The sequence below is a fragment of the Gordionus sp. m RMFG-2023 genome, chromosome 3 (genome assembly GCF_954871325.1).
Source record: "Gordionus sp. m RMFG-2023 chromosome 3, tfGorSpeb1-WG-v2, whole genome shotgun sequence".
Taxonomy (NCBI): Eukaryota; Metazoa; Nematomorpha; class Gordioida; order Chordodea; family Parachordodidae; genus Gordionus; species Gordionus sp. m RMFG-2023.
This window is the reverse complement of record NC_088777.1, coordinates 38,766,839-38,838,927: the sequence shown is the minus strand read 5'-3', so window position 1 is coordinate 38,838,927 and position 72,089 is coordinate 38,766,839. Positions and strand designations below refer to the sequence as shown.

Here is a 72,089-nt window from a genome sequence, read left to right as displayed (position 1 = left end):
TTTTGTTAATTTTTTTAGGATTGACCCTTAAACTTTTTTTAACGCTAAATGAAATTTAAGTTTTGAGTTTTATTGATATTCTGAAAATAAAAATTCATAGTTAGTGGAATATTTATAGTATTTAAAAATTCCTCAAAGATATTCCATTTTAGAAAAAAATCTCAACAATATGAAAGGTATTTGATTTCTGCAGAGGTTTATCACTGGTGTCTAATATTATAATCAGTATAAATAACCAGAGACTTGTACACTTCCCTAAGCCAATGACAATATTACCCCCATAAATAATTTAACCCCACTACCCCTTTCTAAATTCTGATTCCTAGTTCAAATTAACAAAAAAAATTAGCACAAAAAAGGAAATCCAAATCAAAATTACCCCTCTACAATTTTATTAAAATGAGGATGGTTTTCAAAATTACATATCCCCTCTAATTTGAAATAATTTAGCCTCATAAGCCCCCCCCCCCGACCCGAAATAGAAATCTCTGTAAATAACAGCTTTAAATGCTTTCAATACCTTCGTGTTTTTTTGCTTTGGCCTCTAAAATTATTGCATTGCTCTAAATCAAACAAACAATAAGATGATGTTAGTTATATCAAAAATTTTGGGAAATGATCTTTTAAATTGAATAAAAAGATTTTTTATTTGCTATTGAATTTTCTGGGTCCCATCTTAAAGGACTTTATTATTTTAAGGGGATGGGAATGTACAGAAAAACTAATAGCTCTTTTCTATTACTTTATAAAATAATTAATAAAACTAACATTTTACTAATAACATTTTCAATCATCCTTTATTAATAAATCATATTACGCCCAGAAAGTTTTTTCCAAGCAGTTTTTGGGTAATGTTATTTAGAGAGCTGTACGGGATGTCCGTAGCTCGACCCGAAAAATAAATATACTAAATCATTATAATTCATAACGTTAATTATATATAACACTATATCATTTTATTTATCATATTTTATCCTTAAAATTCCAATCAGTTTAACATGTCATTCTCAATTATTATTTTATAATTTATATAACAATCATATATCAAACTATTTTATGTGAATATATTTTATTACATTGCATAATTAAAACGATACTATTACATACTTTACTTTCATCATATTCTATAGTTAAATATAATATATTTTACTAATATCTAATTAATTAAATAACCTCATATTTTCATATTAAAAAATTATTTTAATGGATGCCGAATTTTAAAAAAAGTAGTGAAAAGATTAAAGGCAATGAAAATGAAGTAAGGGAAAATGCCAATGGCAAATCTGAGGTCTGTAAAAGGTTTTCATTTTATGATCAAAACAAAGAAAAACTTAATTATGAGAGCTGCAATTTTTGCAAATATATATACGTTTATAATTCCATAACAACAGATTAGTATATTTATATACTAAATATATGATATTATTACATTATTTTAAGCACAAATCAACTAAAAAAGGCACAAATATGTATTTATAATAGAGAGTAAAAAAGACTCAATTAACAATTGATAGCTTTTTTGGTACTGATTCCAAAAGGTTCAAAATTTATACCAAATTTTAAAAAAAAGAGTGTGCAAAGATGCTTACCATGTTTTGTGGACGTGATTTAAGATCATTTGATACAATTCATGGGGAAGACTGTCTATTTTTGCCAATATTTAGCCAAAATTGGCTCAGTATATGGAATATTGATTTTAAAAGCCTTATTCTAAATTCCACGACAATTTCTAGAAATTTAATGGCTACTGCTGATGGTATACGCAATAAATTATTTTCGAAATTAAATGCATATATGAAAAAGGGTCGATGTACTGGTAACAAATATATTAAAATATGGTCAAATTCGTTGCAATATTTAGATGAATTCTTTTAGACAAAAAATGTCCTATTCAAATTAGAAAAATTATTACAATATAACTTAATTTCATATTATAGACTATGTAAATGAGGATATTTCGAAGATATAAAGGAAAGTTATATATTTGAGATTTTGTGCATATAATTCACTTTTCAATTTTTTTGAAAGAATTCTTTTTTACACTTTTTTTATTTTTCTCATTTTAACTCTAATTTTTATAATTTATGTTAAATTTATTACTTATATTTTCAATTTTTAAGTCTTATTATTTTATTATTATGTTGGATCATGTAATAAAGTGATAGTAAAATTATTTATTCATATTTTTATATATATGTTGATTATTAGCGCCTTTTAAACCCTAACTTATTAAAGTTTCTTACTGCTTGTCAGCAGTTCTTATATTATCTTCTATTTTCAATATTCTCCAATCCTTAATTAATCTTGCTTTTATAGTTACCTTCATCTATTTTTTACATTGGGCCGAAGAGTGAAAACTAAGTTGAACCAAGTTCTCCTAGTTATTCAGTCTAATGCAAATCAATGCTTACAGGGTGACAAGGAGTGGTGTCAAACTACATTCTAATGTAAAAATTTCAAAAATAAAAAGGTAAGAAAAATATTTAGAGAAATGTAATTAAAATTTAAAAGACGTAAAAAGAGAAGAATATTTATCTTTTAAAATAAAATTTACTTGGGATAGGAATATTGGTGTTATTTAAATCAAATTTTAAAGACATAAGGTGAAATAGAAAGAAATTATTTTACGGTAGCTCAGTTAGAGGTAGCATTCATAGTAAGATATAAAGAAGCTTGTTATATAGTTATTTAAAGGCGATAATTTATGGAATTTATAATAGAAGTTACTGGTAAACTTAGAAACTAGCTGAATCTAACAGAATCTTATTGAGACTAAAGGTATTTTAGATTTTAGAAGTTATTATAAGCAATTAAATAATTGATCACTAGAGATACCTATGCCAAATAAAAAGGAACATAAATTGTAAAGATTGAATAAATTTATTTGTAAAAATATAAAATAATTTAAAATAGGAGAAGATTAAGATTAAAAACTGAAACGTATACAACTAGTTTGTTAAAAAATACTATAAATTAAAATATTCGGATAATAAGATTAGAGATGATAAATATGCAATTATTGTTAGAAAATCGTTAATTCTTACTAAAGATCTAAGTTTAACTTTTATTTAAGTTGATAATATTTAGTAAAATATTAGGTTGTTGATTAACCAAAATCTTCAGGAAGAGGGCTTTCATCATTAGAAAATTCATGCCGCAATCGAGATCATTTAGAGATTGAATTTTTATTTCATTAATAAGATTTCAGATCAATTATGCAGCATTATTCTAATAATAGCAGAAAGAAAAACATGCGTTAGAAATATATATGTCAGTTGCTTTTCAACAATGGGTGTGCGAAAAAATATAATGATTAGCAGAGTTGTTAAAGTATCTAGATATAAAAATGTGGTATCTATATCTGTATCTAGATAGGTTTTTGATTAAAGTATCTGTATCTAGATATTATTTTTTTATTTAACGCTTTTAAATATTATAAATAAAAATACTTGAATGCTAAATTTATTTTATTTCATATTAAAAAAAATATTAAGACTACTATAATTAAAAATTATATAGTATATATAAAAATGTTATAACTTATATATAAATATTCATTAAATATTATTTTCTAGTTTATCAATAAACCTAACAAATTTTGATATTACAATGCAACTCAAGGATGCTGCCATTTTTATTTTCAATAGAATTGGTTAATTTTATTTTATTATACTAATTTTAAAAATTTATTTTAGATTAATATTGATAGTGATGAAGAAGAAGAAGTAATAATCAATGAAGCATCAACAAGTTCGGACGTTGTTTTTCCATTATATAAGATATTTTAAAATAATATCTTAAAATAAAGAAAACAAATCTCTAATAGTAAAATGTTTGCCATATCTATGAAAAATACGAAAATTTCAGTTAACATTACCTCAACTTGCAAATTAAATTTTAAGAGAAAAAATCACACTGTTAATGAAAAAAACAATTAATACAAAGATTAGTTGATGAATTATCAACTTCAACTGATTGCAAACAAATAACTTGTGAAAAAAATAATAATTTAATATTCGATTTTTTTCAGTACCCCACAGCAGCAGATATGATTGATAATAATGATTTAAATTTTGATACTCAACAAATTTTAAATAATTGAATGTCGAGATTTTAGTATTTTTAAAGAATATCTTGATATAAAATTGTTATTCATAAAATATAACATCACAATCCCTTCAGCGCTCTGGTAGAAAGATTTAGTGTAGCTAAAAATGTCTTTACAGATACACGAGGATACCATGACCAACATTTTGAAAATATTTTATTACTGAACTTTAATAATTATTTATAATAATTTAATCATATATTATATTAAAATCTAAAAATCATTATTTTAGTTATATTTTGATAAATGTGATGTCGACTCAATAAATTTTTTAGCTCATTTCATGCCAATAGAATCCTATTTTAGGTTTATGCAAAGCTTATATAAAAGAGTATAATAAAAATTGTATCTGTATCAAGATAACTTTTTAGGCGATGTATCTGTATCTAGATAACTTTTTAGATGATGTATCCGTATCTAGATCCAATAAAGAAGTATCTTTTAACAAATCTGATGATTAGATTTTATTGGTTGTTCAAAAACGTGGTTGTGAAAACCATAATGATTAGAGTTCAGTGGTTGTTCAACAAAGTGGGTGCCAAAACTATGATTAGATACCATGGGTTTTACAACAACATATATGCGAAAAGAGATATATTATATTTCAGTAGTTATTTAACAACCGGTGATAAAGTATGAGGAAATAAAGGCGCAATGATTTATTTCTTTTTTTAAAAAAATACATATTTTGAAGTATAAATTTAGAATTAAGATATTTTTATCAGCTGTAGAAATGGTTTGCAAAAGAAGATGATCAATAGCGAAAGGAAGACTACAGTCAAATGGTTCAATGAAGAGATGGCTCTAAGCTAATTCAGGGTAAAGGGGTGGTAGAATTTGACATCTATATATATAATCATCAAAAAATGTCAATCAAATTTAGCCAATAGTTTTCTTTTAAATATTATTTGTCCAATCAAAATGATTATAGCAGTCACAGTCACAACTGTGACATTATATAGTCAATTATTTTACCTGATAATAGTCAATTATAATTTTGTTAATATATTATGTAATATTCAACTTCTTTATTAATTATTGGACGTTTGTCCTACTTAAATAGGGAGTGATTCTTAATAATATTTAATTAATATTAACAAATTCGAAAGTATTTAAGTTATGTTAAATTGTAGTTTTAATCTTCATGATATTTAGCGCCATCTATAATATTATATTTTATTTTAAATAGCATTATATTTCTAAGTTGAAATGTAAATATTTTGTCTTAATTGATGTCAAATATATTGTTCTTTCTATATATCTATAATTTATCTATCTATCTATCATAGCAATTTTAAGCCAATTTAGATCATATTAGCAAAATGGATTTAATCTCCTATAAATCATGGAAAGCATTTCAGAAGTATTTTGAGGCAATAGGCAGGAAGGAACATTAGTATGAAAAAAATTTTTGCAGATAATCCTACAAGAGCTAAGGAATTCAAATCTATAATATATATATTCAATAAAAATCATCATAGCTTAAACATATCAAACACGCATTCATAAACCAAATCGAACCGCCATTTTCAAAAAAAGAATTTCAATACAAAAAACAATTACAAAACATATAATAATATAATAATTACAATAATTGATATTTTTTTTAACAGACACAACATCGAGCAAAACCTTCAATCATCAGTAAATAATTATATTTTTTAACAGACACCACATCGAGCAAAACCATATACTTTCAATTTACACATCTTAATCTTGAAGATACTGAAAATCAAGAACAAGTTGAACATTACTGTGGGCCATTAAAATCTATTTTATTATTTTTTTTTAGATTCCTACACAAGATACCATTCAACAAAACGGAACGTTTTATACTAACAAATTCTAAAGAAGGCATTATTGCTTCAACAAGAGTAAATTTTATATTTTTTTTAATTTGTATTGTATGTTAGCTGATAGCCCGTCAAGAATGACGAGGAATCAGATTTTTCCTATCTTATAAGATGTGATTCCGAAATATATATTTATTAGGTGAGGGGCTATTCTAATATTTTCCATTATTTTTTATAAATATGTTTATGAAGTATATATTTAGTAATTTTATTTTATGTCCACAATAATAAATATTTTAAACTAAACTTATTTTTATAAAATTGAGTAATTCTTATATTTTTAAATTTTAATAATAAATCAACATAAGGAGAAAGCTAGAAAGAGACAGGCACTTTGTCGTATCAAGAAAAGGAACGAACAAAGTCTTATTCCTACAACATCCAACCATCTTGAAGATACTGGAAATAAAAAATTTGCTTCAACATCCAATCATCTTGAAGATACTGAAAATCAAGAACAAGTTGAACATTACTGTGGGCCATTAAATATTCTATGCCCATATTGTAATGCATTAAATTTTATTTCTGAAAAACCATCTGATGGAAAATTTAAAAATTGCTGCCACAAAGGTCGTGTTTTATTGCCTTCTCTACAATATCCAGATTTTTTAAAAGATTTACTTTCAAATTTAGACAATCATTATTATAAAAATTTCTCTCAGAATATCCGCTCATACAACAGCTCCTTGGCCTTTGCCTCGATGGGGGCTAAAATTGATAATTTATTAAATAAAGGCCCATACTGTTTTAGGGTTCATGATCAAATTTATCATCGAACTTCACATTTATATCCTCCTAATGGCGTTTTCCCAAAATATGCACAATTATATGTTCTTGAAACATCTCAGGCTATTGAAAATCGTGTACTTTTAAAAGAAAATTCAGCCTGTGATATTCATTTATTAAAAAAACTTGATATTTTAATTCGTCAAATAAATCCATATGCTATTAGTTTTAAAACATTGGGTGAGGTTGAGAAGGCCGAAGAAATGAAAGCTAGGTTAGAAAACCGTCCTATATCAAAGGTAAATATGATTTTTCGCCGTGATCGTGCTAATGATAGAAGAAGATTTAATATTCCTACTATTGATGTAGTAGCAATGATTTTTAATAACGATGATGGAGAACCACCTTAACGTGATGTTAATGTTTATCCACGAAATGATGATTCAAATTTAGTTATCTTAAATATTCTTAGCCCAAATTTAGATCCTATGGTGTATCCTTTACTATTTCCTTATGGTGATCATGGATGGCATACGGATATGAAATTTAATGGGCCATTTAACAAGGGAACAAGATCAAATATAACTGTTACAATTTAAAATATCAAGGTTAGCTATTCGTGCTAACATTTTTAATCCTATTCTTTATGCTGGACGATTATTTCATCAATATGTTGTTGATTCTTACATCCAAGTCGAAGCTAATAATTTGAATTATATAAAATTAAACCAATCAAAATTACGTGTAGAGGAATATTCAGGGCTTATGGATCATATTTCTAAAGCAAATGATAATACTAATTTACCTCTAGGAAGAGCCGTTATTTTGCCTTCTTCTTTTCAGGGGTCCGAAAGAAACATGCGTGAACGATATCATGATGCTATGGCTATCGTTTCTAAGTTTGGTAAGCCTGATTTATTTATAACTTTTACATGCAATCCCAATTGGAGGGAAATTAAAGAAAATCTTTATAAAGGACAGAACCCTTCGGATAAACCTGATTTATTAGCTAGAGTTTTTCATTTAAAATTATCTGAATTATTACACGATATTATTAAAAAAGATTTCTTTGGCAAATGTTCGGCGTATGTTTATACCATAGAATTTCAAAAGAGACGATTACCTCATGCTCATCTGCTCATTATATTAAGCGAAAATAATAAAATTGAAACAACCGAGTGTATATATAATTTTGTTCGAGCTGAAATCCCAGATAAAAATATCGAACCCCGATTATATGATATTGTAACTCGCTTTATGATACATGGACCATGTGGTATTTTGAATCCTCACTCACCATGCATGGAAAATGGTTCGTGTACAAAAAAATTTCCGAAAGATTTTCAAAAAGAATCTCAACACAATGCGAATGGATATCCATTTTATCAACGTAGAGATAAGGGTTTTATTCATGTCGGAGGTAAGCCAGTTGATAATCGATACGTAATCCCTTATAACAAATATCTATTATTAAAATTTAATGCACACATAAATGTTGAAATATGTACATCAATAAAATCCGTCAAATATATTTTTAAGTACGTTTACAAAGGATACGACTGCGCTAATATAGATAAAACTAATTCGCTTCAATCTCATGATGAAATTAGAATGCATATAAATGCCCGATATGTAAGTGCATGTGAAGCCATGTGGAGATTATTAGAAAATCGTATGCATGATCGATCTCACGGTATAAATCGATTAGCAATACACTTGCCATTTCATCAACCGGTATATTTTATAGAAGGACAAGAACGTCAGGCATTAGAGAAATCTGCCAGCAGAAATACTACATTAACTGCCTGGTTTGAATTAAATAAAAATGATGTTAATGCCCGTCAATATTTATATGTCACTATACCATATCATTATACTTTCAGCGCTAATAAGTGGAAACCAAGGCAAAGACAAAACAATATAATTTCAAGGATGTATACTGTTGATCCTAAATCCGGCGAGAGATTTTTCCTACGTTTACTATTACTTCATGTTGTTGGCGCCACAAGTTTTGAATATTTGAGAACTGTTAATGGAGTTTTATATAATACTTTTAAAGAGGCGGCTTTTAAAAGAAATTTATTGGTTGATGACAAGGAATGGGAAGCATTTATGGAAGAAGCGTCAACATTTTTAATGCCCATACAGTTGCGTCAATCTTTTGCCTTTATTTGTATTTTTTGTCAGCCAGAAAATCCAAATAACCTCTGGGAAAAATTTAAAAAATATATGATAGAAGATTTCGCACATACCCATACAGATTCTATTGCAATTAATATGGCCTTATCAGATATAGAAAAAGTATTGCACGACCATGGTTTTCGTTGTAGTAATTTCAATTTGCCTGTTCCTACTTTAATAGCTCAGGATGATTTTTATAATAATGATCTTGAGGCAGCTGAGGCATTGAAACTAATTACTAAATTAAATTTTTTACAAAAATCAGCCTTTGATTTAATCGTTCAATCTATCGAAAATAATGATTTTCCTCAGCGTTGTTTTATATTGATGGTCCAGGTGGATCGGGAAAAACTTTTTTGTATAATACCCTAATGTGCTACATTAGAGGACGCAATCAAATAGTTTTACCGTTTGCAACAACAGGCATTGCCGCTATTCTTTTAAAAGGGGGTAGAACAATACATAGTGGATTTAAATTACCTATTCCGATTGTTGATAACTCTGTATCTCGCATGAGTCTTCATTCCCCTGATGCTACTGTTATTAAAAGGTCCAAATTAATTATTATCGACGAAGCCACAATGATGACTAAATACGCTTTACGCTGTATCGATAGATTACTTAAAGATATAATGCAAATACAGTTCCCATTCGGTGGTAAAGTTATATTATTGGGCGGCGATTTTAGGCAAACTTTACCTGTCATTCCAAACAGTTCAAAAGCATATATTATTGAATCGTGTCTTAAGTCTTCTGATTTATGGGTTTATTTTAAAGTTATCCACCTGAATGAAAATATGCGGTTATCTTATGAAGATGTTGAGTATAATTCCTGGCTTTTGAATGTTGGAGAATCTTTATCAAATGTTTCCAATCCTTTACTCCCTCCAGATTCAATTGAAATCCCAAATTCATTATTAGAAAATTCATTAATCAAATCAATATATGGAGACTCCATACAAATATCTGATATTAACCTATTTTCAAAAAAAATTATATTAACCACTAAAAATAACATAGCCCTAAATTTAAATAACGAAATTATTCAAAAACTACCAGGAAATTCTAAGATATATTTTAGCGCTGATTCTATACAAACAGATAATCCTGAGGATTTACTTAATTTCCCCATTGAATTTCTTCATTCTCAAACCCCATCAGGAATGCCTCCTCATATTTTAAATCTTAAAGTTGGGACAATAATAATGCTTCTTCGTAACATGAATCCCAGCAGAGGCTTATGCAATGGGACACGACTTCTTATCAAAAATTTACATGATAATTTCATAGATTCTAAAATATTATCAGGAACGCATAATGGCCATCGTGTTTTTATTCCTCGAATTGATCTTTCCCCGAGCGATTCCCGGTTGCCTTTCATATTAAAAAGACGCCAATTTTCTATAATTCCTGCTTTTGTTATCACTATAAACAAAAGTCAAGGTCAAACATTCGACAATGTCGGCCTCTTTCTTCCTGAACCTGTGTTTTCCCATGGTCAGCTTTATGTCGCTCTAACACGTTGCAGATTTAAAAAAAATATGAAAATAAAAATATTACCTACAAAATACCAGGGCACACTTTTGAATGATAATAGAGTATTTACTCTTAATGTCGTATATCAGGACATATTAAATTCTGTCGCTACAAATTAATAACGATACCACATTGAGCAATACCATCAAAGATCCGATACCATAATCAGTAAATTCTATTTTATACTTTCAATTTACACAATATATTTACAGCAAACTACAATCAACAAAATTTTAAGGCAAGCGCTACAACCATGGAAATTAAAAAAAAGAATCGTATTGAGCAAAATCATCAAAGATCCGATACCATTATCAGTAAATTCTATTTTATACTTTCAATTTACACAATATATTTACAGCAAACTACAATCAACAAAATTTTAGGGCAAGCGCTATAACCATGGAAATTAAAAAAAAGAATCGTATTGAGCAAAATCATCAAAGATCCGATACCATTATCAGTAAATTCTATTTTATACTTTCAATTTACACAATATATTTACAGCAAACTACAATCAACAAAATTTTAGGGCAAGCGCTACAACCATGGAAATTAAAAAAAAGAATCGTATTGAGCAAAACCATCAAAGATCCGATACCATTATCAGTAAATTCTATTTTATACTTTCAATTTACACAATATATTTACAGCAAACTACAATCAACAAAATTTTAGGGCAAGCGCTACAACCATGGAAATTAAAAAAAAGAATCGTATTGAGCAAAATCATCAAAGATCCGATACCATTATCAGTAAATTCTATTTTATACTTTCAATTTACACAATATATTTACAGCAAACTACAATCAACAAAATTTTAGGGCAAGCGCTACAACCATGGAAATTTAAAAAAAGAATCGTATTGAGCAAAATCATCAAAGATCCGATACCATTATCAGTAAATTCTATTTTATACTTTCAATTTACACAATATATTTACAGCAAACTACAATCAACAAAATTTTAGGGCAAGCGCTACAACCATGGAAATTAAAAAAAAGAATCGTATTGAGCAAAACCATCAAAGATCCGATACCATTATCAGTAAATTCTATTTTATACTTTCAATTTACACAATATATTTACAGCAAACTACAATCAACAAAATTTTAGGGCAAGCACTACAACCATGGAAATTAAAAAAAAACGAACCACATCGAGCAAAACCATCGATATTCCAGACGAATGCTTAAAAATCTAACATCCCTCTCATTTTGAAATATCTTTAATCTCATTTTTAGTAAAATTTTTGATATTATAAAATTTACTATATTATATTTTTTATCTGGTTACAAATGCATATGTGTTGGAACCCAATAATCGTGAAGTCTTGAGGTATATACAATTATTATTATTATATATTTTCTTATAATTCATATCTTTTTTTCTATTTCTTCCTTCTTTTTTTCATTTCTTTGCTCTCCTAAAATCCATCTCCTACCTTCACGCGGTGGGAAGTGAACAGAAATGCTGACTAACAGGAGCTCTGGTGGATAATACTGGTATTTATGGTGTCAAGTTTACATGTAATAAATCTTAATGGATGAAATTTTCTTTTAACTTAGTACCTGGCACCATTAATATCCATAATCCTTTCAAATGAGATAACTCTAATTCCCCGTCATTCTTGACGGGTTATTTGACATAAATATATAATTTATTTAGTATATTTTGACTATGTATTATAAATTTAAGATTTACTTAAGAGAAAAAAGTGAGAAAATATTTAAGGAATTAAGGGAGAATTTAAGCAATTTTATAGATTATGTTAGGCAAAATTAGATTAGATGCATTAACCTTTTAGATTAAGAGAATTTGACATACTTATATAATTTATGTTATATGGGCTATGTATTTTAAATTTAAGAATGAATGTAAGAAAAGGTTATTATTTTTTTTATAAGTTATGAAGGGTAGATTAGAATATTTTAGGTAGAAATTTAGGAAATGACTTAGACATTAAGACTAAGATCAAGTTAAGATAGACAAACTTCAGAATCGATATATCAAAAAACAAACTGCAGTATAAGTTACGGAAGTCGACAATCATAGAATTCGTGAAAACAATCGTTAATAGCATACTAATTATCGTCAATCATTTACCGATCAAAAACGCTAACTACAAGAGGTTAAAAGAAGCGACATGTTAAATTAGATTTCAAGAATTTCACGCTGGTACTAGAAGAAACAAAAGAGGAACTAGAATTAATTGATAATAAAGCGATAATCAGTTATAATAGAAACAAGAAACTAGAACTAGGATAATTATCAAGAGAATTTCAGGCGGACTTTAGAAGAAACTAAGAGAACGGTAGAAACAAATGACTAGCTAGAACAAATGGTCAAGATTTTCATGCTGCAATCGTTAATTGTTACTAATTAACGTCAATCGATTACCGAGATAAAATGCTAATGATTTATTACAAGAGAACGTTAGAAACAGGCGACTAGTAGGATAAATTCAGACGGGTAATGGAAGAAACAAAAGTGAAAAACAATCTATTACAGGTTATTTTCAATCGATTAGAAGGGGTTGACAAGCAATAGAAGTTAGAAAAAATGTCAAGAATTTCAAGCTGTTATTAGAAGAAATGAAATTTTTAAAGGAAATAAAGCGGTAATCTGATATAAGTAGTCGTTAGAAGCTGAGAATACGAGATAAAGGACAGCCGTCGTCAAAATTAAAAGTTTCACCCAGGATGTGATTAAAATAAGTCGTCGGATAAAGAGTGAAAGAGACTAGCATTGGTAGAGATACATGATTAGTAAAACAGAAATCGAAAGGAAAGTTGGTCATTTTCAGAATGTTTGGTCTAATTTAAGTGGAAGGGTGTTGTAATATTCAGGTGAATATTTTTATACAACAAATGTCTTCAATATATTACTTAATTTCATATTTTAGACTAAGTAAATGAGAGTATTTCGAAGATGTAAAGGAAAGATATATATTTGAGATGTTGTGCACACTTTTCAATTTTTTGGAAAGAATTCTTTTTCTTATAATATTTTGTTTATACTTTTACATTACGGATTGCAATTATGATTATGAGATAAAGATTAAAGGGATTACATTATTAATTAAAACTTTTATTGATATAATAATTTTCTTGTTTATATTAGGGTAATTCCAATCTTGTTTTTACAAAACTATTTATAATTTTTTATAGCCATCACTGACCTTTAGACTGATGATTGTAAGAAAGTATTCTATGTAACTCTTACTATTCATTTCTTAAAAACGATTCTTGGAAACTTAATAAAATTGTATTGTTTACATGCATATTTTGAAGAAGAAAAAAAGGTGGAAATATTAAAAAGGAAATTATTAAATTTCACCTTATTATATATTGATTTCATTAAAAATAATTATAAAAATCAATGTATCTTTTATACCAGGACACAGTAGGGCATATTTAACTGAAATGCCTTTCATTACAGACAAAGGAGCTAATATGATTTAAGCATTTGAAAATCATAAACTATTGAATTGTGCTTCTCATCTTTTAAATACAATATTAAGGAATACCTTTGATAATAAAAATATTGAATCTCCAGGTTTAGAGAATATCAATGTTTTATTGATATGTTAAAACAACTTTTTATTAAAATATAGCATTATTAGTTAATCAATTTGACAAACACTACATTTGTGTATTGAGGCTCGATGGAATAATAGATTAAAGATGATTGAATAGATTTTTAATCAATTCACTGAAATATTGGAGATTCTCAGTTCTAGAAGAGAGTCGATTAGGCTTTTAAATATAGATGGGACCTTATCAAGTTTCTGATACCTTTTAAAATTGCGAGTGATGAACTTGAGGGTGATTTAACCCTCTATTGCGCGACATATCAATAAATGATATAATTTTTTTTAAATTTTAGTGTATTTAAATTAGTGATCTGCATCGGGTCTAATTTTTCAAGCCCGGCCCTAAATTTTTTTTAAAAAAGTTTTGCCGGCTCGGCCCGAATCCGAAATTATTTTAAAAAAAATTTACAGACCCGGCCCGAATTTATTTAAATTAATTTTTATAATTACTCAAAATAAAAGATATATGTTATATGTCGTTTAGTTTCAATATATGAAATCAAATATTTTTATTTTACATAAAAAATTCAATATAAAATTGATAAATTTAGATATATTTAAAAATAATTCCAAGGTCGACCCGACCCGGCCCGAATTTTTTAAAAATATTAGGCCCGGCCCGAACTCGATTATTTTAAATAGAATTAGGCCCAAGCCCATTCGGGCCGGGCCTAACTTTGCAGATCTCTAATTTAAATACACAATGCGTGTAAAAAGTATCATATTTTTTCAATTTCAAACCAATTACAAAATAAAGACATATAATTTTATTATAAAACAAATTTATATTAATTTTCGTGAAATAATTTAAAACAAATAATGATACACCATATTTAGTACAAATCACTTTCGTAACCAATTTACACTAAGAGTTTTTGCACCGCGCCTTTTTACTATATTTTGGTTAATGTGCTATTAAATCCTGTCTTATTTCTTTCTGTGTAATAAGATTTGTCAGCCCCTTGCTAGATTTTTTAAATATTTGATGTCAATTGATATTCGTTTTTTTACACTAGCGTTCATATATTTGTTAAATATACAGAGTATCTGCTATTGTAATTTTAAATATTAATAATGGCATCTGTTATTTACCGGTACCTTTAACAAAATCTCGCCTATAAATTAACTAAGATTTATGAGCATCATATCAAGTATATGGAATACTATACGGTGATACCATTTATGTGATCTTATGTGAATCCACGCTCCATCTTTTAGAATTCTTTTTCAGTTGGAAACAGACAATTATAAAATTTATTAGCACTCGCTGTAGCAATATCCCTTTTGGGCCAGTAATACTTAAGTTCTATACCACAGAACCAATTATCAAAACACAATTTAAAATTGGAATGTAGTGGTACCAATAGTAGAAATACCGCATTTCCTTTAGAATCAACTTTTGCTGATCTTGAATCAAGAATTTCTACATCTGATGAGCCAATAAGATTAGAATCAGAACTATGGAATACAGTAGCATTTTGCCTATAGATAGCGAATAAAGAACATTTATTAATATAAAAAAATAATCAAAAAAGCCCAAATTCATATTGCATTTGTGTGCATTATGTATCTGGGTACACGTACCTTTAAATTTAAACATTATTAATGAATATAACAATCTATTATATACAGGGTTTCGAACCGTTTAGTATAACGGTTCGGTTCGTTCCGGTTTTTAGTTTAAAATTTTATAAAGGTTTTGTTCCATTTCGGTTTTTTTAAAAAAAATTTATATCGGTTCGGTTTATAATTTATAACGGTTCTTTTCGGTTTGTTCCGGTTTTTATAAATTTAATTTTAAAAAAAATTCATCATTAACCATGTATATATTAATTTTAGAGAAAAATCTTTTTTTCCGAATTGATAGTTAAATTTCCACCCAATCCTATAATTATTGGATCTATAATATTTCGAAATGCTTTGTCGTCAATTGATTTTATTGGCCTACGAACTGTTATTAGCTCGGTGCAGGAGCGGATTAAAGTTTCTTTATTTATATTGATTTGTATTGTAGTAGTGTTGGACTTAAAAGCATCTTGGATTGTATTATACTGGTTTGCAGTTTTTGTTATTTGAATTTTTTTAATAGTCAAATTTTCTTTCTTTTTTCTTAATAATTTGAATTCCCTATTGTGGAATCTTTCTATATGTCGTTCAAGATTTGCAGCATGGTCTCCAGTTAAGATCTTACCACAATCTTCTATTTTACAAATAGATTGATTTTTTATGATATCTAATTTAAAATAGGAACGTACAGGATTTGACTTTTCCCGAACCATTTAATAGATAACTAAAAAGCTATATGATGATAGATAAAAATCTTTTATTATATAAATAGAATAAATAAAAAAGCTTAATAGAAACAATTTTACCTTCATTTTTATTTTTTTAAATAACTTGGATTATAGAGTTTAAATGACAATAAATAAAATGGTCAGCAATAAATATTTTAATGATATAATAATTTTTTATTTATAAAAATCATATTTTTTTTAAATTCAGAATTCTAATATTTATTATTAAAATAATATGTTAGTTAGCATTTACCATTATCATATATGCAAAATAAAAAAAAATATGATTAAAGAATGGCATTTGTAATGAATATTTTTCTAAATCTGTATTTTTAAATAATAAGAATCTTACTTTAAATCTTCAGTTTAAATAAGTTAACTAACATTGCATTAAATTATTTTATACTTTTATTTATTTGTGTTTTATATTAAATAGACTTACATTTAAAAATAGGAATTACATTTTGATGTTAAACTAAATATAACTAGTATAGTTTAATTCAAATTACCCACTCTGATATATTCTATATAAACTAAGATAAACTTTTTTTGAATATATCAATTAATAAGAAATTATTGTAAAACAATATTATATAAAAATTGGTCAGTACTTTATTTCTGTTAGATGTTAATATAATATGACAGAATAGGTAATTTAAGTTAAACTATAGTATTTATATTTAGTTTAACATCAAAATGTAATTCCTATTTTTAATTCACTGTAAGTTTATTTAAATATAAAACACATTAATAAATAAATAAAAGTATAAAAATAATTTAATGCAATGTTAATTAACTTATTTAAACGATTTATAGTAAGATTTTTATTATTTAAAAATACAGATTTAGAAAAATATTCATTACAAATGCCATTCTTTAATCATATTTTTTTATTTTGCATATATGATAATGGTAAATGCTAACTAACATATTATAATAATAAATAATTTATATTATTAGAATTCTGAATTTAAAAAAACAATGATTATAAATAAAAAATTATTATATCATTAAAATATTGCTGACTATTTTATTTATTGTCATTTAAATTCTATGATCCAAGTTTTTATAATGAGATAAAAAATTTAATTTAGCCAAGAATAATTATGTCTGATTTTAAGATATCTTATCTAATTAACAGATAAATTGTCTAATCTCTTATAAATTAAGTATTTAAAGAAAAAACAACAAACCTGGTATTATTTGATATATAATGTTGATAATATAAAAATATTTAATTTGATATATAATGTTGATAATATGGAAATATTTAATTTGAAAAGAAATCACCAATTTAAAAAATGCCCTCAAGGAAAATTAAAATTTTAAATTTAGGTTAATAATTTAAAATTAATTATTTTTAAAACCGTTTTGAACCGGTTTAAAATATTTATAACGGTTCGGTTCGCTCTTTTAATATTTTCTTCATAACGGTTCGGTTAAGGTTCAGAAAATCATAACGGTTCATTCCGGTTTTGCGGTTCGGTTCGAACCCCTGATTATATATAAAACATTTCTTTTACTTTTATTTAATAGGATTTTAAACTACATGTTCCTTAAAAATTTGCACAAGAGAAATGACATAATTTATAAAATAGAAAAAATGTCACTATTCGAAAGTTGTAAACTACGTATTTTAATTTTTATATTAATGGCTGTCTTTCATTTTTGAAAAAATTAACAATAGAAATAAATAAAAATGTGTATCTATTATACATCATGTGTATTAAACTGTAAAAAATTTCATATTAAATTTATTCCTTTTTTATGGTATGTGTATTCAAATATGATATATGTAATAGAGGGTTAAAACCTATCCTTCACAGAGTTATATTGTGTTATCACAAAATATTGAGTTTTTTTTTAGCTCATCTCTAAATTTAAACTCGCAGGTTAACGAGCCGTTGCAAAAATTTCGGAAAATAATGGTGGATAAATTTTAAATAGATTTATTCCACCTGGGCCCAAAGATATGAAAATTTTATTCCGAGAACATTATAAAAATTTGTGCGAACATATTAACATGTTGATCAATGCTGAGACGATCAATAGATATGATTGGACAAAAATCTATAAATACCAACTCACCATATTCATTAAATTAATAATAAAATTATCAATTAAAAAATAACAAAGTAAATATATATCTTTTAAAATTATTATTATATTATGAATGGAATAGGCAGATACGTTTTTGGATTTCTCTCTATGGGAGGCTGACAATGCGTTTTCTGATGCTAGCGTTGAAGCTGGCGAACTTTAAAGATAACTAGATGCTAAATTGTTTATTGAAAATGATAATATTTTAAATTGGTGGAAGACAAACCATAATGACTTTCCAAATTAGTGGGCTCAGTTCGGGTTGTGCTTGGACTGCGAAAAAATTACTTTGCAGACTCCTAATTTTACTATCAATTTTATTTCCAAACAAAGGATAACAATTTGTCGAATTAATTTTTTTTTATAAAATATAGTATTGAAAAAAAAATCAGGATCCAAATTTCAGACGTCATTTAATTTTCAAATATTATATTTTCTAAAAAAATTAATTCGACAAATTACTATCATTTTGGAAATAAAAAAAATTGCCTGTAACATTACCCAAAAACCGCTTTGAAAAAACGTTCTGTCTGGAAATAGCCTTTTAATTAATCATTATTGTGTATTGCGTTTTTGGGACTTAATATTACTATATATGGGTTTGTAGTAGAAGCCAGGAAATTTTTTAAAGGGGTGGGGGTGGCAATTTTTGTTAGATATTTTTTTTATATTTCTAATTATTACATAAAAGCCAAATTATCTATGCTATATATTTTATTATAATAAAATTTTTTTAAATATATATATATCTATATATAATGCGTATAATTAAGAGTATTGAATAAGAACATTTAAAAAAAATTAAAATAAAGATTTATAATTTGTGTATAATGGAAATAAATTGAATAGATATAAATATCGCGTTGTATAATTTTATTGCAATTTTTTTAAATACTATATAATATAAATGACGTTATAAGAGATCTAGAGGTAATGAATGGCATTGATTTAAATTTTGCATAGCTTTAAAATGTTAAGTAGGCATTGATATCTGATGATTATTTATAAATTTATTAACAAATAAATACATACTACATTTGAATTTGAGAAGAAATTTATACAACTAATTTATGCTTATTTATTAAAGAAAATATTCTTATAATTAAATTCACAAATTATTACCTATTGACCTAGATAATTTTTATTTCCAAAGTATTGATTGATTCCGTTATTGGTAATCACTTAGTCTAGTATTCAGCTCTATTAACTTAGTTCATTCAATTCTATTTAATTATTTCTTCCTTATTTACAGCAATCATCATCGTTTCTTTTGAACTGATTGGAATTAAATTTACATCCCTCTTTTATATGATAGTTTCTTATCTCTTCAAACAATAATCACCAAAAACCTTATTTATATCCGTAGGTTATGTTTTAAATGTTATTTTTTAAATCTGTTTAGGAACCATATAAACCAGACTGAGTTTTAAGTGATATAATGCCTTTTTAGTATTCCAATTCAACCTCGCCATTTCCTTTATTAAAAAATTTCCTCTCATTATCTGAAGATCTCTTGGAAAGCTGAGAATCAAAATCTCAAGATTTTATTGAACTCGAGTCCATTTTTTAAATTTAAGGATTGAATCAGGAATTGTTTTTCTATTTTTTCTTAAAAACATGTTCATTGAATTATTTTTAATAGATTTTATGTAAAAAATTTTTAATTTAATTTTTACCACCATCATTTTGTAAAACTTTATATCATAAATAATATTTAGGAATATTTATTTTGTTCGTTAAATTATTAAATTAAAAGTAAAACCAAATAAAATAACAAAATTAAAGGGAAAATAATTTATTAAAAACAAGTTGCCCTGCCAGCTAGGTTTTGGGCATCTAGAATTTATTTTAATTTTAACATTTAGCTTTTTTTTAAAGGTAGATTTCTTTAAAAGAGTGAATTGCTGATATATCTACGATATTTAAGTAATGTATGCTAATGATTTTTTAAAATGCCTTCCATTTTTAATTCACATAATAAAACAATTAACATATATTCGTTTTTACATTCAAAAATTGTAGGAATAAATTAATAATATACCAAATATAATATTTGTTAATTTAAATAAATTTTCTAATTCTTTATTTTTCTGTGCTCTCAACCAGGTTCGGGGATACTGAACCCAACCCAAACCTTTTTTAGTGCATGGATTCACAACTCTAGGTGAAAGTGTAGAATAAGTATCGGAAATCATTATACATTTCTAAACCCACGTCAAATATTATACATTCAATAAACTATCAATTACTATGCCACTTGAAAAAAATACAATAAATATTTCTTTTAAAAATTGATCATTACATAATTTAATAATATTGTTTTGACGGGAGAGATTAAAAATGATACTTTCTAAATAATTCTTAATAATTCGTAAATCATGAACGAAGTCGAAGAATTACTTGGGTGAGATTGAGCGAAAAATTCGCTATACCTATAAAAAATGTAACATCTTAAATAAATTCAAACAAAAAAAATCTCAAAAATTAAGGTGAAAAAAAACATATTATAGCGCTTTACCAAAAGTTTTAAATTGTTGTGATCGGAACACCATATAGAAAATGCATTTGATATTACGGAATTAACTCTATTATCCACATTTTTAGAATATACAGTCAAATATCTCTCGGTGAAATTCTCAGGCAACATATTTGAAACCTATATATAAAATAAGAATTTTAAAACTAATTAACTTGTTTTATAAATAATATAATATTTAAGGTAATAAGGAGTCGAACTCAAAACAAATATACTGGATAACCAAAATCTGGTTAGTTTCGTAAAACGGATTTTTAAAAATAGAATAATATGGCACAGAGATTTAAAACATCTATTAGCGAAATCTCGAGGTTTAGGCGACACTTTTCTAGCTAAAATATTGAGTTAGCCATTTTTAAAAATTGGCTCAAATCGAGCTGTTTAACAAAACTAAATCTATAGGTGAACTTTAAAAAGTAAGGTCATGCGGTGAGGTGATTTTAAATAAAAAAAGAATGTGGATGGGGATGAAGGAGAGAGAGAGAACAGATTTCTGATTCATCGCGGCTTAACTGAAGCCCCATGGGATGACATCCCTTCTATTAAAGTGATGGACTTTAGGTTATTCGGTATGACACTACCTAATGTGCACTACCCAAGTATCATACCTACATGGGGGAAAATATTTAAAAAGCAACGTGTAATATCTACTGCAAGATATGCAAATTACTCCTAGCCCTCCCCCCCCCCTTCATGTTGGCCTCATTTGCATAACATACAAATACCAAACTATCATGCTATAATAATTTTTATACTTCTGATTTTAGAATTTTTTTAGCTTCATTGGGATTTTCTTTAGTATAAAATCTAACATTTTCTAGAGGATTTTCGTCTTCCATGCCATAATCAAACTCAACCATCTATTTATTTTTACGTAGTATAGTTGCTTTTTTAAATAAAAATTATACTTGAAGAGCTATATCATTTAATTTAAATTTTGAGCTTGACGATTGCTCAGAATTGCATTGTAAAATAATCTCCAATTTAATTTTCTCCAATAATGTCTAAAATTATAAAATAATCTGAGTGATTTTATATATTTAATAGTAGTTTTATTTCTAATAATGATAATTTAAAATAGTGAATGATGGGGGGAAGACTTGGGTAGGTTAAATACCACAATTTTGGAACTGCCAACCATCCTAATTTTTCCGAATTTCATTTAAAGAAAAAAACATTATTAACAGAAATATTAAATAGTTTCTAACCCAAATTGGGATTTTATCTGACCTTTGTGAAATAAATTCAACTAAAAAAATATAATAAGGCCTAAACAAGTATATATTTAAAATATATGTATTATCAAGGAAAAGGTCGATATCTACCTTATTTCCACAATATTTTATAATACTAAATAATTAATTTTCAAGATGATGGAGAGGGATCTTTCTATCGTAGCTATGTACCTACCTACTAATCTACACAGGGAGTTTAGTTTCTAATGAATATATACCAACCTCACCCCTCCTCGGTACCAAACCAACCCGATTATCTACACCAAAACTAAACAATTTTTTGTCTTATATGTCTGTCACATCAGAAAGTAAAATATAAAATAAAAGCCTAAAAATTCAAAAATCATAAAAAATAATATATAATGTTTATTTATAATTACATTTGTTGGTTCGATTGGCAAATGATATTCTATTCTTCCTATATATTTGTATAATTTTCTATTTTCTATTCTCTCTAATATTTTCTTAGCTTCAAGTATATTAGGATTATCAGAGTTTAATATCTGGTAATAAACGAAATCAGTTAAATGTGTATAGGCCACCATATCGTTTATGGCCTCAGTCATTTTCAACTTTTGACTAAATAAATTATATTATTTATATAATTAATTCATTTTTAATAAACCCTCCTATACCAGGATAGAATATATAATCATTCGCAAGAGCCAACGCCTCAGTAATCCTGTATTAGCAATAATATATAATTTATATAGATAGACAAAAAATAAAAAATTATATTCTGCCTTGAGTAAAAAAATTGATTGCGCTATGCTTTAAAGAAAGATTAATTACTATTACTTTTTTTCATTTATATTTTTAGTTCTGAGAATCTAAAATCGAAATAAAGGGAAAAAGTTTTAATTAAATGTATGATTATTATAAGGTTCTAACTCGACTTTCTAAACTGGTATTTCCATTTTAACGGCGCATTTACTTTTTATTAAGATTAAATTTTTTTTAACTTGTAGTCAAATTTTATAACATATCCCAATAGTTTTTATAAAAAAAAAATCATGATAAATGTTAGTGGTAAAAAATGGTTTCTTTTGTGAAAAAAGCCATAAATTTATGTCCGATTTTTATTTTCCAATTTTAATAGAAATATTTTGATAATTTTTTTTATTTTTTATGAAAATGTATTATTTAATTAGTGAATTGCTTACCCTGGTCTAGTTAGAACCAGCAATAATCAAACAATGAAAGGTTCTATAAATATTTTTTAAAAAATTTGATATCCCGTTTTTTCTAATCAATCAATTAAAAATATTTTTTAAATAATTTTAATATTAGGAATAATAGAAGAATATACATTAGTTCGATGATATTTGAGACTCTATGTTTATATGCCTTCCTATGTAGTGTGTCTCGAGTATGAAACATGTCATATAAATTTTTAGCTTCCTTTAAATAACAATTAATTTACACGATAAATTAAATCGTACATTATACCTTATCTCTAAAGCATATGGTTAAGAAACCATCGTCATCATTTATGACCCTAGTAAATTTTAAAAGTCTATTGTGATCAAAACTATTTTTAATGCCTAAATGATGACAATCTCTAGCAAAATAATCCCATTTATCTACATCCACGCCAGTTTTATGATTAGCAACTATCTAAAAAAATGTAAATTATAGTTTTAATAAGATGTAAAATTAATCCAAGGAACCAAAAGTAAAAATTTTTATTAAAAGAAATATAATATTAGTTATTTTTACAAAGCAAACAATCAGAAAATGGCTTTCTTGTACTAATATTACCAACTTGCTTCTTGTTTAATGGATTTGATTTAAGCAAAAAATGAACATAAGACTTAAAATCTCAGGATGAATATGGCCAAATAATTCATAATAATCAGAAACCTGAAGGTCCGGGAACCCGAAAAGTATTAAAACAAAGTACAAAACCCATGTCGGGCCTAATTTTTTTTTTTGAAATATCAGACATGCCTAACACAGATTTTTGAAAATTTTTATATTTTCAAAACGGTTCGAGATATTTAAAAAATTTTTTTTTTTACCTGGCCCTGTTTTTTTGATAATTTTTTGGCCAGGCTCGGATTTTTAAAATTTTGTTTTAAAGGGAAATTGAAAATATGAGCAGTACGTAAATATTAAGCATTTCATTATATGATTTTACAACCTTTTACAACTGATTAATATTGATATAATTATAATTTTTTAAAAAAACCGTGCAGGTCCGGCCCCGATATTTAAATTTTTTTAAACTTGCTTTTGGCCCTGCAGGTCTTTGATAAATATTAATTATATAAATTCGCCAGTTTAAAAATCATATAGATCAAATATTTCATTTGCTGCTCGTATTTCAATTTCTCTTTGAAAAAATTACAATACAAACAAAATTATTTAAAATGACAAAATTTTGAAAGTCCGGGGTGGACTAGGTTTGAATACGAATAAAAATTTCTTTTAAATCTAGGCCCGGACCTAAAAATGCTTAATTTTTTCAAATATTGAACTGACATAAAAAAACTCTACAGGTCTCCGATAACAATAACTATTTTAAAACACACAACTCTACCATAAGTAAAAATTTGGTGGTCAATCATTTTTTGTCAAATTTTAGCCTCTGTGATCTAAATTTTCTTGACTCAATCAAATTCTAAAAAAATTGAGGATATTGAGTTATATACACATAGTAAAATAATAAATATCAAAAAAAGAGTGGAAAACGTTTTTATTGCGCCACCCATTATATTTTAGTATTGAAATTATCCAATGAAATATTCATTTTTTTTGTATACTAAAACAATCATTTCTCAATCGAATAAAGGTATCTAACGCTAGTTGTATTTGCATTATTGCAAATCATATCCTGTGGTCGAGTCGTGCATTTTAAGATAGTTTCATGAAGTAAAAGTTATACCTCGTATAAAAAACTTTTTTCTTTATCTCTCCCAAGATATTTCCATCCCTGTAAAAAAAACATTATTATATGTTTCAATTTGTAAATTACATTTTCGTGTAGTGGGTTAACACAATGATTAAATGAAATAGAATTGCTGCGCTTAATGCGCTTGGATTCTCGGGTAGATTGATTTTTGTCGATTTTATGGCATTTAAAAGTGTCCGATTCTCCCATGAGTTCGCAAAGAGGACCAGCAATTAACTCCAATATAAATAAAAAATTGCGTCCCTCTATCCCGAATTTACAAAAATTTTCTTTTAGCTCTTCATGCTTATTATGTATATGGCGAAGCATATCAATCGATCCTTTTTCGTGCTTTCATTAAGTTTTATTATATTAAAAAATATTAAGTTAAATGATTCCTCACCTCAAGCATTATTTAAAAAAATACAACCTAAAATGCAATGGTATAATTAAGGGGAGGGGAGGGGGGGCTAAGGAGGCTTTAGCAGGCCTAAATAAACGCCTTTGTAAAAATGTTTCATTTAAATTAAATTTCAAGTATTTTTATGGATACCTTCCTTATAAACCTGCTAAATAGCCATTTTTTAATTTAATATTTGAGAAAATAGCAAATAATATTTATAAAATGTTTTCAAATATTAAGATTTATCTAGCATGAGTTATAAATCTATAAACCAACATAAAATGTTTAAAATCAAAGTTTCAAGTACTGTCCAAGTGGATTCGGGATTCATATATCGTAAAAATAGTCTATCAAATAGATGAGAAAAGGGCCCATGACCTATATAATATTTTTGAATATAATATTTAATATAAGTTTACCTAAATCATGACATAATCCAGCAATCTCGATACATAAAATATCGATTTCAGTTATATTCAATTCAGGTTGTTTGGTTTGTAAATGCCGAATTAATTGTCCCGCTAAATAACTTACGCTATGATATTAGATTGGTAGCAAAGATATTATATATAAATATATAACAAATTTACCCAAGAGAATGTTCAAATCGGTTATTAGCTGCTCCCGGAAACACCCAATAACAACCTCCTAATTGTCTAATGGCTCTTAATCTTTGAAACTCTGGGGTATCAATAATTTGGACACACAAAGGATGCATTTCTATATGTCCATGAATAGAATCATTGAATACCTATTAAAAAAAATATAAAACTGAGAATGATATCCAAAAATAAGTTGGATTTAATATAGATTAGCTAATACTTTTTGCTTAGAAATAAAGGGATAGTTTTCAGTAGGGACCCATACCGAATCTAAACCACCGCTATTATTTAATGAACCTAAACTGTCAAATTTTTTGTTACCCTAACTTAAACCTCCAAAAGAGTCCCTGAACTGGTTTGAACATTTGATATTTCAACTGTTTTTGGTATCAATCAATTGTGATTTCCCAGTATCAGCCACCAATAGCCAAATTAGTTTATAGAAATGTTCTAAACAATATAAAATTTTGTTATAATTTAATAGACGATCTTGGAATTTTAGTTGTTCGGCGTCAATTATATTCGTTTGTGCATTATAATAAAATAAATGTTGTTGCTTTATGTATGTTTTAGAGATAAAATTGAAAAATAATCTATGAAAGTTAGAATCGGATTCTAGAAATTCGAATCGGTTTCCAGAAGTTCAATTCGAATTGATAATTTTTTAACAGCCTAACCTAAATCTAAGACCTATTTTATCCTAATCAGCACCTAAATTCATTACGGATTGGATCCCTGATGAAAAAATGGCAATCTTATTTAGGGTCTAATATATAAAATAATGAATGAATTTCATATCAAATCAACCAGCAATTTAACCCGCTCTCAGAATTTTTTTTAAAATTTATATATTGATAATATCAAATAATTAGGGCTGTGCTGATATCAAATATCGGAACAGCACCGATATTTAGCGTTTTTAAAATATCGGATCGGGCCGATATTTTTTAAAAAACCGATTTATATTGTTTTAGGTTATTTTATGATTGTATTTTCATATAACTTTTACAAATAATTTCATTATTGTTGTTAATCGACTAGATTTAGTAGACTAACAGACGACTAACTAATAGGTATAGTAGAAAAATTTTACGAAAAACTTTATCAACTAATTAGTCGACTTAAACGAATAATTTTTTTGCTAAAACGAGCTGGTTTTAACCCACGCCCGTCCATCTAATTGGGCGAACTAGCTAAATAATTTTAAAAGTGCGAGTGGACGGGTTAAGAAAAATTTAACAATAGGCGGGCTAAAAATTTTTTTAACATTTTTAATACCAAAGTACCGATAATTGTTGTCAATGTTATCGTTGGGAAAAATTAATGAGATAAAAAAACTTGTTGGATTTGATTTGCATGGTATAATATAACATCGACATAGATAAAAATAAGATTTCACCCGTTTTCCAAAAGCAAAGAAAATTCATTTATTAAATTTTAAATATAATGTTTGAAATAGCTGGCATTCAAGGTCAAAATTAAATCATAACAGAGTGGTAATGAAGTTGTTAGAGAGGAGAGAACAGTATTTAATGACAGAACAAACCATCTAACTATTAAGTAAGGAGATTGATTTGTATAATTTAGCAAGATTATAGGTTACTTAGTTATTTTAAAATTTATAAACAATTTATTTAAATTTCATTACTTTTTAAAAATTTACTATTAATGGTCTCACTTATTTATATAAAGATCTCACTCGAGGAAGAGGATATACTTAACTGATATTCAACTTTTGTGGAAGCGGCAATAAAATGATTTACCATTGGTAATTCTATATAGGAAAGTATTAAAAACAAATAGAAACGTATATGAACCCAGAAAATTGGATTCATTATTACAAATAATATTAATAAATATAATTTTATATTATAAATATTTAAAAATGCGCTTTTTCTATACAAAAAATATAGAGAAAAAAATGTATAGATTTAAAAAATGTTAACATGATATCATTTGCAACACTCTTAGTTTGCTGGGCCAAAAGGTCTCTGGCCATTAAAGATAAATTTGGTTATATTTTGCTATTTTTAAGCCACATTCGAGAACACTGGTTAACGGGCTAGCTATTTACTCTTTTAAATATATTTCATCTGTTATAGGATTTGTTCGTAAATAGCCCTAAATAATCCAGTCAAATATATAACTTTGTAATCATATTTACCTTCTTAATGTATTATGTATAAGGTATGGCTTCATTATCAGGCTCTTTGAAATAGAACACTGACGACCCGGACATTGTATTGTTATTTCGTATATAACGTTTGGAAATTTTTGAAATAATCAGCATTATTTATAAATTTGGCCAGATACCTTTTCTTTGAACAAAGTAATAACTAACCTCATTATATTATTTTTTTATAGAATAAAGCGGTAAATAATTTAGGCAAGAAAGGAAGCCTTCCTGACAACCAAATTTTTATAAATAATGAAGAGGCCCAATATTTAATAGATATTAAAAAAAATTTGAAACCATTCTATAAAATTACCCAATAAATTTTTTCAGATACAAATACAACAATTGGGTCGGCAGTTTTATTTATAGATGAAATTGTTAAAACATTAGAAGAAGTTAATGAAAATAATGGCAACGAAATATTGAAAAATGCTGCTGGTGTAATGTTAAAAAAGTCAAAATATATATGGAATATATGAATTCTCTTTCAAACTATATCGTGTTTGTTAAACCCAAAGACAAAGAAAATGTTTTTGCCCAAATCCATAAATAATGTTGATTATTTCATACATTTCCAAACGTTATATACGAAATATAACAGTATAATGTACGGGTCGTCAGTGTACGATTTCTATGAGCTTTATAATGAAGATATACCGTATTCAGTGCGTAAACATAATAAACAAAGAAGGTAAATATGATTACATAGTTATATATTTGTCTTGATTATTTAGGAGTGTTTATGAATATTCAGATCCTATAACAGATGAATAGATTTATATTTAAAAGAGTACATAGCTAGCCCGTTAACCAATGTACTCGATTGGTGACTTAAAAATAGCAAAATATACCCAAATTTATCTTTAATGGCCAGAGACACAAACTAAGAGTGTTGCAGGTGAAAGAATTTTTAGCAAGGCGGTGGAATGTATGAAAAAAACGAAACGGTTTTTCATCCATCACCTTGAAGAAATGTTTATTCATTGATTGCTGGGACATCGAACTTTTAAAATGATATTATGTAATATAAATCTATACATTTTTTCCTTTATATTTTTTATATAGTAAACGCGCATTTTAAATAAATAAAATATTTATAATATAAAATTATTATTTATTGATATTATTTGTAATTACAATGCAAAAATAATAATGAATCCACATTTTTGGGTTTAAATTAGTGATTTGCATCGGGCCTAATTTTTCAAGCCCGGCCTGACCAAAATTTTTTTAAAAAGTTTTGCTGCCCGACCCGAACCAGAAATTTTTTTAAGAAAAATTTACCGACTCAGCCTGGCCCGAATTTATTTAAATATAGAAATTAATTTTTATAATTACTCAAAATAAAAGGCATATGTTATATGTCGTTTAGTTTCAATAAATAAAATCCAATATTTTTATTTTAAATAAAAAATTCAATAAAAAATTGATAAATAGAGACATATTTAAAAGAATTTCCCGACCCGGCCCGGTTCGATTTTTTTTAAAAATATTAGGCCCGGCCTGAACCCGATTATTTTAAATAGAATTAGGCCCAAGCCCAGCCCGTTCGGGCCAGGACAGACTCGGGCCGGGCCTAACTTTGCAGATCTCTAGTTCAAATACGTTCCTATTTGTTTAATACCTTCCTATAATAGAATTGCCAATATTTTTCTAACTTTTGGTAGCATTGGCAAATCTATTTATTGCCGTTTCCACAAAAGTTGAATATCAAAGTATATCCTCTTCCTCAAGTGAGATCTTTATATAAATAAGTGAGACCATTATAATAAATTTTTTAAAAGTAATGAAATTTAAATAAATTGTTCATAAATTTTAAAATAAAGTAAGTAGCCTATAGTCATGCTAAAATCTCCTTACTCTAAGATTTAAATTTTTGTCATTAAATACTGTTCTCTCCTCTCTAACAGCCTCATCTACCCTTCTGTTGTGCTTTAATTTTGACGTGAACACCTATTTCAAACATTGCATTTAAAATTTAATTTCTATGATTTTAGAAAAACGGGTGAAATCATATTTTTATCCACGTCGATGTTATATTCTTCTATGCAAATCAAATCCAACAAGTTTTATTATCTCATTAATTTCTCCAGACGATAACACCTCAAAATTTTTTTTAACCTGCCCGTTAAAATTTTTTTAACCCGTCAGTCCACTCGCACTTTTTAAAACCAGCTTGTTTCAGCAAAAAAATTCGAAAAAGCTTAAAAATAACAATTATGATAATCATCCCTTTTCCATCCACATTTAAATTTTAATTTAATACGTTTACAAATTTTTTTTAAAAAAAACAAGAAGCGAATAAATATGGAAATTGTCCCTTTTCTATGGATTATTTTCCCTGATATCTCAAGTGTCGGAAGAGCTAGACTAATTAACATCACTAACCCCGACTATACAGTGATGCAGGTTCGGTTAGGCTCAAAAATTTGATTTAGTCGACTAAGCCGAAAATAGATCAACTTAGTTAACTAGATAAAGTTTTTAGTCGTTAGTCGACTTGTGGCTAAAGTTTTAGTCGAATTTTTCGACTATAACCATTAGTTAGTCGATTAATAACACTAAATAAAATATTAAAATGGTTTTAAACGATATAATTTCAGTTTAATGGATATAAAATTTATGGATAAAAATTCTATTAAATTACGGATTAATGTATAAACACAAACACACTGTAAAATTTATTTTAAAAAAGAGATTTTGAGAGAAAGAGACGGGGGGGAGGGGGGTGTGTTATTTATTTTCAAAATAATTTAATAAAATATGTTAGCGGCAATGTGTTATTTTTTCAACTTTAAATCATTATTGAGCACGCTTTTTAAAATTAAAAATCTAATTTTACCGGAAATGTATTTCAGAATGTTTAGAAATTAGTGTTGTTAAATGGCTCGATTTAAACCGATTTTTAAAAACGGCCAACTCAATATTTAAGCCAAAAAAAATTGTCTAAGCCTCGATTCGTTAATAGATGTTCAAACCTTTGTGCCACCTGTGAGCAAAATCTTAAGACTTGCATAATATTTTTCCTAATAAAATATTGAATTAGCCGTTTTTAAAAATTGGCTCAAAATGAGCCGTTTAACAACACTATTAGAAATACCTATCTTATGGATTGTAGGCAATTTTGCCGTTAACGTTAACCTTTGTGTCCATTGGCTGTGTCATTCATAATTTACATAAAAAAAACTATGAACTAATATAAATTATATTAAGTTCAAAAATTTATGCCGAAATTGTCTGAAATTTATAGGGTAGATATCCCAAACATGATAAAATATATTTCCAGTAAAATCAAATTTTTAAATTTATAAAAACTTGCTCAAATAATGATTTAAAGTTGAAAAAATATGCAGGAAAAAATACATTGACACTAACATATACAAAAAATTAGTGGTGTCACAAGGCGCAACAAAAAATCAAAATTAAAATAAGAAATATAATATACGAGTGAAAATAGAATTTCTGGTATAAAAGGAAGGTTTTTAATACAAAAAAAATTACAAGGAAAAAATATTTATTTTCAAAGTTTTAACTTATTTGAGAAGCCTAAGTTACATGGGAAGATAAGCATAATAAGGACCATGGTTTCAAAATTTTAATTATGACATGAGAGTCGACAAAATATTAAATTCCCCTAATGTTTATATAAATTTTTTTATGATATCAAAATTTCTTTATATTTTTATTCATCAATTATGTTATTCCACTATCGTAGATAGGCCCTACTTTTTTGATCCAATTCAATAAATAAAAATAGAATTGGACCTTTATTCCTGATAAAAAAATATTTCGGGTTGGTTAATATCTGAAAAAAAGTATATTTTTTCTCGTATTGGGTCGGACCTAAAAATATAGGTCTGATATAGGTCCCTAGAATATAATTTAGCGTATTCTAAAAATATATTTCTATGATATATCCTCATTTCATTTATAATTTAGTTTAATATTTTGTTTACAATACAATTTATATTTTTACCCCAACTCCGACTAGACAGTGATACAAGTTCGGCTCAAAAATTTGATAATGGGTCAACTAAGACAATTAAATGGGTTAATTTGTCGACAAAATTAGTCATAGCCGTAGTGGGAAGAACTAGACTAATTAACAACACTAAATTTCATAATAATAAATTAATGAAAGGAACTAAAATACAATTTATTTGTTGTAATATTTAAAAAAATAGTTTAAAACCTAAATCACTTTTTGTTATATTATCTGCAACAAGAAAAGGATTTTAAAATATCTAAAGAGACGCATTTAGCTAGTGTTGCTAAACGGCCCGATTTAGCCAATTTTAAAAACGGTTAACACAAGATTTTGACCAAGAGTAAATTACTCAAACTTATTGATTTTGCCCTCAGATGGCAGAAAGATTTGGACTTAGGTGATATTTCAAGGCTTAGGTAATAATATTTGGTTAAAATTTTGATTTAGCCCTTTTTAAAAGTCGGATGGAGATGTTTAAAATATTTTAAATTAGATTGATAACTTTTGGGGTATAAAAAAAATAAAATACACTTAATCATTCATAAGAGTTAGTTAGTTGGTTTCTTTAAAATAAAAAATATTGATATTTTTATGACATTGATACAAAAATAGATTGTAAATAAAAATTAATTTAAATATCGAATCGATTTTTAATAATATGGGAAAATATCGGATCGGTGAAAAATTGGTGGATTGGCACAACCCTAATAATAACCAGAGAAAAGAATCAAATTTTAATTTATGACTCCGCGTTTCCCTGCCTCGAGATAAGGTTTTTGAAAGGGTAGAAAAAGCGTTTGGAAAAAATGCTTCACATTTAATAAATAGATATGAACTATATTTGAGAATCGAAAAAATTTTAAAGTAATTTTGGGTTTAATCATGATTTGAGAGATTTTTTTACTAAGGCATATATCCTTGTATATGGCAATAAGGCGTATATCCTTGGATCCGGTAATAAAATTAAGATCATAAATTGTATGTGTGTGAGGCCGACGTGGTTGATGTTGTGGCCCTATGCTGCGGACGCTAATGTACAATGTGATTGGCGTTAAACTAAAAGGTAATTTAAGGAATTGGACATAAGTAATATACTAAAAGCGGTAGGTATTTTAACTATCAGATCTAACTGACGCTATAATTGAATATTTCAGACAGGATGTAGATTTTATGTTTTTCACGGGTATGGGTATCATATATGACATGGAGGCCTAAATCGGGGAAACCATGTTGCCTTATAACATTTCATTGAAAAGATTTAGACGCTTCAAAACGAATCGGGGGCCTAACCTGCGAAATCAGTTTTTACGACCTTAGAAAGAAAATTTTTAAAACCCAATTGCATATCATTAAGAATCTCTTTAGAGTATGGAAATAACTAGCACCTTTAAAAAGTAAAATTAATCTGTATATGTTAGCGTCAATGTGTTTTTTCCGACAATGTGTTATTTTTACATCTTTAAATCCTTTTTTAAGCTCGTTTAAATAAATTTAAAAATCGGACTTTACCAGAGTTGTTTGTATCTGTATCTAGATAGATTTTTGATTAAAATATCTGTATCTAGATAGATTTTTGATTAAAATATCTGTATCTAGATAGATTTTTGATTAAAATATCTGTATCTAGATAGATTTTTGATTAAAATATCTGTATCTAGATATTATTTTAGAAGATGTATCTGTATCTAGATCCATTTAAAAAGTATCTTTTAACAACTCTGGATTTTACCATTCTATCACTTTTGAAATACAAACCTATCTTATGAATTGTAGACAATTTTAATGTTGATCTTTGAATTATTAATAATTTATATAAAATATATGGAATCGAATATAAATTATATTAAGTTTAAAAGTTTATGAAAAAATTGTCTGAAATTTATAGGATAGGTATTCCAAACATAATGGAATACATTTCCGGTAAAATCAGTTTTCAAAATTTTTAAAACACGCTCAAAAAATTATTTAAAGTTGAAAAAATAACATATTACCGGAAAAAACACATTGTCGCTAACTTATATATTTGAATTTTTTAAATTTATTAACTTTCACTAATATGAAATAATTTGTTTGGCAAGTGTCTATTGTTTTTATTTTAAAAAATTAACCCCATCATAATTAATGTCCTCCGGAATATAGACATAACCCTCTATGCTTAACAATATTTAGATCTAATTTTTAGTTTTCCGTGCCATATAAGTTGTCATCAAAAATTCCTTATTTTTCCAGCGTCCAGTATAAAATTCGTTAACTTCATACTTTTATTCGAGAATTTTTTAAATAATTCTTTCAATTGCTTTATGATTTCAGCAGATCATTTGCAACCATCGCAAATTTACACAAAATCGCATATTTTTCAATCAGTGAAGTATATTTCTCAGATCTTTACGTTTCAAATGTTTATTTTAAATATAACAAAAATAATATTTTTAATAATTTTATAATGAAGAGAATAAAATTTAGTGCGGTAAAGAACATACAATTTATCAATTATGAAAATGATGACGGCTGCTGGAATTTCAAATACATGGTAATTGGTTTAATTAAAAAAAGATTGAATGATTAAATTTTGTAACACAAAATATATCAATTAAAAAAATGAATACGGCTGTTGGAATTTGAATTTTATAAAAGATAATTTACCGTAAATTTAAAGTTATATCTAAGATGGAGGGGGGGGGGGGGTATTAAAAATTATCGCCGATAATTTTCATGACCCGGAACCTCCGGAGGGTTAAAATATTGGTTTAAAAAGACGTCCTGCCTCCAAATTTTGTTAAGCATCTGAAGAAATATATTATATAGGGGGTCTTATAGATATAGTTAAAAAAATTTAATTTATAAAAGAAAACAGTAGGCGCTTGTGTTGCAATAATAATTTTATAACAATAAAAGCTTATGGACAAAAAAGGATTAATTTTATGTAAAAGTAACTTGATGATATTTTAGTTGGGTTTTAGCAAATTTGTTTTCCTTTAAGGCCTTGTGATTTGGATCCTAGTATATAAAACACCCATGTGTTGAACATTTTATAAATATATTGGAAGCTTAATTTAATAATTGACAGTAAATGTAGGTGAAATAATATTAGATAGCAACCTACGAATAACAAAGTATGGCAAACGTTGTGAAAACAAATTTAAAGAGTAAACAAATCCCTGGAATATAAAAGGTCCATGCTTTAAAAAAAATCCGGTTTTTTGGTGCATAACTAACTTCTACTCTATAAATATATCAATATCAAATTAAAGGACCATTATTAAGGTTATATTAAATAAAATGTAATTTAAATTATTGCTCAATATGATTGTAACCTAGAATATCGAAATTAAATGAGGTCCGTATATGTGTGTAGTGATGCAAAATCGCTCCACTTAAGTCGACTCCAAAACGGCTTAGCCAAGTTTATAGCCGAAAAAATTGGCTCAGCAGTGGAGCGCGAGACAAAAAATTGGCTCAGCATTGAACTCGAAATCTGTGTATTATCGCTCAAAATTGGAGCATAATAAATCCCAGCCTGATCCCGAACAAAATTTTTTTTACTTGTCCCGAAAAATAATTTCAATGTGTGTTAAATTAGAATAAAATCTTACATTGTTCACCACATTTACTGTATAATGACACTTATTTCACTAAAATATGGGGATGGTAATTTTATTTTATTTCATACTTTTCTAAAATTATCAATGTTTGAAGATTTCAATGATAACAGATTGATGATTGTTTTTATCATTTTAAAATTTATAAAAATTCTAAATTAGCTAATATGATATGGAAGCTAGTACCCTGACTTTTTATTATTAAAACATAAATTTAAGAACAGGAAATCAAATAGAAAGAGGAAATTGAAATTTTGATTTATATACAATTATTTAATTCATTAAAAAAAATACGCAAAAAATATGTTTATAAGGGTAGGTTTTTTTCCCTAGAAATTTAAAATAAAACAGAAAAATAAAACAAATTTATAAAAACGCAAAATTATGTTTATAGGGTCAGTATTTTCCATAGAAATTTAAAATAAAAGCAATACTAGGCCCATCTTTATTTTTCAATAGTCAAAATATTTTTTATAAAATTAGGGCCGAGTCGGGTCAAGCGTTGGATTTTTTTAAATATATCTAAATTTATCAATTTTTTGAATTTGTTAAATAAAAATATTTTATTTTATTTATAGAAACTAGACACCATATGAAATATATATCTTTTATTTTGGGTATAAATAATTTAAAAAAAAAATTAATTCCTATATTTTAATAAATTCGGGTCGGCAAAATTTTTAAAAATAATTTCGGGTTTGGGCCGGTAAAATTTTGTCAAAAAAATTTCGGGTCGGGCAGGGCTTGAAAAATCAGGCCCGATGCAGATCACTAATTTATAGTATATTATGCTACAATTTGCATGCAAAAAACTAATATGTAAGAAAGTGACCTTAGCAATTTATTTCAGAAAGAAAAAAATTACGAAAATGATCTGGAAAAATATCGAAAAACCATAAAGATAAAAATTAACTAAAAAAAGTTCTCAAATGTTAATTATTTAAAAGGGGTTTCAATTTTTAAAAGTTAAAATAAACATTTCTTTTTTTTAATTTCCTTGATTAAAATTAATATTTTTAAAAAAAACTGATTCGATTTGTCACGCATGTTTTTTAATTAAAAACAACGCTAAAGGCTTCATTTGAAGGCTAAGTTAATAATTTATAAATAATGATTGGAAAAAATGTTACTTAAGGTCTGCAAAAAGTGAGTCTTGTTCCTTCCAATAAAATTCACAAGCCCCCCCCAACCTCTGCTCCAGGAAAATCTAGGTTAAGTCTAAGATTTGTATAAACATCTTTAAGGTAATACAAATTTTTTACAGGAATACAACTGAGAAAAATATGGCTAAAAAATATTTTATTTTTTAATATTTTTTTTTGATTTATAACTATTATTTATTTTAAAAAATATTTATATATTTTAATGTAGTAAAAAAAATTTACAAGGTTAAATTTAATTAGACGTTTTTTGGCCAAAATATCTCATTCATATTTATTTTACATTATGATAATCCAGTTAAGATAAAAACAAATTGCATATATTTTTTTGCTAATGAAGCTTTAAAAATTCAGTAATTATCCATTTTCAATTTCAATAATCAATAGTCAGTTGAAGATATATTTTTTATTACTAATGATCAAAAACTACAGTGGGGCCTAGAGAGTAAATAGTATTATTTTAAAATTCTAGGCTAAGCCTAAAAAAATTACAAACCAAGTTTAATTTTTTAAAATAGAAAATTATATCAATTAGCTAGTTGAAAAATAATAATATGGATCATTTATTTAACTTTTCCTTCCATAAGTTAAATTATTTACAACAGCAAATTTATAATCAAAATTATAAAAATCTGGACTAGGCCTAAAAGTAAAAAAACACAGTCCAGGCTATCCAAAAAATTTTTTTACCCAGCTAGGCTGAAATAGGGGAAATAATTTTAGATATGGTTGAGCCAAATGGCATTATAAAAATTTCTTATATATGTTCTCCTTTTTAAATTAGTTTTTTTTATATAATTGTTTGTATATTTTATAATTTATTTAAAATTTTATAATATTATTTTTTTTACTATATATTTTTAAATTATGTGCATATGAAATAAAACAAAGGTTTATCATCTAAAAGAAAAATTGTTAATATCATAAAGTTGTTATTCTAAAATAATTAAAATTAAATTATTATAAAATAAAAATTTGTATTCATATAATCATTCTAATTTTTCTGATTAAATTGATTTCTTTAATTTCAAATACTCTAGGATTTATTCACTATTTTAATACTTTGAAGATAAAAATAAGTAAAATATTTTAATTTCTTTATTAAAGTTATAGCATTAAGTTACATAAGCATATGTTTGAATGGAATTTTAAACATAACTTTTATTTAGTTTAGGATTTAGCTCTAATTATGTCTAAGTCTAATATAAATTAAAAAATAGATTTAATGTTATCATTTATTACTAGTAGATAATTAAAATAAAAAAATGAGTTTTAATTTAAAATCTCTAAGTATGTTATATATACTAAATACTAATAATTTTTTATATTTTAATATAAATATGAACAGATATAATTATATATAGAGAAAAATATTATATATCAAATTAATTTTTAAAAATCATAAAAATTAGCTCATTTATTTTAAAAAGGAATGAATTGTAATTTGTGAAAATACCTTGTATTCATGCTGGTATTGGTGGTCATGCTCTTGATAATCTTGAAGCATATTGAATAAATTTAAATAAAATATGTTTTAAAAAAAGAAAGCGCGTAAGAAGGAGGGATTTCTATTGGACGGATTTCCATTGAAAAAAGTAAACATGTGGAATTTTTATAAATAGGTTCTCCGGTACAAATGGATAATAAATCTTCAAATATTGATATATTAGTCTTGGAAATGTCGATAAAGAAGTAGTTTTATTTATAAGTGATCATCTTTTTATTGGTGTTTTTTATTTTATTTAATCCTATTATGTTTCGATTCTCACACAATATTAAATAAGAGTAATAAAAACTTGTATTTAATAGGACATGGGCTTTTTTACCTATTTTCTTATTTACCTTCTCTTAATTATTTCCCGTAAAATTTTTTTAACCCTCTTAGCAGTGGCGTAGCTAGGAATTTTCCTTAGAGGGGGTCCATATATAAAAGCCTCGGCCTTCGGCCGGGTTTATCTTAAAAATCATATTGGTTTTTCTTATAATATAAAAGTCCTAGAATTATTAATTATTTTAATTAGTGTTGTTAAACGGCTCGACTTGAGCTGATTTTTATAAACAGCTAACTCAATATTTTTGCCAAAAAATATTGTTCAAGCCTAGAGATTTCTCGAATAATATAAAACTTGTATCTCCATGAGCAAAATTTTCTGGCTAATATATTGAGTTAGCCATATCGGCTAAAATTGAGCCATTAATTTTAATTAAAATAACACATTGACACAATTTTATTGATATACGTTTCATTTTATTATACTTTTAGAAGTTATTTACAAATAAAAAGCGATTATTTAAAATATAAATATTATATTGATTTAATTATAAATATTATATTGCTTTAATTATAAATATTATATTGCTTTAATTATAAATATTATATTGCTTTAATTATAAATATTATATTGCCTTAATTATAAATATTAGTATTACACATATAAATTGCTTTAATTATAAATATTATATTGCCTTAATTATAAATGATATATTTTATAATTAGTAAACACATTAAAACTATAGATTAAAAAATAAATGTTTTTTTTTAAACTGTAAATTTAAGTCGATATCCTTCAAAGTGAAAAAATCAAAATTGTGTTGGCAATATTTTTTTACCAATATATGATAGATGTTTAAAATTAATATTGAGAAACCTAGGCTAATAATCATAGATGACATGTTAGCTTTGGAACCAACTTTTGATTATTATAAGTATAAAGTAATAGACTATATCACTTGTAGTAGGTGATGGTTCTAAATGATCTAGTATAATTGGTTGTCTATTATCCTTTAGTTTTCTGGAGTATGTGGGAATTTCTAAGATTTTAAATAAATATAATTTAAATAAGACTAATACACATGAGTGGAACTTCATTTCCATTTAAATTCTCCCTAGATTTTTTATATATCTAAAATTTTAATGTAAATTGTTGCGTTATTATAATTATATATTTTTGTAATCTAATTTTATTTTTATATTACATTTTATGAATTCAAATTTATCTTTTCAACTTAACTTTTTATTTTTGTAATTCAACTTATATTACTTATTATTTTGCGTAACCTTATTTATATAACTTTCGGTTTAACTTTACTTTTTTTATATTATTTTATTTTTTATATTTGTTTATATTCTAATTTATATTTTATAAAAACGTATAAATACTTTAAGAAAAGAAAAAGAAATTAGTCAATAAAGTTAATAAAATATATTTTTACTGACTCGAACCTCGCGCAACATCGTCTCCATCCTTATTCTTTGCATGGTGCCCTTTGGGTGGTGGACTAGAAAAAGATGACTACCTAATCTGCTGAGATGACCATCTAATCTATGACGATTGCTTAATCCATTGAGATGACTCTATGACTACCTATTGTGTATCTAATCTATGACGATTGCTTAATACATTGAGATGACTCTATTTATATGACTACCTATTGTGATGATTGCTTAATCCATTGAGATGACTCTATTTAGACTACCTATTATGACTCTACCTTGTGCTTAACCTATGGAGATGACTACCTATTATGACTACCTTATCTATTGTGATGTTATGACTACCTTATCTATTGTGACTACCTAAACTACTGAGATTACCAAGAATCAAACCTTAGTACGTTCTTTCATGCAAAAAGCTTCTTTCTTTATGGTGTCCCGGCTCTGGATGTTGGACTGGAATATAATAGCCAGCACCTAACCTAATGTGACAACCTAGGAAGAACTGATATGGAAGTTGAACGATAGGTTATGAATTCTATTTTGTGAGACCAATGATGGTTACTTATTATTCTAATCCACGTAAGAAGTATTATAAATTAAAATTTTATGCCAGGATAAAGGCATGTTATAAATTTTTAAAATTACTAAAATGTAAAATCATAATGGATAATATTGATATTTTTTGATTTCTTGAATGATGACCAATTGTTGTAAATTAACATAAACCTAAAGATGAATTCTTAAATATAATTAAAAATATTAAAAATCCTAAACAAGAAGATAAAACTTAATTTTAAATATGTTAAAATGTAATTTTTAAATCAAATGATTGATTCAAATAACCCTTATAAGTAATACTTAATATGATAAAAAGTTTTTGAAATTAAAAGCTTTGAAGACAAAAAGTTATGTAAAAAAAACATTCATTTTAGAAAAATATATTTAAATTATGTGGTGAATTTTCAAAACTATCTTATGAAGAATTTTTTTTTTTGAATTAAAATTAGGGTGTGAAATTTAAAATTTTATTTAAAGAGAGGGAAATGTGAATAATATATTATTTGCATATTTTAACCTGGGAGATAGAAAATAAACAAAAATTAATTAAACACTAAAACACGAAAAATTAAACGCTTATAAAATATGAAATGCTAAAAAATGTAAAACGCAAAAAATATAAAACGCTAAAAATATAAAACGCATAAAACGCTAAAAGTATAAAACGCTATGATTAACTTAAAAATAATATAATAATTATTATAATTTATCATTCCTTATTCTGGATTAAAATTTTATTCCTTATTACATAAATATCATTCCTTATTACATAAATTATCATTCCTTATTACATATTTTATTGTTCCAAAATTCAAAATTTTATTCGTGCATATTCATATATTTGATTTGATCAACTATGCCAAATTATATATTCCGATTTATTCCAAATTCCAATATTCGACTGGATTAATTATGAAATTTGAGAAATGTGAAGGATATCAAGCTAACGATAACGTTCAACGATTTCATCAAACCTACGAGAACATTTGAGACTTATGCGCTAACCAAGAAGAAACCGTATACAATCGAAACGGGAAAAACTTCTAGAACAACAAACTCTCTATGACTTCTCCGATGAAATTATCAGAAGAGGGAGAATGTTGCGTTATTATAATTATATATTTTTGTAATCTAATTTTATTTTTATATTACATTTTATGAATTCAAATTTATCTTTTCAACTTAACTTTTTATTTTTGTAATTCAACTTATATTACTTATTATTTTGCGTAACCTTATTTATATAACTTTCGGTTTAACTTTACTTTTTTTATATTATTTTATTTTTTATATTTGTTTATATTCTAATTTATATTTTATAAAAACGTATAAATACTTTAAGAAAAGAAAAAGAAATTAGTCAATAAAGTTAATAAAATATATTTTTACTGACTCGAACCTCGCACCATATCGTCACCACCCATATTCTTTGCATAAATATTAATAAGTAATTGATTACATTACATTTATTAGATAGTGATTTGTTGTGACTTAGTGTATTTTTTTGTTTGTTATCACTATTTTTTTTACCCCTTGGTGTGAATATTAATTGAGATATTCCTATAAAAATAAATTAAAATAAAACAACATATTAGATAACCTTTAAATTCTAAATTGATACAGCCTATAATATTTTGTTGACTACTATCATTCTTCTTCAATGTGATACTTGATATACCTAAAATTATGATATAAATATTTAAAGGTAATAGTTAACATTAATTTTACTAGGTAGAGATTTGAAGTGATCAAGTGTATTTAGCTTATTTTTATCATAATTTTTTATAGAGTATCTAGGTATTTCTAAAATTTAAATGAATACATTTAAATAAGGTCATATAAGTTCATAAAATACCTGAGGTGAGTGGTAAATTGTTGCTTATGGTATCAAGTTCATCATTAAAATTCTGATTTTCTATATTAATTGGTGATTCATTTAAATAAGGTCATTATAAAATACCTGATGTGGGTGGTAAATTGTTGCTTATGGTATCAAGTTCATCATTAAAATTTTGATTTTCTATATTAATTAGTGATTCATTTAAATAAGGTCATTATAAAATACCTGATGTGGGTGGTAAATTGTTGCTTATGATATCAAGTTCATCATTAAAATTTTGATTTTCTATATTAATTAGTGATTTGGTATGTTCATTTTGTTGACTATCATCATTTTTATTAAATGTAATACTTGATATATCTAAATCTATAATAAAAAAATATTTAAATCTTAATAGATTATATTACTTGTACTAGGTAGTGATTTTATATGGTCTTTGGGTATATAAATGAGTGTATCAAGATCATTTTCTTCCCTCCTACGTTTGGGTATATCTTATAAATGTCAAAATATTTTGGTTAGCCAAAATTATTTAAAATAATAAATTACCCAAAGTGGTTTGTACTGGCAATTTTAATTTAGTTAAAACTATGACTAGGTGTTTAATTTTAAATTCTAAAATAAAAATAGTTAGCTATTAATTTTAAATATCTTTTATATTAAATGTTATTTTGACCTGGTGTATTTACATCATCCTTATTATTTTCAATAGAGCCTATAATGCATAAGATATTAATTAGTACACTGGATTAAATATTTTTTAACCTCGTGTATTTATATCATGCTTATCATTTTCAACAGGGCATAAATTGCATGAGATATTAGCTGGTAAATTTTTTTTGTTACTTAGTAAATATTTTCTAATGTCCATTTCCTTCAATCTTAAAGTTCGTAAATAGGAAATAACAATCTTTACTTTTTAGTCATAAATTTAATCTCTTTAATAATTTCATTTATAAAAATGCTACAAAATATAAACCAAATATATATTATTAGAAATAAAAGCAGAGAAAGTAGATTATGCACTATTTTCATATTATTATTTTCGAACCATATCTTCGATAAATTATAATAAATATTTTTTTAAATATGCATAAATAATATATTATTATATTTTATTAGATTATTATCAATGACTTTAAAATAATATACAGAATAATTTATATATATATATAAGTAATAATATCCTTCCACAAACATCAAAACCAGAAAAATATAAATATTCATGGTATTTATTTGATATAAAGTCACTTTTGAGTCTTTTGAACGAATAATCTAAAAAAATTGCTCTGAGGGGGTGGGGGGGGGGGGGGTAGATTATGCACTTTTTTATTTCATATTATTATTTTCGAACCATATCTTGGATAATTTATAATAAATATTTTTTTAAATATGCATAAATAATATATTATTATAATTTATTAGATTATTATCAATGACTTTAAAATAATATACAGAATAATTTATATATATATAAAAGTAATAATATCCTTCCACAAACATCAAAACCAGAAAAATATAAATATTCATGGTATTTATTTGATATAAAGTCACTTTTGAGTCTTTTAAACGAATATTATAAAAAAAAAAAAATTAATTGCTCTGGGGGGGGGGGGGGGTCTAAACCCGAAAACCCCCCCCCCGTAGCTACGCCACTGCCTCTTAGAGAATCAAGCGTTCTATAACTCTGTTATAACGCTAAAATGGCGCTTAATATCATGTATTATATAAATTCTTTAATGTTTATTTATATTTAGGTTAGTCTTGTAATTTAAATTTTCAATAACTTCATAAATGTTTAAGTTATACACAATCATTTTTGGAGGATTTTTATTGCATTTAGACTGAATTTCTTTGTCAATATTGTAATTATTTTGTAAATAATTTAACAATAGGATAGGGTAGTAATATAATTTTTGTAATTTAACAAATAAAAAAAATAAAACAATGTGTATTTATATTTTTGATATTACTTTAAAAAAAATGATGATCCGTATATAATATAGCAAAAAAGATGTAAAAGCTATATAATCTAAATAAAATTGCTATCAATATGGTATAAAATATATTTATATGTAATTTTTATTATTATAAGCGGATCGTCACTTATTTTATAAGTAATATACAAAAAAATAAACAAACATATCTTATTTTATCTTGTAGTTTATTTAATTAAATTATTTATTCCTATATTTAAAAAACTGGCTATCGTATTATTTAGTTCAAGCCATTCTGATATTCCTCCAAGAGCATTAAAAATAAGCTATTAATTTTAAATAGAATATAACATTTTCATTGAAGTACTTTGCTATTCATGAAAAAATTTTACATTTCTTTGAAATTATTATTAAATAATTTTCATTTTTTCGTTACAGAGGGACACCCCCCCCCCCCTGCTGGCTAAGCGCCTGATAACATTACAATAATATAATACACATGGAAATAAGAAAAATAATACAAATAAATATTTTTTTTGGCACGTTGTGAATTATAATAAATTATATATTTTTTTAAATAGGAAATAAAAAATTACCATTATTATAGATAATTAAAAAATTTAAATTGAACGCCACTGTTTTATTTTCTAATCGTTTTAATATTTTAATCACTAAAGATATTTTAAAATTTTGATCCCCCGCCCCCCCCCCCCCACTATAAATAAAAAACTAGAACTCAGTATAATATAAAGCCTTGAACTGTGAAAATTTGCTAGTTGTTAAAGTAGCTCACTACAAGTAGCCCGCTATCATAGCTAATAGCTCGCTACTTTTTTTTCAATTATTTTTTTTAACGCACTTAAAGATATAAAGAATGTAACTATAAACATCAAAATTTAGGGAGGGCCTCCTTTGATCGTATTATTTTGATCGTAAAATGGTCCATTTTTGGTCAAAATGGACGATTTTTTTAATTTATAGGTTAGATTTAGGGTTAGGGTTATAAATGATTTTAATTTACCGCGATTAAATAGACCAATCAGAAAAAATGGACAAAATTTACGATCAAATGACTTTACGATCAAAGTTAGGCAAATCAAAATTTAACCCTGAAAGAAAATGTTTATGATAATAATACAAATTTTCCTATTTCCAAATATTTTCAAATTAATGTAAAAACAAAAGGTGACTGCGAATTTATTTGTTTAAACTGTAAAAAAAATATCCTCAAATAAATCTAGTAGCTATGACTTCATAATGTAATGTCATTTTTAAATTATACTAGTATTTTTAATTTGTAAGAATTTTCATGCCATTGCCAACAGTTTAAATAGATTAAAAAAACATCTCAATAATTTTGGTATAGACTACATTAAAAAAGACCTATTCATTCAAGCTAAATTGATTAATAATATTGCACATGCCAATATATCTCAGAAACTGGCTAATAAAGTTATTGTCCATTTTATAATTGATACAGTTCGATTGATAATCCATCACTCATGATGATTAAAACTCTATCCCCTGGTATTACAATTTTTTGTCGCCAGGCACTAATGATTGAGATAGCAAAGAAAGATGCCCTAATTAGAATCATAAAAACGACTTTCATTGATATTTTTTGAAATTACTAGACACATTTTTTAAATCTAAAAATACAAATGAGTATTTTTGATAATTTTTCCTATATTAAAAATATGTATATAATATTAAATACTACCTTGCGGTCAGGTGCTAGTGTTGAGAGATTATTTAGTAAGGCGAATCTTATACTTTCTAATCGTTGCTGGACTTGGGGATAATAGCCGTTTTTCAATATATTTTCGAGAAGATTATGTTTTAATTTTTCCTTAGTTTATTGACATTTTGATATATAATCATGGGATGTAATATGTTTTTGATATTAATATTTATATGAAATAAAAATGGGATGAAATATTGGTATGTATGAAATATATTGTTAAATATGATACTTACGTTATTATATACATGAAAAATACTCAAATAATCCGAATTTTCTTTTTACTTAATTGTTCAAAAAATAATTCTAAGGATTTCTACTGAATTTCACAGATATTTTTATTTAAAATCGGACCAATTTTTAAGGTAAAAAGTTTGATTTTCACGGAATTTTTTTATTGAATTTCTCAGGAGAAATAATCAAATGAAAGCTAATAAAAAGATAAATCGATTACATTAATACTCATAGGTAACTAAGGTACTTGTTGGGAGAGCAAGTTAAATTATATATAATATCGGGTACAAAATTAAATCTTATAAAAGACATTATAGGTACGGTGATATCAAGTGCAAACTAATAAGGAAATTAATTGCATTAAGTCTCATCATTCTACGAATACAATCGAATTTTAAAATTATTGCGATTATATAAAAATAATGTGCTTAATATAATGAACATTTTATAAAGATATATCAATATCATCATCAACAATATCACATAGTGGTAAATAATTGTGGTATGTAAATAATGAGGAGTCGTTATCAGGCTTTAAACAAGTCCTCCTATCTCCAAAGGTTCTACAAGCCGTTGAATGGCACTTTTACTGAGAGCTGAGGAAGCAAAGAATTTAAGAATCCAACCATTTAAATTAAGAAGTCGCTCTGATAAGTCTTCCACCAATTTAAGATTTGGTAAACGATTTCAAATATTAAAAATTTGAAGATATTTAATTAAATAGATGATAAATATATTTTAATTAACCTGATAGAATATGATAAATAAAGTATGTAATAATAACCTGATAGATTATGATAAATAAAATATGTAATAATAACATAGAATATAACAAAATATTATGGTAAACGGATGTTATGCAAAATAAATTGAAATGACCAGTTATTTTGATTTACATTTTAATGATAAAGTGTGAGATAAAAAATGATGTGTTAATTTAATTGACATTATAAATTAAAATGACTATTTAGGATATTTATCGGGTCGGACACTTCTTATAAGCTGACCGGAATCTAGTGTTGTTAAACGGCTCGTTTTAAGCTGATTTTTAAAAACAGCTAACTCAATATTTAGCCAGAAAATTATTGCCTAAACCTCGAGATTTCATTAATAGATGTCCAAACCTTTGTGTCATATATGAGAAAAATCTTTAGGATTGCATAATATTTTTTCTGAATAAAATATTGAGTTAGCCGTTTTTAAAAATCGGCTCAAATTGAGCCATTTTATAATACTACCTGAACCCGATAAAGTCTTTTATTCCGAACCCGAGCTTGGGTAATGTTACGGATATCCCGAGAAGACCTCTATATGTGTAGGCCCATATAAAAATATTAATTCTTTTTGGTGAAACAAAATTTTGATCTTACTTGATGTCCTATTTTTAACTTTTCGTTAGCTTTATTCGTTATATAATATTCATTAGCTAAATTTATTTCTAAATTCTTCAGAGGAATGGGGTGAAGCAATCTTCATTGAGATTGGACGGTAAGGAGGGGGATAGGAGGAAATTGCTTTTTAATGCTAATTTAGATTTTCTTTTGTGATTTTGATAGGAGAAAATAACATCATTTGTTTAGGGGGAAGGTCCCTGGGAATTGGAAAGTAATATAGTGAAAAAATGTTGTTAAAATGTAGAAAATTTATAAATGTTGTTTTTAGTAATGATTACTCCCAATCCCAAACGCTAGAAAACAAGGCCATGGCCTAACTATTTTCAGAAACTTGGCGACTATTTTATTATCATGATGTCACCATGATAATCGGAAAATTGTAATATATTTTAAAATTTTAATCCTGGATTCCAATTCACTTTTTTTAAAGGAACTGAATCGCATAAACAACCCTAATTATTTTATAGTTATACTACCGATTTTCGAAAAAGTAAATTATTAATTTGATATACTACATATCCCCAAACTTGCTCAATGTTATATTTTTTTTAAGACTTTCTATTCAAATTTTTTTAAGGATTTTATCATATGTATGGAATTAATTTATCAATGAAAAAATTCTTATTAATTTAGATATAACGCTCATTTTATATTTATCGCTTGTATATCTTAAATTATTCATATTAAAATTTAAAGAGGATTACTTCCATCTTAGATTAATTCCTGGTTATTTAAACTTCGGTGACGTTGCTTGAAAGGACAAAAGGGTTTTCAGAACGATAAATTTAATTAGAACAAGCCAAAATATATTTCTAAAAAACCTTTTAACACCCATTTGTATGTACGAGTATGAATTATTGAATGAATTTTATAATAATATTTTAAATATGAAAATAATCTATAAATAAATTAACGTAATTTATCATCATAATGTTTTATAAATATAAGCGAATCCTTAAAGTTTTCAAGGCAGGACATCAATGTCGATCTTTTAATATGTTCCAGGAACATAATCTCTTCAATATGAAATAGACCATTAAAATATCCCATTAATCTAAAAAATAAATTAACTATAATCGAATATTTAGTAAATGGTCGGTTTTGAGCTCGGCATTGGTTCAAATCATAATATTTTTTAGGATAATGCTTAACACGTTAATTACACGTATAAACCAAAAACAATTTTCCATGGATAAAGCCAGCAATGCAGTATAAAGTCATTGTAGGGGAGATCGGGGATGGTTGGGACACTTTTCGTTCAAACCAGAATAATTTCAATAATATTAGACTAATCTGAATGAGTAAAACATCCTGAATCTCAAAAGTATAGGCTATTTGAAATAATCAATATATATTTGAAGACTATATTTTTTTAAAAATTGAATTTAAAAAAAATCTATTTGTTCTAACCATTACAGATTCTGTGTAATTAGGGACGCTCATATGTGATAGTTGGTCTACTCATGAAATAGAACCTAAATAAATTTGAAATCAGTATTCCAGTAAGACTAGAGACTATAACACATTTGATTTTATTGTTAATATTGTAATTCATAATAAAAAAATTTCATAAAATTTTAAGAGATTTATTTTGGTAAAAAAAATTTTTTTTTTAAACATAAACATAGTGAAAGATAAGTATTTAATTATATTTAATGCTAATAAAAAAAATTATCCCGTATGTCCATCCAATACAACTCAATTGATACCAATCTTCCTTTTCATATTTTTTTATATTTTTTGTGACATATATGTAAATATTTTCATTATTTATTTTAATATTTGTAGTCAATCTGGATGCTTTTCATTTCCTGTGTTATTACCCAGAGGTAATATAAGTTTTTTGTTATTTTATCTCTACTTATTTATTATAAAATTTGGTAATAGCATTTTCTTATAGGGTGAAGATGTAAATATTTCTATCGTTTCCTTCTTTTATTGTCTATATTTCTCACAAGCTCAGGAAGTGGATATATATTCTCAATATACAAATAAATTATTGACTTCCATTATAATCTTGAGAGATTGTTGCCTCTTGTGGCTACGAGGCAGGTAAGGTGTTATTAGCTATATCTACAGGGTTCTAAATATTTAATAACCATAACTATATTGCAGTCCTTTATAGGCTTAAGCCATTTCCAGGCAGAACGTTCAAAGCGGTTTTTGGGTAATGTTACCAGTTATCCAAAAAAAAAATAACTAGTCGAATTAATTTTTTTATATATGATATTTTAAAAAAAGCAATCCCGATCCCTATTTTTTTAATTAGAAAACAAACTGGTTTGATTTTAATAACGATTAAATGGCCTCGAAATGTGATTCTCTATTGTTATTTTTATAAAAAAATTAAACAAGTTGCAGAGTTGGTAAAAGATACTTTTTAAATGGATCTAGATAAGAAAAAGATACATCGTCTAAAAATTTAACTAGGATACAGATATAGCTTCTAAAAAGTTATCTTGATACAGATACAATTTTAAATGTATCTAGATACAGATACAATTTTTATTATACTCTTATATAAGCTTTGAATAAACCTAAATTAGAATTTTATTATGAAAATTCATGAAATGAGCTAAAAAATTTATTGACTCGATATAGCATTTAAATGATTTTTAGATATTAATATAATATATGATTAATATAAATAATTATTAGATTTCATTAATAAAATAATATAATATATGAAAATATATGATTAAATGATTATAAATAATTATTAGATTTCAGTAATAAAATATTTTCAAAATTTGATCATTAAGGTATCCTCTTTAATCTGTAAAGACATTTTTTCTTTCCAAACTTGTTTGTATGTATGAACTAAAAATTAACATTTCTTAAAACTGCTCAAATAATTTGTTCGTAATTGAATTATTATACAAATTTAAATGTTAGCTATACCAACGATAGGCACTCCAACAATCTGCTGTTGTGCACATTGGCGATGGTTCTATTAGACTTTTTATGATTTCTTTCTTTTCATTTTCCCATCTTTGGGAAATTCTAACAACCACTGTCTGTTGGCAAATTATATCTTTTTGTGGAGTTTGTTTTGATCATTTTTATAAATGAAGTATTTTCAATAATTGAAAATGGCAGAATGCTATCTATAATAAAATCAGTTATTAAATCATCTAAAGTGGTTTGGGTTAAAGTCTGAGGTCTCTTGGAAAAAATATCAATGGACGATGAGCCTAGTCCATTATTTTCTTAGATTTCTTCTCCTACCACCTTTTTATTTTGATTAAGAGTGTTTGATATTTTCTCTTAACATTTAAAATTACAATTGTAAACATTTATTTAGTATCTATATCCTTAAATGTTTTATCATGTTGCAAGTTGAGGTAATGCCAACTGAAATTTGCGTATTTTTTGGTAGACATGGCAAACATTTTACTATCAGAGGTTTGTTTTCTTTATTTTGAGATATTATTTTTAAAATATGGTCCATAAATTGGCCATGGAAGAATGTCGTCATTGATTATACCATCTTCTTCATCAATATTAATCTAGAACAAAAATTAATATAATAAAATAAAATACCAATTCCATTGCAAATAAAAATGGCTTGAGATGGATTGTAATAAATATATGAATTTGCTTGTTATTGATAACTCGGACATAAAATTTAATAAATATTTATATATTTTTTTTATATATAAGTTTTAATATTTTATATATTATAATTTTTTATTATAGTAGTCTTATTATTTTTTAATATTTATATATTAATATTAAGTTATATGCTCATATGAAATAAAATAAATTTTGCATTCAAGTATTTTTATTTATAATATAAAAAAGCGTTAAATAAAAGTATGTCAAAATGTATCTAAAAACAGATACAGATACCTCTAAAATAATATCTAGATACAGATACTTTAATCAAAAATCTATCTAGATACAGATACCCAATTTTTATATCTAGATACTTTAACAACTCTTCAAGTTAGTATCCTTTGTTTGGAAATAAAAAATTGCTGGTAACATTTCTCAAATATCGCTCTGAAAAAACGTTCTGTCTGGAAATGGCCTTAATAAAATAAATTTTTATTAACTATAATATATTGTTCTATGTGTTATATTCTAAAATATAATATTACTATAATCTATAAACAAGAGTTTAATAAAACTTTATTTTATTGAGCCTATAAAGGGCTTTTTACCTTAATAAGGCATATAAAATATTAATTCATAAATTTTTTTAAAAATTATAAATATAAAAATTTAAATACTTTTGTTATATTATGCATTATATTTAGGTTAACGAATTGGCCTATCAAGTAGCATGATAAATATAAGTTTTCATCATCAGCAATATACAATATGGATGAAAGTGGAATAACATCCAAAATCCCAGTAAAATAATAGCTCGGAAAGGTCTCAAAAGCAAGTTGCAGTTATGGCATCCGCTAAGAGTGGAACCCTAATACCAATGTTCTAGCTATTACTGATGTAGGGAATGCCACCCTGCCTATGTTCCTTTTACCAAAAAAAGTTTTTTGACCATTTTATAAGATATGAACCTAATGGTTGTATAGGCAGCTTAAATGAGTCAGGTTGGATACAAGAATAAAAATTTATAAATTATTTAGAACATTTTGTAGATCATGTGATGCCACTACCTGAAAAGCCTGTGTTATTGATTCTAGACAATCATAGGTCGCACCAATTTGTGGTGCTATTGATTTTTGCTTAAAATCAGGCATTATCTTACTATCATTACCTCCATACAACTCATAAAATTCATCCTCATGACAAGTGCATTTTTGGACTATTAAAAAAATATTTTAATCATTTCGTAGGCTCTGGAAGCAACCAAATAAATTATTTACTATTTATGGCTCCTAAAGTAGTAAAAAAAATATATTGCCACTCGCCCTAACTATTAAAAACATTGTTAAATCATTTGAGATCCTGATATATTCGAAGAAAGTGATCATTTACCCATAATTTTTAAAGACAATAGACAGACAACATTATAACAATCATCACCCACCCGAACTATTAAATATTTCGAACCCTGTAAATTTAGATAACACCTTACCGGCCTCAGAGCAACAAGAGGCTACAACCACTCAGATTATAATGATGTAAGTCAATATTAAGAAGATAATTTATTTTATATTGAGAATATACACTTCCCGAGCTTGTGAGAAATATAGACAACAATGGAAGGGAAACAGAAATATTTACATCTTCACCCTATAAGAAAATTATTAAAAATAAATAATAAAAAAAGTAGGGATAAAATATTAAAAAAACTTAATATCACTGGGTAATAACATGGGAAATGAAAAGTAGTCTAGATCTACTACAAATATTAAAAAAATAAATGTAAATATTTGCATTATATGTCACAGGGGGTACCAATGCATGGGTTGTATTGGAAAGAACATGGAAGTTGTGCCAAATTTGATAATTTTTTACGTGCATGTAATTAAATGTTTATGTTTAAAAAAATTTCTTTTTACCAAAATAAATTTCCCAAATTTTACGAAATTTTTTTTTATACAGTTATTTGTTATAAATTACAATTTTTTTTCTTTTTAGCTTTCACCTTTTCTGGTGGTAAGCTCCAATATCTCTCCACTTTATTATTCATGCTATCTATTTTTATCTAATTTATATTTCTGATCGATTCTCTCTGGATCCACTAGAGTATGGCTATCGACAGATATCCCACCGTAGTATCAAATCGACAGATATCCCACCGGAGTATTCTTATCGAAATTTTTATCTCCCACCAGAGTATCAATCCCGATGGATCTCCCACCGGAGTATTGCTATCAAGTCCATTGTAACTTGGTAGACATTGAGCTTGAACGGCCCCCGAGGTCACCATTATCCTAGCCCTGGCCAAGAAATCGTTATCATCCTTTAATGACCCAAGAGTTCAGCTGGTCGTCTTATATGGTTTATTGGACAAGTATACTAGCACCCGGCTGTCCAAGCCTGTCGGTAACCGGGGTGACATTTCTCAGCTCAGAAATTTATCATATCATAATGTCTATACACATCCGCTATCGAAGAAAAACCTGAAAATTTTTAGTTTTTGTACCAGGATTGAACCTGGGACCTTCGGTTTCCAAGCATACATCATACACCACTGGGCCACCCCGGCGACTGTTATGAATTACAATATTATCAATAAAATCAAATGTGTTATAGTATCTAGTCTTACTGGAATGCTTATTTTAATTTTTTAATTTATGACTTCTATTTCATGAGTGGATCAATTATCACATATGTGTGTCCTGGAGTACATAGAATCTGTCTTGGTTAAAACAAAAAAAAAAATTTTTTTTAATTCAATTTTTAAAAAATATAGTCTTTATTAACTATATATTAATTATTTCAAATAGCCTATATTTTTAGGATTCACAAGATATTTTACTTATTCAGATTACTCTAATATTATTGAAATTATTCATCCTTGAACGAAAAGCATCCCAACCATCCCCGGTCTCCACTATCATAATACTCTTCTTGGTTTAATGAAATTTGAATATTAAGATTAGTTCATAACAAGCAACGCCAATGCTGTATTACAAGGGTGGGTCCAAGCTAAGTTTAAACCAGAGTTTAGAACCGGAACTAAAATCTGGAACCTAATGAACAGATATACCCCCAGCCATTTTCGGAAGGATTCCAAAATAAAATATTGGGTGTACCGCATTATATATAGAAAGAATACAATAAAGATCTGGGTATTCAAATTAATTTTAAAAATTTATAAATTTATTAAGATAGTAAAACTTCATTAATAACCAAAATTTGTACATTATAACGCAGAATACTATATATTCAAATTAGATATATATAAGTCTGTTACAAGCATGTAAATTTGAAAAGGTTGGGTTATCATGAGCCTGCATATCCAATAATATCCGCAAATCGTGCAGTTGTCTCACTTTTAAAAAAGTAGTCTACATAGAATTTAATGAAAATACGGTTTACAAAAATATTTTATTTTATATTAAGGGTTTCTTTCCATTTATCAAAATGATTTTTAAAAAAATTTAGAATAATATAGGTGCATCATTAATTTTTTTATAATAACAATTGTATGATATATAGTCAAAGTTTGGAACCAGAACGAAAAAGGATTCTGGTTCGGTTCCTAAGTTTGACGGGGTTCCGGTTCCATACTCTATTAGAGAAACCAAAATTTTTTAATAACTAAACCTTCTAAAATGAATCACCACGACTAGGGGTGCCGCCGATCTGATATTAAATTGATAACGGACATTTACCGATCCGATATCATATCTGATTTGTATTCTGTAAGCATACATCGTTTTAATTTCTATGCATACATTTAATCATCTCAGACACTTTTTAATAGTATAACATCTATAACTTTTTTAAAAAATTTATAATATCTTATTTATATAAGATGCAATTTTTTAAAAATTAAGATGCCATTTATCGGATCGTAAAACTTTATAATATAGGCCGATAACTGATATTTAATAAAGATGAAACATCGGCTCGATGCGATAAAAATGGTACATCCCTAACCGCGACATTTTAAAGAATATATATAAAATTACTTGCATTTTTGGTAGATCGATTCCTGAAAATTTTAAAATGGGTTCTGGTACTTAAAAATTTTTAAAAAGGGCTCCAGGTTCTGGTTTCTAGATTTATCCCGGTTTCCGGATGTAGTTAAGAATTGAAGAAAAGAATGCTAATTAACACCACTTATATTTCATACTTTTTAAATAACATGGTATATTTTTTTGCGGGGCGCAGAGTATTTATAACATCTTGAGACACCTCTTTTTCACTGGAATATAAATCTACAAGAAAAAAAAAATTTTTAAATAAAAATAAGCAAATAAATAACATTATAAAATATGTAGAAAATTTATAAATATATAGGTTTAATATAAACATTGGATCCGTTATGGTAAATATTCAAAGTCAAGTCAGTTTAAAAATACAGTAATATGTTTCATGAATCTTTTGAGTTAGCTCATATTTAAACTTTTTTAAAAAATGGATAAGTTCCTCCAGTTCGTTTAAAGATGAAATTAATAATATCCGTTATTATAGAATGGAAGGTTATAGATGAAGCGTATCGCTTCCCCAGGCCCGGTTATAATATATTTGTCACATTTTACCGCAAATATATATCTTTAGAAATCAAAAATTATCTTACTTAACTATTTATCCCATAGTATTATATAAAGAAAGCTCGGTTCTAAATTGCTGAATTATATCATTGCCTGGAAAGTTATACTTATATTTATATTTAAATTTATATTATTTTGTTAAAATTTTTTGGTGTCGCCCAAATGTTATCAAAAAGTTTCCATTTTGGTGTTATTATTTAAAATAATTAAATCTGATTTGAAACATAGTTATAAAAATTCTAAAAAGTTTTCACAATTAAGATTCTCAATGAGTAATTTATAAAATTAAATTTTAATAATCACCTAACTAATTATCATCTCATAACTTGTGCTTTCATTCAAAGATACTAAAAATTCAATATGCTTACAAGATTATTTTGAATCTCATTCTAATATCGATAGTTCACTTAAAAAATATATATAATGTATCACTATAACAATCTTTAATTCAGAAACAGGCAGCTATACCATTTGCACGGCCCGGATTTTTTTTAAAAATTTTTTCGGCCCGGCCTTGAAGATTTCTATTTTAATTATTGATTTTATAGAATAGCTTATGCTTATGCATAAACGAAATATTTGTCTATAAAAATGGATATTATTTTTATTGCTATTTTCCTCATCACTTTTTGGCCCAATTAATTAAGATTTATAACGATGTTGGCTTATTTTGTAAAAAATGGTTTTTTTTAAAAAAATAACACAATTATATATAAAAATTTGATAATGTAAGGTAAAATATAGTTTACTTTGTATTTGAGATTTCGGTGCCGGTGAAATAAACTTTTCTTCATAATTTGAACTCCCGGAACTTGGTTTGAGGTAAATATATGTATGCAATTGAATAATCAATTCATGACGTATCAGCCATACAATAATTTTTATTCTATCATCCTAAAATTTAAATTTAACAAACAATTAATTGATCTGGAGTAGAGTTGTTAAATAATATTAAATAGTTATTCTGAAAATAAATCACAAAACATATTGATTAGGTGGCCTGGTAAAAGAATTAAATAAATTATCTGGTGGAATTAAGATACTTTTACACTATATTAGTAAATGTCAACCGAACCCGTTCCATACTGCTCCACAATTCAAAAAATGATCGGGTGCATTCAGATGATTAAATTTAGAAACTAAATTGAATCTAATTATTTTGCCGGCCAATCTGGACCAAAGTTGACTACTTTCCTGAAATTTGGAGAAATATTAAAGGGTTTCGTTAACCTTAACTGTTATTTTCATAGAAGGCAGGTAAAGAAAAAGAAAAAAATTTATTTTAAATCTAATATTTAATTTATCTTTATTTTTATTACTATTACTATTAAAGATATTGAAAATTTTACAACTATATATATTATTATTTTAGTACTTATATACAATTTACAATTTGTTTTAAGGTTACTTTAAGAAAAGTTACAATTTACAATTTGTTTTAAGATTACTTTAAGAAAAGTTATTTTAACGTTTTACATATACAAATACGATATCTTTTTGCACAAAATATATTTCACAAAAAGAAAAAAATGTCATTAAATAAATTTAAAAAGAAAGAAAAATATAAATTTTTTATATTATAATTAACATTTCCCTCTTTTTTTAAATCTCTTTTTTTCTCAGTTTCTTCCAGTCATTCGTATCTCAATTTCTCCATTAGTCACTTGTTCAGATTGTTTGTTTGACCATTTGATTCTTGATTATCGAACATCTTTTATGAAACATAGTTGGTTGAACATCATTGTTGAAACGTCGTTGGTTGAACATTGCTAGTAGATTTGCTGTTCGTATTGACCATCCCATTTCTCTTTTAAAATTTTATATATATATTTTTTTTTACAAAATTTTTATTTATTTATAACAATCATTTTCTATGTCGTAGGTCATATTCTCGCTTTTGAACTTGACTTTGTATTTTCGAATTTTGAACTTGATTTTGAATTTTCGAATTTTGTTGAACTTGAACTTGTTCACTTCTTCCCCCTCTTAAAATTTTTTCAGTATTATCTATCGATGCTCTCTTCTTTATTTGATCCAAATGTCTCCTAATTACATGATGTCCATTGTCTATTCTGTACGTTACGTTTCCTTCTTTTTGTATTACCATTCCTTTGTCCCAAATATTTTCTTTAAACGTTTTCTACCAAATTTTCTCTCCTACATCTATATCTCTATTGACCGATATTTTCCTCTTTAATATATTTTCTTTTTCTTCCATTGGTTTGATTAAATCCCATTTAGTCCTCATTGTTATTGAAAAATCAATTTGCTAGGTATCTTGTATCATTAGGCGTGTTTCTATAATTGAACAAAAATTTTTCCATCGCAATGTCCACATCTATTTTCTTGTTGTTTTCCATGTTTTTTTTCATGCTCATTTTCATCGTTCTTATCAAGCGTTCACATTGCCCATTTGATTGTTGGTGATGCGGTGCTGTGAGTATGTGATCTATTCCATGATCTTCACAAAATTTTTTAAATAAATGGCTGGTAAAATTAGTACCATTGTCCTTAATTATTTTGTATGGTATTCCAAATAAACTAACGATTCTCATTAATTCTTTTATCGTAGATTCAGTTGTTAAGTTTTTCATCCGTGTTATTATTGGAAATTTGCTATATGCATCAATAAATACCATAAAGTTGTCATTTTCAATATTTGCGAAGTCTATATACACTCTTTCAAAAATCTTAGTTGCTTCCTCCCATGTGTTTTGTATGTTATGTGGGTTATCCGCCTATTTATTGCATGTATCACAATTTTTCACCTCTTGATCTATTTCTGTGTTTATACCAGGCCACCACAAGTAATCTCTTGCTAACAATTTCGTTTTGCCTGCTCCTAGATGTCCCTTGTGTAATTCACGTAAGATCTCCTTTCTCATGTTCATAGGTATTATTATTCTGTTCTCCTTAAAAAGACAATCTTTCACCAAGCTCAATTCTATCTCCATATTTTTGTATGTTTTATTTTTAATCGGATTGTCTTTCCTAATATCATCAATTATTTCCATTAATTCTTCATTCCATATTTGTTTCTTTAACTATTCTATTGAAGTTTATTGGGATGTCCCATAATTTGTCATCAATTTTTTTATCTTCTATATTCTTTATCGCATTTTCAATATTTGTTAATGGCAATCTTGATAAACAATCTGGCACCAAGTTCTGTTTCCCCGGTCTATGTATTATTGTGTAATCATAAGCTCCCATTGCTAAATTCCACTTTTGTAAACGCATTGATATTGAAGTATTCTCTTTGAGTGTATTTGAAAACAAATATATTAGCGGTTTGTGATCTGTTATTGTCGTAAATTTTGTCCCAATTAAATGTTCTTGAAATTTTTTCACAGCATATATTATAGATAGAGCCTCTATTTCAATATTCGTATAATTTGTTTCGGCTTTTAATAAAGTTCTCGACGCAAATGCTATAGGTTTTTCTTTACCATCACCTTCAATGTGAAATAGAGATAATAAAAATAGGAAAGGAGATTGAGGAAAAAGAAGCTTATGACAAAATAATTAATAAAATTGATAATATAAAAATAGAAGGAGACACAACCGAAATTAAACAAATAGAAATGAAGAAAATCAGGCGGATACCGATGGAAGAATGATAAAATACGATGATCGAAATAGAGGGGTGGATGCACCAACGAATTACGTACATAGATATCAATGGAGGCCTAGATACGATAGTTATCAAAGAAATAATTATCAAGAGAATAATTTCAATCCTCGTTTTAAAAACAATTTTAATCCTCGATATCAAAACAATTTTAATTCGAGACATGCAAATAATTATGAGCCAAGATATCGGAATAATTATAATCCTAGAGTTTATGATAATAATAGGGAGTATAATGGGCCAAGACCGTATAATAATTTTATAAGATTTAACAATAAAAATAATTATAATAATAACTACAATAACTATAGATATATTAATAATGATAATTACAAATATAATGAAAATAATTATAGAGATTATATACATCAAAACGAATCAAGATACATACCAAGATACAATAATAATCGTAGCAATAATCAGACATACTACAATAGATATAGAGACAATAATAATAATCTATCCAGATATTCGAATAATATAAATACCGTCGATATAGAAGAAATAAAGGAGGAAAATAATGATAAAAAGGAACACAGTTTATTTAGCATTGATGTGAATAATATGGAAGAAGATGACAGGGCAAATGATGCTTACAAAGTTACGATATACCTTAACGATATACCGATAGACATGCAGATCGATACTGGGACACGATTTTCGATATTGCCGATTAATATTGCTAGAAAGATATGAATCAAAGTCTTAAATAAATCGGATACGAAACTGACTGCCTATGATGGGAAAAGAATTAAGGTGCTAGGAATCGTTCATATAAAAGTGAGTTATGAAGACAAAACTCAAAATTTAGATGCGTATGTAGTCGAAGGTGACAAGAGTGCACTTTTGGGAAGAACGTGGATAAAAGTTTTTGGAAACATACTTAATAAATTTGTGAATCTAATCGAGGAAAGTAATAATGATAGGATAGAAAAATTAAAAAAAAAATGCAATTCAAAAAATTAATAAAAAACCTATATATCGTAGTGATGTTAAATTACATTTGAAACAAGATGCTAATCCAAAAATTATACCACCAAGACGCGTTCCATATAAAAGACTTGATTTAATAACAAAAGAATTACAAAAATGGATTGACACCAAACTTCAACAAGAGTATGTTTATGAGGAAGGAGATAAGATTTTTGGGACATTATATAGATGAAAAAGGCATACATCCGAATGAAGACAAAATCAAAGCCATTACAAACATGCCAAAACCAACAACAAAAGAGGAGTTAGCAACATTTTTAGGCATGACCAGTTATTACAGAAGATTTTTGTGTAACTTTGCAGACTTAGCAGACCCGCTGTACATAATTGTAAACAAAGAGAAGTGGATATGGGAAGAAGTACATCAGAAGAGTTTTGAGGTTTGAAAACGTTGATTAGTAGTCCGCCAACTTTAAATTTTTACAATCCTGAATTGCCTATAGGAATTGCTACTAACGCTTCGAAAAAAGGATTAGGTGCAGTATTATTTCACATTGAAGGTGATGGTAAAGAAAAACCTATAGCATTTGCGTCGAGAACTTTATTAAAAGCCGAAACAAATTATACGAATATTGAAATAGAGGCTCTATCTATAATATATGCTGTGAAAAAATTTCAAGAACATTTAATTGGGACAAAATTTACGATAATAACAGATCACAAACCGCTAATATATTTGTTTTCAAATACACTCAAAGAGAATACTTCAATATCAATGCGTTTACAAAAGTGGAATTTAGCAATGGGAGCTTATGATTACACAATAATACATAGACCGGGGAAACAGAACTTGGTGCCAGATTGTTTATCAAGATTGCCATTAACAAATATTGAAAATGCGATAAAGAATATAGAAGATAAAAAAATTGATGACAAATTATGGGACATCCCAATAAACTTCAATAGAATAGTTAAAGAAACAAATATGGAATGAAGAATTAATGGAAATAATTGATGATATTAGGAAAGACAATCCGATTAAAAATAAAACATACAAAAATATGGAGATAGAATTGAGCTTGGTGAAAGATTGTCTTTTTAAGGAGAACAGAATAATAATACCTATGAACATGAGAAAGGAGATCTTACGTGAATTACACAGGGGACATCTAGGAGCAGGCAAAACGAAATTGTTAGCAAGAGATTACTTGTTGTGGCCTGGTATTAACACAGAAATAGATCAAGAGGTGAAAAATTGTGATACATGCAATAAATAGGCGGATAACCCACATAACATACAAAACACCTGGGAGGAAGAAACTAAGATTTTTGAAAGAGTGTATATAGACTTCGCAAATATTGAAAATGACAACTTTATGGTATTTATTGATGCATATAGCAAATTTCCAATAATAACACGGATGAAAAACTTAACAACTGAATCTACGATAAAAGAATTAATGAGAATCGTTAGTGGAATACCATACAAAATAGTTAAGGACAATGGTACTAATTTTACCAGCCATTTATTTAAAAAATTTTGTGAAGATCATGGAATAGATCACATACTCACAGCACCGCATCACCAACAATCAAATGGGCAATGTGAACGCTTGATAAGAACGATGAAAATGAGCATGAAAAGAAACATGGAAAAAAACAAGAAAATAGATGTGGACATTGCGATGGAAAAATTTTTGTTCAATTATAGAAACACGCCTAATGATACAAGATACCTAGCAAATTGATTTTTCAATAACAATGAGGACTAAATGGGATTTAATCAAACCAATGGAAGAAAAAGAAAATATATTAAAGAGGAAAATATCGGTCAATAGAGATATAGATGTAGGAGAGAAAATTTGGTAGAAAACGTTTAAAGAAAATATTTGGGACAAAGGAATGGTAATACAAAAAGAAGGAAACGTAACGTACAGAATAGACAATGGACATCATATAATTAGGAGACATTTGGATCAAATAAAGAAGAGAGCATCGATAGATAATACTGAAAAAATTTTAAGAGGGGGAAGAAGTGAACAAGTTCAAGTTCAACAAAATTCGAAAATACAAAGTCAAGTTCAAAAGCGAGAATATGACCTACGACATAGAAAATGATTGTTATAAATAAATAAAAATTTTGTAAAAAAAAATATATATAAAATTTTAAAAGAGAAATGGGATGGTCAATACGAACAGCAAATCTACTAGCAATGTTCAACCAACGACGTTTCAACAATGATGTTCAACCAACGATGTTTCATAAAAGATGTTCGATAATCAAGAATCAAATGGTCAAACAAACAATCTGAACAAGTGACTAATGGAGAAATTGAGAGACGAATGACTGGAAGAAACTGAGGAAAAAAGAGATTTAAAAAAAGAGGGAAATGTTAATTAGAATATAAAAATTTATATTTTTCTTTTTTTTTAAATTTATTTAATGATCTTTTTTTCTTTTTGTGAATCAATTATTTTGTTCCAATCCATCAATCAATGTGCAAATTGATATTGAGGTTTGCCAAATCTAAAGAAAAGACGCATTCAACGAATAACGATAATGGATAAAAAAAAGAGAATGCTTATTTGAAGTGCCTAATTTGGAAAAGATGACATTTTGATAAACTGTTGGATGAAGGAAACTTAAGAGAATTGTTGTGATAATAATATTAGAATGTCTTGGAGGTGACTACAATAGAAAGGGTCGAAAATTCGGAAAGTTAATAACGATATTACCCACACCCCCTCCAAACAAATTCAAATTATATATCAACAAAAAAGAAATTTAAAAAAAATTTGCATACTCCCCCCCCCCCCCTGATAATAACATACATGTTTAGCCAACCCATTTTATCCGAATGATGATAACGCCATTACTACTCCCTACTTCTTCCAATGAACTTGTGTCTTAAAGCCCCTCCCTCCTGGTAGAACTGCTAGATGAATACAAATATTTTAAGATTCGATGCTTAGGAAATGACTTAAAAATTTTTACAAAATTCTTATGTATTTTATTTGTATGAGCAAGCCTTTTTTTAAAAAAATGTTTATGCATGGAATGAAAAAAGTGCGATTTTAAGAAGGGTTAATTTATTTATAAAAAATGATTTATTGACATTATAAATCATATAATTAATCATAATAAGGATGTATTCTTTAAAAATATTATGAGATAAAATAACGTTATTTAAATTTTTTTTAAACTAATTTTAATTTATTTATTAAAAATTCCTATCATAATATTATAACACTAGAATATTAAAACACTATAAAACTAAAGTATTATAAAAATAAATACAATTACATAATTGTGTTCCCAAAAAGTAAGCATTATATTTAAAGATTTCTATTTTTGTTTTTTTGACTAATATATAAATATTCTTTGTCATTTTATAGGTATGTCAAATTTTTCTGCCAAGATTTTTTATAAAGTTTAGGTTAATGGCGAAAAATCGTTGTGGAAGAGACTATTGGAATAAAGGTTGAGATTTTTGTATTATATCCTGGTTTCTGCTTAAGTAGCGGATTGATGTTGATATTTAAAGGGGAATGGAGAGACGCATGTGTAATCTCATATTAATGATCTTCTGAGGACCCAAAGTATAGTTGCAATAAGGCCATAAAATTGTATGATTTTAATTATATGAAAGGGCTTGAATTTAAAGAAAATAAAAACAAGTTCGTGTTAAAATTGGACCGATCTTTAAAAAATAAATTTAAATTATATCAATTAATCATTTGGAAAATCATATAATAAAGCCTTTAATATTCATTTACTGCTCATATTTCCAATTTCCCGTTGAAACAATTTTCAAAATTTTTGGGCCACCGAATTTTTGATAATCATTTGTATTATAGAATAAACGATTCCTCTCCTTTTGACAGCATAAACCTACCACTTAGATTTGTTATAATTTTTCTTATGAAGTTTTAGGCTTAATGGCAATAAAAAAAATCAATACTGTAAAGTAAGCAAATGCGAAAAATTAAGATATTTTATCACAGTGACTTAAATTCAAAAAAAATCTATATGAATATTTATTTGCTTATACTTAAATATATGATTATCGAAAATTGAAAAATTCTTATTATTCGCATTCGATATGAACCCCACTTTACCACTTTAGAGGTTAAGAATCATATCTATTTAAAATATAAAAAAAATTCTATTATTCAATATTTTTTTACAAATTTATTTTTATTAATTATACCTGAGTAAATTTGGCCAACAAATTTTTACTGTGTGCAATATTATAATGATAAATCAGAGTAAAGGGATGTGAAAATATTTCTAAAATATGAACAAGATTGGTATTGCTGTCTATTTGTTTGTTAAACTTTTCGATTAGAGATGCATTCCTTTAAACAAACAATATATAAGAATTAAAATTTAAAAAAATTGCCAATAAAATTACAATATTTCGGTAATTTGTGGAGTTATAACGTAAATATTAGTTTCACACAATGGATATATAATTCTACATTGACCCAAATGAACCAATTGTTTAATCACATCTAAAATCTATCAATGGCAAAAAAATAGTTCTTTTAACTTTTTATTTTTTTGGTGTCAATGCCAAGCTTAAATTTATGGAAATATTGAAAACAAGGCTTGGCCCAACGAGCATCTAAAATATATGTTCTTAAATTTGTTTGGGCCGGCCCCGATACATCAATATTGACCTGCTTTCACTTTTTGGCTAAAATAAATTTCCAATTTAAGAAATAATCATAAACACTCAAATATTATTTAAAATATATGATTTAAAATATATAACTGACAGACTTATGCTATACTATGCTATATCATTATCTTAGCATCGCTATTTAAAATTTTGCTACAGCACCCTTAGTCTTTATAACCATATCAATTTTGTGGCATTGAATTAATATCTGGGATATTGATTTCCATTAAAGTTTTAATGATTATAATAAATTGATTTAAATCAATAATTTTCTTGAAATCGCGATTTAAATCATTTATCTTTTTTAGTTGTATTTTAAATAATGATTAGGTTATATTTTTACAGAGTAGTTAAAAGATACTTTTTAAATGGATCTGGATACAGATACAGATACATCGTCAAAAAGTTAGATCCAGATACATAGTCTAAAAAGTTATCTTGTTACAGATACAATTTTAAAATGTATCTAGATACAGATACAATTTTTTAATACTCTTATATAATTGCATAAACCTAAATTAGGATTCTATTGTGAAAATGTATGAAATGAGATAAAAACGTTATTGATTAGATATCATAATATTTATCAAAATTAAAATAATGATTTTTTGATTTTAATATAATATATAAAAATATATGATTAAATGATTATAAAAAATTATTAGATTTCAGTAATAAAATATTTTCAGAATTTTGATTCTTAAGGCATCCTCGTTAATCCGTAAAGACATTTTTAGCTATACTAAAAAGCCTTTCTACTGGGGCACTTGATAGGATTGTGGTGTTATATTATATGAATAACAATTTTATATCAGGATATTCTTTAAAAATATAAAATCTGGGAATTCAGTTTCGAAAAAATTTTTTAAAATTTGTTGAGTATCAAAATTTAAATCATTATTAACAATCATATCTGCTGCTACGGGGTACTGAAAAATATTAAATTAATTGTTTTTTTTTTGCAGGTTATTTGTTATCAGTTGAAGATATTGATAATTCATCATCTAATCTTTCTATTAATTGTATTTTCATTAACAGTGTTTGATTTTTTCTCTTAAAATTGAAAATTACAATTTTAAACATTTTATTTAGTATCTATACCCTTAAATGTTTTACAATGTTGCAAGTTGAGGTAATGCTAACTGAAATTTTCGTATTTTTTTATAGATATGGCGAACATTTTACTATCAGAGATTTGTTTTTTATATTTTGAGATATTATTTTAAAATATGCTCTATAAATTGGCCCTGAAAACAATGTCTGAACTTGTTGATGCTTTATTGATCATTACTTCTTCCTCTTCCTCTTCATCACTATTAATATTAATCTAAAATAAATTTTTAAAATTAGTATAATAAAATAAAATTAACTAATTCCATTGAAAATTAAAATGGCAGATTTCTTGAGTTGCATTGTAATATCAAAATTTGTCTGGTTTATCGATAAACTCTGACATAATATTTAGAATATATATCTATTTTTTTATATATTTTAATATTTTATATATACATAATTTTTTATTAGAGTAATCTAAATATTTTTTAATATATATATTTAAATTATATGCTCATATGAAATAAAATAAATTTTGCATTCAAGTATTTTTGTTTATAATATAAAAAACGATAAATAAAAGTATATCAAAATGTATCTTTAAAAGTATCTAAAAACAGATATAGATGCGTCTAAAATAATATCTAGATACAGATACTTTAACCAAAAATATATCTAGATACAGATAAAACATTTTTATATCTAGATACTTGTATCTGGATACTTTAAAAACTCTGTATTTTTATAATAAAACATTATTTTATTATTATAAATGTTTCCATGTAATAATAAATTTTTTTATTTTGTTTAAAATTTAAGGAGATAAAAAAATCTCCATACTATAATTATTCATGTTTTAGTGGGTATTGATTCAATTGCTTATACTAAGATTAATAAGAAGCAGTTTATAATTGTAAATATTAATTCCAGTTTATATAAAAAACAAATTAATTAAATTAAAATAATCAAACATTAAATTTTTATGATTATAAATTATATACTCAGATTCATATATTAAGATAAGGTTATATAAATGGGTAAATATTAAAATATATTTATGGTAAAAAAAATTTCAATAAATTTAAATATTGCTAACAGGAAAACAGATGTCATCAAACGAAGGCTTATTTGGCAAAATTAAAAGGATAATCTGAATAATGTAAATAATAGCATTATCATTATTTAAAAATAAGTCATTATTTTAATAATTCGTAAATTTTCAAAATTATCGGTAAACAATGAAAATCACATTTTCGATATTATTTGTAAATATTCGAAATCATTTATAGATATTCGAAATTAGTAGTGAGAATTTAACAATTATTAATTTTTTAACTTTATTTATGATATATTTTGCAATCTTTAAAATATTTTTAAAGAAATCACATTACAAATCAAATATTCGAAGAATCGAATGTTTTTATTATTCGTACAAATAAGGAATTATGTTTTTATTATTCGTACAATAAGGAATTATTGACTTAATACAATTATCAAATAGAGTAAAAAGTTAGGATTTTCGTAAACCCTAATTTATTTTTTAAATAATCCTTTTTCAATATCGCTGCTCTAAACTCTCGATTGAGTAAACCTCAAATATTTTTAATAAGATTGATATTTGGAAAATAGTTGCAAACTGATATTATGATTATTTCAGTATGGATTGTAAATAGATATCGATCTTGCCGGAAGATGTAATTTGCTTCATGTCGTTATATGAATTGATCGGTTCAGTACTTGGTCGAGGACATATTGATATTTAACAATATATAAAGAGATGACATCCTGAAATCGTTTGAATGAATTCCCTTAAACCTGCCCCATTATCAAAATGGTCCTTAAGCATTCAAAATGTAAGGTTTAGGCTAGTGTTGTTAAACAGCTCGATTTGAGTCGATTTTCAAAAACGGCTAACTCAATATTAAATCCAGAATAATATTACGCAAGCCTGAAAATTTTGCCCATATATGGCACATAAGTCTAGACATCTAGGGGCTTAGGCATTATTTTGGCCAAAATATTGAGGCGTTTTTAAAAATAGTCTGAAAACAAACGGTTTAACAAAACTAGTTTCGGCTTATGCTTATTACTTAATTCAAACTGTCCTGAAATTTATATCAATTTTAAATCGTTGCTGATTGTTCATTGATCTTAAATCCAATTTACTTAAGTACCCAGTTTCTTTTTTACTTCTGTTATGTTATTAAAAATGTTCTTCTCAGAATATATTATATAATGATGCAATCATAATTTCAAATTATTTTTTAACCTAGGGAATATTCTATCAAATGTAATTTTTGCCAATATGTTGCCAAGGAAACTTAAATTTTAATTGCAAAAATCCATTTAAATCATATTTCAGAAGAGGCATGTCATTTTTTTTGAAACTATTTCATGTAATCATATCATTTAAATATCTTTAGACATCCTCTATTTGAAGTAAGCTCAAATCAAAAAGCTAGCTATATTTATGTATTATATCTCACAGATCATTAACTGCTAAGCCATTTGAGTCTGGAAATTCGAAGTCTCTTGCTATGGAAATTATTGAGTCGGGATTGTAAAGGTTTTTATTGATAGTTTTCATCTTATTTTATAAGATCATTTTAATATATTTTTCTCATTTAAAAGTGTTCAAAAATATAAAAATATATTCATTATTAATCATTATTTTTAGGCCTATTTAATTTTTCAATATAATTTCTTTCAAATAACTTGTTATAATTTTTTTTATCATTATGAAAAAATTATTTAAATTTTTTTGAAAGATAAAACTATACCAAATATGCTCCAAGATGTTAAGGGTAGCATAAATTGAACCAGATCATGTCTTGTTCAGGATCAGGATAAATATAAGTCTGCCCAATCATATATTGTTATAATCAAATATATAAAATATCATTATATAAAATTTTTTAATTAAAAAAAAAAATCTTAAAGGAGCTAAAATCACAGTATCCAATATAATAATGTGAGCATTACAGTTCTTATGAATTGAAAATATATAACATTATAATACATAATTTAATGATATATTTGCTTCTATAGAAATTTTGTATAAACTCTTGGTTGGAACACATAAATTAAGAAAATTTAAAGACATATTTTGATATAAGAGTTTCTTTGTTGAAATATTATCATTGAGTAAAATGGAATGAAAGGGTTTTATTAAATTCTAAAAAAATATAATTAGTAACAGAATTTATTTATAATTTACATCACAGGGTAATTGAGCAGTATCATAACTGTTTGCAAGTTTGATATTGAGTGGAATATATAAATTAAAAAAAGTGTTTTCAATCTTAATATTAAAACACTTGTCTTTACATAGATTTTCATAAATGTCCTTAATAACAATGCATATATTAACATTTTGATCAAGCATAATTTTATAAGGATTTATGTTTTCTAATTTTTCACCTATATTTTAAATTTTTATTATTATAAATCTATAAAAGAGTTACAATCCTTGATAACAGAATATTCATCAATTATATGAAACATCTTTCTAATATTATTTGTCAGATATTCATTTTCAAATTGTTTATTTTGCAAGATTATAGCCAAGTTTTTACTTATCATTTGATAATTATTACTTAAAAATGTTTTCTTCGTATTTTCAAATGTCTTAATTATATTTTTAAGATAGTAATATTTGTATATAATAACTTTAAATGCAAAAACTATATTAAAGGATTGGATTTTGTTTTCAGGCATTTCAATTTTCAGCAAGAATGGATACCCAACATAATTTACATCATCAATCTTAACTTCAAATAGTTTAAAATATGATTCTGACTTCACACACAAAAAAGTTGCAAGCAGGAGATCAATAAATCTTTAAAAAGTTATTATGAAAAACTCATTAACATCTACTTATGATTAGTTTTAGAAGAATTGTAATCATGCAATCGGCGATATCTATATTATATATAGAAATTAAATAAATTTAAATGTAAATCCACCTTGATTTTAATATAATTGAACTAATTTCTTCATATTCAATAGCATGGTAATCATTGTCTATATCGTCATAGTAATCTTATTATCATAAATTATATAATAAAATGCGCAAATAATACAATTGTTCAGTGAGAAATATGGGTATTTAAATAAAATTCTATCACCCCTACTACCCGATACTGCAAAAAATATTCCTATTAATTCATCTTCGTTCATATTTCACTTGCTCAGAAATCATCCCCAAAAATAAAGTGATTGATGGGTGTAACTAAACTGCGAATGGACAGGTAAATAGAATAAACAGGTATAAATATATTTATGGACTATCAATTATATTTTAAAAATATAAATAATGTATTTGTATTATGTAAAATTTATCCAAAATTAAAATTATCTAATAAAATAGAATATGGAAGAAAGAGTAGTTCATTAATTAAAAATATGTATAGAACAGATGTTACATAGAAAATATAACACCCATAATAAATTTAAAAATTCATAAATATATTTCCGTTAGATGACGTAACAGACTAAAAATTTTAATTAAAAAAAAATATGAATTATAGGAGCATATTTCTTTACTTTGGATTAATTTATTTGGTACAAGCTATATAATCATAAAATGAAAAAAATTTTTAAGTTTCCATCATTATTTTGGAGTTATTATGTCAATTCTCAATTAAGTCAATTTTTTAGATTTTGGGGATTTAAAAAATTTTTTTGACTCATTTTGTGTAAACTTACTTATATAAACATCAAATGAAAAAAAAATTAAGTTTCGGTCATTATTTTTTGAGTTATGATGTCAATTCTCTGTTTAGTCAAAAAATTTTAGATTTTTGAGACTTTAAAAACATTTTATTTTTTAGACTCATTTTGTGTAAACTTACTCATATAAATATAAAATGAAAAAATTAAGTTTCCGTAATTATTTTTTGAGTTATGATGTGAATTCTCAGTTTAGTCAGTATTTTTTAGTTTCTTGGGATTTTAAAAATATTTTATTTTTTTAACTAATTTTGTGTAAACCTACTCATTTAAACATAAAATGGAAAAAATTTAAGTTTCCGTCATTATTTTTTGAGGTATGATGTCAATTCTCAGTTTAGTCAAAAAATTTTAGATTTTTGGGATTTTAAAAATATTTTATTTTTTTGACTCATTTTTTGTAAACTTACTCAAATAAACATGAAATGAAAAAAATTAAGTTTCCGTCATTATTTTTTGAGTTATGATGTCAATTCTCAGTTTAGTCAAAAAATTTTAGATTTTTAGGATTTTAAAAATATTTTATTTTTATGACTCTGTGTAAACCTACTCATATAAACATAAAATGAAAAAAAAATTAAGTTTCCGTCATTATCTTTTGAGTTATGATGTCAATTCTCAGTTGTCAAAATTTTTTAGATTTTTGGGATTTTAAATATATTTATATTTTTTGACTCATTTTGTGTAAACTTACTCATATAAACATAAAATGAAAAAAAATTTAAGTTTCCGTTATTATTTTTTGAGTTATGATGTTAATTCTCAGTTTAGTCAAAAATATTAGATTTTTGGGATTTTAAAAATATTTTATTTTTATGACTCTGTGTAAACCTACTCATATAAACATAAAATGAAAAAAAAAATTAAGTTTCCGTCTTCAATTCTCAGTTGTCGAAATTTTTTATATTTTTGGGATTTTAAATATATTTATATTTTTTGACTCATTTTGTGTAAACTACTCATATAAACATAAAATGAAAAAAAATTTAAATTTCCGTCATTATTTTTTGAG

At 26.0% G+C, this 72,089-nt stretch overlaps 2 protein-coding genes across 5 annotated transcripts; both read right to left on the bottom strand.

Moving 5' to 3' along the window:
• Positions 1 to 18,434: 18,434 nt before the first annotated feature.
• On the bottom strand, positions 18,435 to 38,669 carry LOC135925928 (deoxynucleoside triphosphate triphosphohydrolase SAMHD1-like). Of its 4 annotated transcripts, XR_010571760.1 has the most exons (15): positions 38,439 to 38,667; positions 26,048 to 26,208; positions 25,877 to 25,992; positions 25,765 to 25,835; positions 25,139 to 25,405; positions 25,049 to 25,096; positions 23,611 to 23,778; positions 23,471 to 23,562; positions 22,787 to 22,843; positions 22,542 to 22,740; positions 21,835 to 21,930; positions 21,682 to 21,786; positions 20,909 to 21,046; positions 20,693 to 20,822; positions 19,157 to 20,646 (listed from the first exon to the last, which is right to left on the bottom strand). XR_010571760.1 is itself a non-coding variant. In XM_065461516.1 (14 exons), exons 1-14 carry the CDS (start codon positions 38,487 to 38,489, stop codon positions 18,528 to 18,530), a joined length of 1,608 nt encoding a protein of 535 aa, XP_065317588.1. In that variant the 5' UTR covers positions 38,490 to 38,669; the 3' UTR covers positions 18,435 to 18,527. The 4 variants fall into 4 exon arrangements, 3 of the variants coding, with proteins under 3 accessions (XP_065317588.1, XP_065317589.1, XP_065317590.1); XM_065461516.1 differs by lacking the exons at positions 19,157 to 20,646; positions 20,693 to 20,822 and adding an exon at positions 18,435 to 18,566 and having other exon boundaries at positions 38,439 to 38,669; XM_065461517.1 differs by lacking the exon at positions 20,693 to 20,822 and having other exon boundaries at positions 19,157 to 19,381; positions 38,439 to 38,668.
• A 987-nt stretch (positions 38,670 to 39,656) lies between these two features.
• Positions 39,657 to 70,577, bottom strand: LOC135926956 (GATOR1 complex protein NPRL3-like). The gene is made up of 21 exons (XM_065462889.1): positions 70,429 to 70,577; positions 70,312 to 70,387; positions 70,223 to 70,267; positions 70,016 to 70,184; positions 69,811 to 69,973; positions 69,564 to 69,766; positions 69,366 to 69,521; positions 65,024 to 65,130; positions 64,820 to 64,967; positions 56,794 to 56,938; positions 55,624 to 55,708; positions 48,818 to 48,957; positions 43,274 to 43,312; positions 43,147 to 43,212; positions 43,005 to 43,091; positions 42,823 to 42,963; positions 42,718 to 42,777; positions 42,613 to 42,672; positions 42,486 to 42,560; positions 42,358 to 42,435; positions 39,657 to 39,793 (listed from the first exon to the last, which is right to left on the bottom strand). The coding sequence occupies exons 1-21, from the start codon at positions 70,523 to 70,525 to the stop codon at positions 39,657 to 39,659; spliced, it is 2,277 nt and encodes a 758-aa protein (XP_065318961.1). The 5' UTR covers positions 70,526 to 70,577.
• Positions 70,578 to 72,089: the final 1,512 nt, after the last annotated feature.

Coding starts and splice junctions, on each gene's coding strand:
- LOC135925928 (XM_065461516.1), bottom strand. CDS start 38,489: ATGCTTCAAGATTATCAAGAGCATGACCACCAATACCAGCATGAATAC. Junction 23,563..23,610: donor CCATATGCTTTAGAGATAAG/GTATAATGTACG, acceptor TGTTATTTAAAG/GAAGCTAAAAATTTATATGA. Junction 18,567..20,908: donor ACAACAATTTAAAACTTTTG/GTAAAGCGCTAT, acceptor TAAACAATTTAG/CATCTAGTTATCTTTAAAGT.
- LOC135926956 (XM_065462889.1), bottom strand. CDS start 70,525: ATGAACGAAGATGAATTAATAGGAATATTTTTTGCAGTATCGGGTAGT. Junction 65,131..69,365: donor CAAATATATCATTAAATTAT/GTATTATAATGT, acceptor TGCCATTGATAG/ATTTTAGATGTGATTAAACA. Junction 43,092..43,146: donor GCCAGTACAAACCACTTTGG/GTAATTTATTAT, acceptor GACATTTATAAG/ATATACCCAAACGTAGGAGG.